Source organism: Nannobrachium achirus (genome assembly GCF_963921795.1).
Source record: "Nannobrachium achirus genome assembly, chromosome: 1".
NCBI lineage: Eukaryota > Metazoa > Chordata > Actinopteri > Myctophiformes > Myctophidae > Nannobrachium > Nannobrachium achirus.
Genome location: NC_137810.1, coordinates 761,742 through 833,771, shown reverse-complemented (window position 1 = coordinate 833,771; position 72,030 = coordinate 761,742). Strand labels below are relative to the sequence as shown.

General features: G+C 41.0%; 1 protein-coding gene and 1 long non-coding RNA gene across 2 annotated transcripts; both read right to left on the bottom strand.

Moving 5' to 3' along the window:
* Positions 1-12,255: 12,255 nt before the first annotated feature.
* On the bottom strand, positions 12,256-14,093 carry LOC308291121. Its single transcript, XR_013962310.1, has 2 exons — positions 13,978-14,093; positions 12,256-13,773 (listed from the first exon to the last, which is right to left on the bottom strand). It is a non-coding gene; the product is annotated as an uncharacterized lncRNA (long non-coding RNA).
* Positions 14,094-14,360: 267 nt separating this feature from the next.
* On the bottom strand, positions 14,361-65,944 carry serpinc1 (serpin peptidase inhibitor, clade C (antithrombin), member 1). Its single transcript, XM_080733046.1, has 9 exons — positions 65,888-65,944; positions 56,070-56,226; positions 48,486-48,695; positions 33,455-33,670; positions 31,889-32,026; positions 29,321-29,539; positions 20,171-20,348; positions 17,790-17,854; positions 14,361-15,328 (listed from the first exon to the last, which is right to left on the bottom strand). Exons 2-9 carry the CDS (start codon positions 56,223-56,225, stop codon positions 15,158-15,160), a joined length of 1,353 nt encoding a protein of 450 aa, XP_080589172.1. The 5' UTR covers position 56,226; positions 65,888-65,944; the 3' UTR covers positions 14,361-15,157.
* Positions 65,945-72,030: the final 6,086 nt, after the last annotated feature.

Below are 72,030 nucleotides of genomic sequence, written 5' to 3'. Positions count from 1 at the left end.
CTATACATCTGATCTGCATACAGGAAGGAAGAGAGGCGGGGGTTGCCAGGTTGGAGGAGCTCTGGGAAACAAGCGGCAGCGGCTGACAAAACAACACGGGACTCTTTTGATTGATTGATTGATTGATTGATTGATTGATTGATTGATTGAAGACTTTATTGTCAGTTTGCATAGGAAAAGGTACAGTTTCATTCATGACGGTACAGTTCACTGGTACAAGGTCTACTAAAAGGAGATCCTAGAAAAGACGTGCTTATTTATTTCCATAGGAAACCAATGCCATTGAAGTATCTCATATAACATTGAATGACAGACGGATAGAACGCAGTACTATGCAGTAGATATAGTCAGGAAAAAAGAAAGAATAAACAAAAAACAGTAAGTCTATAAAGAGGGTCAGACTCAGGGGAGGGGAGGGCTGGGCTGGGTTTGTTTTTACCAGTTGCGAACGGCTGCCGCCTGTTAGGCTACTTAAGAGGTCAGAGTCAGTACAACTTTTGTTCCAGTTGAGTGAGGTAACAGTTATCCTAGGTTACCCTATCCTAGGTTGTCCTAGTTGGCCTTGGCTATTGTTGTATCTGTAGGAGAGGCAAGGGAAAGGAGCGCTTGTTTTCTATTGTTGTATCTGTAGGAGAGGCAAGGGAAAGGAGCGCTTGTTTTCTATTGTTGTATCAGTAGGAGAGGCAAGGGAAAGGAGCGCTTGTTTTCTATTGTTGTATCTGTAGGAGAGGCAAGGGAAAGGAGCGCTTGTTTTCTATTGTTGTATCAGTAGGAGAGGCAAGGGAAAGGAGCGCTTGTTTTCTATTGTTGTGTCTGTAGGAGAGGCAAGGGAAAGGAGCGCTTGTTTTCTATTGTTGTATCAGTAGGAGAGGCAAGGGAAAGGAGCGCTTGTTTTCTATTGTTGTATCTGTAGGAGAGGCAAGGGAAAGGAGCGCTTGTTTTCTATTGTTGTATCAGTAGGAGAGGCAAGGGAAAGGAGCGCTTGTTTTCTATTGTTGTATCAGTAGGAGAGGCAAGGGAAAGGAGCGCTTGTTTTCTATTGTTGTATCAGTAGGAGAGGCAAGGGAAAGGAGCGCTTGTTTTCGGTGGAGACGACGGAGGCGTGCCGCCTCAAGCTGACTTGAGCCACGTGAGACACCTTCGGGCGAGCTAAAGCCAGTGAGTCGCCGTGACGAGCGTTGGGAAGTCCGCTTGAGACGACTCAGCGCCGTCCGAGTTTTACGTCCCGATAAGATAAATTAATAATGATAGGATCATTTAATAACGATAGGATCATTTAATAACGATAGGATCATTTAATAATGATAGGATCATTTAATCTGATAGGATCATTTCATAATGATAGGATCATTTCATAATGATAGGATCATTTCATAATGATAATAATGATAGGATCATTTAATAATGATAGGATCATTTAATAATGATAGGATCATTTAATAATGATAATAATTATAGGATCATTTAATAATGATAGGATCATTTAATAATGATAGGATCATTTAATAATGATAATAATGATAGGATCATTTAATAATGATAGGATCATTTAATAATGATAGGATCATTTAATCTGATAGGATCATTTAATAATGATAGGATCATTTAATAATGATAGGATCATTTAATAATGATAGGATCATTTAATCTGATAGGATCATTTAATAATGATAGGATCATTTAAAATAATGATAGGATCATTTAATAATGATAGGATCATTTAATCTGATAGGATCATTTAATAATGATAGGATCATTTAATAATGATAGGATGATTTAATAATGATAGGATCATTTAATCTGAGGGAGAATTAAATTAATCTGTATTTGTCCGCAGTCTCCCATCTGATCAAAAGTCATAAACCCATGCAAGAAATGATTCAAAACACTTTACCCCTTTTCTCTGATTTATTTATTTTCTTTCTTTCTTTCTTTCTTTCTTTCTTTCTTTCTTTCTTTCTTTCTTTCCTTCTTTCTTTCTTTCTTTCTTTCTTTCTTTCCTTCTTTCTTTCTTTCTTTTTTTTCCTTCTTTCTGACAATCAATAACTTTCAACCAATAAGTCATAATAAGGTCATAATACAGTCATAAAGGAGTGTGGATCACTAGCATCCTTTAAAATTGCCCTGAAAAACCACTTACAGGCAGCAGCCGTTCGCAACTCGTAAAAAAAAAACTAACCTTACCCTCCCCTGCCCCTTCTTTGTATATACTTACTGTTTGTTTAGACTTACTGTTTTCTTTTTTGTTTTTCTTTACATATCTACTGCATAGTACTGTGTTCTATTTGTCTGTCATTCAATGTTATATGAGATACTTCAATGGTTTCCAGTGGAAATAAGCTTAGTCTTTTCATGGATCTCCTTTTAGTAGACCTTGTACCAGTGAACTGTACCGTCATGAATCTGTACATTTTCCTATGCAAACTGACAATAAAGTCTTCAATCAATCAATCAATCAATAACAAGCAGACATGGCAACGCTGAAGGAAGGGCCGGGTCTGTGAGGAAGGAGGCGCGGGGCATTGTGGGACATGCAGTCTTTAGGAGCCCGTGGGAGGACGGGCGTGATGACGCCGGAGAACTACGTTTCCCAGAGCGCCCCGCGCGGCCCTGATGCCGTTTTGGAGCAGTTCCCAGGGAGGGGAGCGTGTTGACATTAAATCCACGTTTTAATGTTTCATATTTAAACTCCTAAACATGTAATATTAAACTATGTTATATTAAACATGTTATATTAAACTATGTTGTATTAAACATGTTACATTACACTATGTTGTATTAAACATGTTATATTAAACTATGTTGTATTAAACATGTTATATTAAACATTAAATACATGTTTTAATGTTTCATATTAAACTGTGTTATATTAAACATTAACTGTTAAACATAGGCTACTTGATTTGGATCACAGACTACAATATTAGACTTAAAAAACTATTAACATGTTATATTGAATATGACTAAATGCATTAAATTAAATAAAGTTTTATGGTTCACAAAACCTTTTAGCTTGAGATCCCCAGGACCCAAAACCCAAACTGGAGAAAACAGAAAGTTAAAAATAAAAAAGAAATACAAATAAAAGTATTTAATTTTAAATATATGTTATACTACATTTAATAAATACTGTTTGTTTAGTGGTTTTCCATTCATTCTTTTTCACCTTGATCCTGGTTGGCTTGAATGTAGGCTTTAAATAGTTGAGGGGAAAATGGCACAAAATCAGTTGTCTTGTATTATTTGGCTCCGTCGAGGGGCGTCAATTGGGTATGGCAGGGGTATGCAGCTGCCATACCCTGGGTCCAGGGGGGAAGATAAGAGTTAGTTCTGAATACAAATCCATGAATATCTCTTTGTCTATCTGTGCTGGTTATAATGTTGGTAAATTACAGTAAAATAACTACAAATGCAACATTTAACAAAATGGTCATAATTATTACAGGTAATTATAGGTACATATAATTATATATTATATGTACTTCTTCTTAAAATAAATATATCATGCCTGTTGCTAAGGTATGGCAACATGACTGGTGTCTTGCGTGCTTACAAGACACCAGTCATGTTGCCATACCTTAGCTTTTTCTGTACTGACGCTACTGGCTCCATCCACAACGTTGATTGATTGATTGATTGATTGATTGATTGATTGAAGACTTTATTGTCAGTTTGCATAGAAAAAGGTACAGTTTCATGACGGTACAGTTCACTGGTACAAGGTCAACTAAAAGTAGATCCTAGAAAAGACTACGCTTATTTCCACAGGAAACCATTGAAGTATCTACTATTACATTTTTCTTAGAGCCGCATCCCACTTCCACGCCCATTTCGCCTCCACTTCAACTCATAGCTAGAGCAGATGTCGGTAGAGTGTAGGGAATAAAACCGCCCATAACTCTATCATTGGCCCCCCGTTGCCATGGTGACCGCCGTCCATTGGCTCGTATTCCTAGCCTGGCGGAGCCAGACGTTATTATCTGTGTTCATTCCTTCCACAGTATAACGTCTGGACTTTAGGCCTATTGGCAGCTTGAAAAGTGGGCGGGTGTACTTGCCTTGACAGACAGACTCCTCTAACCAATCAGCGTAGCAGAACATCTCTCAGCCAGTCGGAAGAACGGCAAACAAACACGTCTTTTCGGCCGATAAACTCCACTAGCGCATCCCCCGTGTTCCTTTTTAATTGTTGTAATTGATTCCAACTCTGAAATAACTGCACTTATTGGTTGTTGTATGTTTAGAGCGTTAACTGTTACACTTTTTGCATCGCGAGGGCAGCCATTGTTGTTTTGAAAATGCTGCAGCAGCAGCATGCATCTACGTCACCGTCTACACATGGACCAATCAGGGAAATCTTTTCACTTGTTGTCAGGAAGACTACGTTTGTTGTGCGGAAGCAGTCACTGATTGGCCCCGATCAGAGAATAATCGGTATACTCGCTGCCAATCAACGGAAGTCCAGACGTTATACTGTGGAAGGAATGAACACAGATAATAACGTCTGGCTCCGCCAGGCTATCGTATTCCCAGCTATGGGACCGGCGGATCCAATTTCAACAGAGGGGGGCGTAGCCAGAACACACACACACACACACACACACACACACACACACACACACAAAAATAGCTAATAGTTAGCTCACAACTTTCCACTTTTCTCTTTCACCTCAATCGCAGTAACATCCGTATACACCACGTCATCGCATCACCAATACGTTTTATTTATTATTATTATTATTATTTTTTTTTTTCCATTTTTTTTTCTCAAAATTTTTTTTTCTCAAACTTTTTTTTTCTCAACATTTTTTTTTCTCTAATTTTTTTTTTGAGAACTTTTATTTTCTCAAAAAAAAAAATTTCTCAAAAAATTTTTTTTTCTCAAAATTTTTTTTTCTCAAATTTTTTTTTTCTCAAAAAACTTTTTTTCTCAATTTTTTTTTTCTCTAAATTTTTTTTTCTCAACATTTTTTTTTCTCAAAATGTTTTTTTTCTCAAAAAACTTTTTCTCAATTTTATTTTTTTTCTCATTTTTTTTTCTCAATTTTTTTTTTTCTCAAATTTTTTTTTCTCTAAAATTCTTTTTTGGAGAAATTTTTTTTTTTCTCAAACTTTTTTTTTCTCAAAATTTTTTTTTTCTCAAAAAAAACATCAGATCGTGGCCACCCTGTACCTCAGGGATTTGTTTTCGACGAATATTTACTACCAATAGGGATGGTCCGATCAGGTTTTTTGGAACCGATCACCGAGCACCAAAAGTTTGATCACCCGATACCGATCAATCACCGATCCGATCAAGTTATTATTTATATATTATTTATATTTTCTAAATGTTAATGTTTTAACTTTAATTAATTAATTCACTCATGAATTCATTTATATATTTGCCTTATAGTTATTTACCAGCATTACTATGTATTTATTATCATAGCAGTAACTAATTATTCCTTCAGCACTGTGGAAATCAATACCCCAATGGCCTTAAGTGGGCATACTGATTTACTGGTTGATCGGATGCACCGATCGGATCAGATCGGTGAATTTACCTTTTGATCTAAACCACCGATTATCGCCGATCACGCTTTGATCGGCCCGATCCGATCCATTGCCGATTGATCGGTAACATCTCTACTATAGACGCAACGCGACGACCTAGAGGGGAGGCCGGCGTAGCCGGCCGACCTTCTAGTCTCATATAACATTGAATGGCAGACCTGTAAGGGTCCATTTGTACACTCTCAGAGTTACAGAGCTGTAAGGGTCCATTTGGTTCCATTTGTACACTCTCAGAGTTACAGAGCTGTAAGGGTCTATTTGGTTCCATTTGTACACTCTCAGAGTTACAGAGCTGTAAGGGTCCATTTGGTTCCATTTGTACACTCTCAGAGTTACAGAGCTGTAAGGGTCTATTTGGTTCCATTTGTACACTCTCAGAGTTACAGAGCTGTAAGGGTCTATTTGGTTCCATTTGTACACTCTCAGAGTTAGTAGTACCCCCATTTGAGAAACACTGGTCTAGTAGACACTCCTTCGCCTATTCTTGTCCAAACTGTCCTGCCCGCAGTGCCCGGAGAACGGGAGGACACTATGCATGCATAGTGTCCTCCCATTCTCCGGGCACTGAGCTCTCAACTTTGTTGTTAAATAAATATATTGTTTCAAGCTCACTCTACCTTGTGGAAATTCAATTTCTATATTATATACTGTAATATGATCTAAGACAGGGGTTCCCAAACCGTTTTGGCTCGGGGCACCCCTATGAATATTCTTTTCACCCCTACATTATTATATTCCTAATTTTCACTCCCAGCACCTTATAACTAGTAAGACACCTCAGGGTGACATGCGACCTCGCCCAAAGGGAGAGGTCGCGCCAATTCTTGGCCATCTGGCCAACCACAGCGTTTCTCTGACGATTCTAGTTGTTGTCATTCTGGGGGGAGTTTGTTCATGTTTTTGTGAGGGTATCAACCCTAGGAGACACGGGGAGAACATGCAAACTCCACACAGAAAGGCCCTATCACCAACCCCACCTAGGGTGTGGGCGCTGATGACGCGGGGGGAGGAACACACCGCCCATATATGTCCTTAATATTGATAACATAATATCCAATAATGTCCTTAATATTCACAATATAGGAATCTCCATATATGGGCATAAAACGTACGTAAGTAATGCCAAGCAGGGCCTTGGTGAGTTAGGGCCTTGGTTTGAGTTAGGGCCTTCTGTCACAACAATTATAGCATATTTTAGCAATTACATTTTAAATGTCCAAATACATTTCAAATATTATCAAATTATGTTGTCAACCAATCATCAAGGACGATAGTACACGAAAGAAGAAGACGAATCTCGCGGCACCCCTGGACTGCCGTCACGGCACCCCAGGGTGCCCCGTCACCCACTTTGAAAACCCCTGTTCCATGCCACAACAGGTGATTGGATCACAGCAGTCATGTGGGTTATATGCTGGGTGGTGATTGGATCACAGCAGTCATGTGGGTCGCATCAGGTTCATTATCATATTGTTTTCAGCTGTCAGAAGACCCTTTTCAACCACCAGGTGACTCCAGAACCTTCTTGGATCTCCATATATGGGCAATCAGCCTCAGAGAGTTCAGTACATGCTATATATATATATATATATACATATATATATGTTACAGTATGTTTGGGTAACTCAGGACGTTCATTGTAAGAGCGCTTGTAAGACGACAGCCACTGCTCTGCCATTCACTAGTGAAGGCGCTGACGTCACTCGTTTGCGACTCTCTTTCTTTATTTACTAGCCTAGCCTAGCCTAGCCTAGCTTAGCCATTAGCTCCATTGTAGTCACTTGGACAGGGCGTTTATCGTGGGCTTGCCCAGGCCTTACGGCCTGGGCATAAATATAACGATTGCATTCACCACGTCTTCGTAACTCGCGCGGCGCTCCGCCGGCCGCGCGGCCCTGGCCCTGGCCCGCTCTTCGCGGCCACTCGCGCCTGCGGCGCTCGGGGGCGAAGAGCAGGACCAAGGTCCGCTGGCCTTCGCGCCGCTTGCAATGTCGTGTACAATCGAGCGGCTCCGCCTGGAGGACGACGTTGTGGCGAGCGCTTGCTCCGCCCCGTGCGGCACCACGAGTGCTCCGTTTCTCGACCGTCCTGTTTCTCTAACAAACCGTGACATATATATATATATATATATATATATATATACATATATATATATATATATATATACATATATATATATATATATATATATATATACATATATATATATATATATATATACATATATATATATATATATATATATACACTGAAGCATTTCATCCAATCGTCTTTGGAGGCGGGCGGAGATATCCATACATGGGCATAAAAGGGACACAGACCAGCATGGCTGCAGGTATTACTGGATAGTAGATATGGGTCAAAGGTCAACCTAGTAGTGAAGATATTCTGTCGGATATCAGTCAGAGCAGACACGTGCACACATAGACATCAAAGGGGGCTTGAGCCCCTGCCCTTTTATCCGTCTGTAAAAAGTGTCCTCTCCAGACCATGAATGCAGTTTTTACTCTGGTGAAAGAAATGCAAATGTCCTCTTTCCATGCCATACCTGAAGGCAGCATTCAAGAGAATTGCCTTGTCCAAACTCTCCTGAACTTGAATGCAGCATCTTATGTTGAAAGAATTGCCCTCTCTGTGTAGAAATCCATGCCGTTACGCCACATCTCCAGTATTAGTTCAGTGTATAAAGCACAGAAAATAGCAGACCTCCAAGCTCACAATGGAATAGATCTTTATTGTCATTGTCACAAAGTACAACAAAATTAAAGGTGCCAAACGTTCAGTGCATCACTAAAAAACACTCAAATATAGCTAAAAACAACACAACAAAACACACACAGAACCACACTTCTCGTCATTGCACTTAACATGCACAGCACAGAAAAACATGTAAATAAAAGCAGCGGTTATTGAACAAACTCATATTGCACTGAACCCAAACAGTAGCACCAAACATGAATGCAGAAGCAGATCATCATTTCTTAGCAGCATTCGGTGTAACGACCACTGCCTGCTTGTTCCTGACTTCCATCTGTACTTCTGCCTGATGGCATCACATCAGACAGGTTTGGTGACAGCAGGATCTGTGTAGGTCCTCCAGTGTGGGGAAAGGGCAGCCAACGATCCTCTGTGCTGTGTTTATGACCCTCTTAGAAATGTAACACCCTGGGATGGAGGGAATGTTAAGACTTTTAAGAAACCACATTTTCACTGTAACTCCTAGTTTCTCCTATCCTGGCTGTAACTCCTAGGTTCTCCTAGCCTGGCAGGGCCTGACGTCATACTGTGTTCACTCACTCATTCCTTCCCCAGTATAACGTCTGGCCTTCTGCCTATTGGCAGCTTGAAAAGTGGGCGGGAGTACTTGCCTTGACAGACAGACTCCTCTAACCAATCAGCGTAGCAAAACATCTCACAGCCAGTTGGAAGAACGGCAAACAAACACGTCTTTTCAGCTGATGAACTCCGCTAGCACTACCACATACTGGTGTACAAGATACCCTAAGATCAAACCCCTGTTCCTTTTTGAAGCGGTGCATGTCTCATCCACAATGAATAATTGAGGATTGGTCAAGCTTCACATGACAATTTGGCTCTCCAGACAATATTATGCTCAAATTCACCGCTTCACTTCGAACCGAGGTTGGATTTTTAATTGTTGTAATTGATTCCAACTCTGAAATAACTTCACTTATTGCTTGTTTTATTGTTTCAGCGTTAACTGTTACACTTGTTGCATCGCGAGGGCAGCCATTGTTGTTTTGAAAATGCTGCAGCAAGCATCTACGTCACCGTCTACACATAGACCAATCAGGGGAAGCTTTTCACTTGATGTCAGGAAGACTACATTTGAAAGCAGTCACTGATTGGCCCCGATCAGAAAAGAAGGCCAGACGTTATACTGGGGAAGGAATGAGTATGACATCAGTATGACATCAGTATGACGTCAGTATGACGTCAGTATGACATCAGTATGACGTCAGTATGACATCAAAGTCAGTATGACGTCAGTATGACATCAGTATGACGCCAGGCCCCTCCAGGCTATGGTTCTCCTGGGTTCACTGTGTCCAGCCTCTCCTCTCTTGTTGACAGCGTGACGATGCCTTGTTGTCCTCATCTATTTTCTCTATGCAACACATGGCTACTGTTAGAGGTAATATTTCTTGCCAACCTTAGAATGCTGTTATCATACGTAGGTATATATAGCCTCTGAAGTGGTTGTCACTATCTTATCATTTATAGTGGTATACTGTAACCTCTGAAGTGGTTGTCACCATCTTATCATTTATAGTGGTATATACTGTAGCCTATGAAATGGTTGTCACCATCTTTGCCCCTCCTTTCACCCTTAAAGTTATCCCAGCCAATGATGAACCCATGGCACAGACGTGTTGCCAAGCAAGCCTCTGCCCTCTTCCTAGCCTAAAGATCCTGATGAACAGCATCTCTAGCTGGTAGCAAGACCATCTCTTCTAGCGTCCCCGAGCCGGGGTCCAGTCCCCACGGCGGGAGGAGCTTAGCATTTCACCAGCGTCGGCAGGCTAGCTTTTACCAGCATTAGTTTTACTCAGGTTAGGTTTAGGTTAGTCTTGCGTGGCCAGACTGCCTCAGACTGCCGATTTGGGCAAATGCTCCCGGCATACAGTCTGGGGCACAGAAATATGAAGTAGCAATAACAAGTCCTACTGGAAGCGTTATGTCTCCTTTCATTATTCTTTGGGGGCGTTATTTAGTCCTTCTCTGGTGTTGTTGGTGTTACCTCCATGATGTTTTCAAATGTTTTCTTCAACTATACACACACAACAGGAATATGCTGCTCAAATGACTGCGAGTGTGTTTCTGTTATGTTTCCAGTGGGACTACAGTTCCGTGCAGCAGTGGCTACTTCCGATACTCGCCGTTCGGGAGCTACCGTTCCAGACTCTATATAGCATTCGGAGATTGTGGAATAGTTGTCTGGCTACGCAAGACTAGGTTTAGGTGGTGCCTTCCTCCTGCGAGTCACATCCCCACCGCGAACCTCCGTCGCCACGAGGGGACGGAGGTTAGCATTTCACCGGGTTAGCTTTAGCCAGCGCCAGGTGCTGCCTGTCGGTGCTCCGTCCCACCGTAAGGACGTGACCCCGGGTCGCTCCGTCCCACCGTAAGGACGTGACCCCGGGTCGCTCACCCCGGGTCGCTCCGTCCCACCGTAAGGACGTGACCCCGGGTCGCTCACCCCGGGTCGCTCCGTCCCATCGTAAGGACGTGACCCCGGGTCGCTCCGTCCCATCGTAAGGACGTGACCCCGGGTCGCTCCGTCCCATCGTAAGGACGTGACCCCGGGTCGGGGACCCAAGAGGAGGTTGCCCTCCCTCCTACCTGGAACCTCTGTCTCTGTAATGTCTGTCATTTCTGTCATCTCTGTCATGTCTGTCATCTCTGTCATCTCTTTCATGTCTGTCACTTCTCTCATCTCTGTCAACTCTGTGATGTCTGTAACCTACGTAATGACTGTCATCTCTGTAATCTCTATGAATTCTGTCATCTCTGTAATCTCTATTGTCTCGGTCATCCCTGTAACCTCGGTCACCTCTGTAATCTCTGCCGTCCCTGTCATTCCTGTAACCTCTGTAACCTCTGTAAACCCTGTCATCTCTGCAGTGTCTGTCGTCTGCGTAGGGTCTGTGGTGTCTGTAGGGTCGGTAGCGTCGGTAGTCTGGTCCCCTGCCGTGGTGCCTCCCTCCTCCGGACAGCCAGCCCTCCAGGATGGGCGGGGCGTCCAGCGGTCTGTTGACGTATCGTTGGTATTCAGAGTCCTCTGCTGAGAACCTGAGAGCAAACGCTGTGCTGGAGTCAGTCGGTATGTCAGTGCTGTCTGTCACTATGTCAGTGCTGTCTGTCATTATGTCAGTGCTGTTTGTCATTATGTCAGTGCTGTCTGTCATTATGTCTGTGCTGTCTGTCATTAAGTCAGTGCTGTCTGTCATTATCACTGTGTTGGAGTCAGTCAGTTTGACAGTGCTGTCAAATGCTGTGTTGGAGTCAGTCAGTATGTCTGTGCTGTCACTCAGTATGTCTGTGGTGCCAGACATGGTGTCTGTGGCATCAGTCTTTATGTCTGTAGCTTCAGTCTTCCTGTCTGAGCTGTCAGTAATGGTATATTTGGTGTCAGTCATTATCTCTGTGTTGGTGTCAGTCAGTATGTCTGTGGTGCCAGACATGGTGTCTGTAGACATGGTGTCTGTAGACATGGTGTCTGTGGCATCAGTCTTTACGTCTGTAGCTTCAGTCTTCTTGTCTGAGCTGTCAGTAATGGTATATTTGGTGTCAGTCATGTTGAAGAATGAATCTGTTTCGAAGTAAGAAATGATTGATGTTGGATCAACGCTGAAGAGCTTCTAGTGCAGACCGATGAGCTCAGCACTGCTTATATGGGGTACAGGGGGTGAAGCTCGGCCAATCACAGCTCTGCGGTCCTTATATGGGGTACAGGGGGTGAAGCTCAGCCAATCACAGCTCTGCGGTCCTTATATGGGGTACAGGGGGTGAAGCTCGGCCAATCACAGCTCTGCGGTCCTTATATGGGGTACAGGGGGTGAAGCTCGGCCAATCAGCAAAGCCAGTGGGTTCTGTTGGCCAATCAGGGAGGCAGACGCCCCGCAAAGTGAAATGGACCGAGGTTGAAATCCATTCATAAAAATAAAACAACAACTATGTTTTCAATCAGACATTTTTATTGAATTAAACACAAACATACTTTGTGTATCTGTGTTACTGGCACTGAAGTAAATAAAATGTAATTTCAATCGTCACTTTGTACTTGTAGCTACTCCACTACTTCTCAGAGAGAAATGTACTTTTACTCCGTTACAATTATTTAACAGTTTTAGTTACTAGTTGTAAATCAAAACATAATATAAATTGTTTTTAAAATGATATTGTAATGAATATTATACCCCATAACAGTATATGATACTGATATGGCCAAGCTGGATAACCAGAGCTATTATGATGCTACACTGCAGAAACCAGTATACTTCCACTGGTTAGCTGTGATGCTATAGGTTAGCGGTTAGCACTACAGGCTAGCTAGCAGGTGTCAGCTGGTAAATGCTTATCACCATAGACATAGAATGGTAGAAACCTCTTCATTAACATAGATATAGAATGGTAGAAACCTCTTCATTAACATAGACATAGAATGGTAGAAACCTCTTCATTAACATAGACATAGAATGGTAGAAACCTCTTCATTAACATAGATATAGAATGGTAGAAACCTCTTCATTAACATAGATATAGAATGGTAGAAACCTCTTCATTAACATAGATATAGAATGGTAGAAACCTCTTCATTAACATAGACATAGAATGGTAGAAACCTCTTCATTAACATAGATATAGAATGGTAGAAACCTCTTCATTAACATAGATATAGAATGGTAGAAACCTCTTCATTAACATAGATATAGAATGGTAGAAACCTCTTCATTAACATAGACATAGAATGGTAGAAACCTCTTCATTAACATAGATATAGAATGGTAGAAACCTCTTCATTAACATAGACATAGAATGGTAGAAACCTCTTCATTAACATAGATATAGAATGGTAGAAACCTCTTCATTAACATAGATATAGAATGGTAGAAACCTCTTCATTAACATAGATATAGAATGGTAGAAACCTCTTCATTAACATAGATATAGAATGGTAGAAACCTCTTCATTAACATAGATATAGAATGGTAGAAACCTCTTCATTAACATAGATATAGAATGGTAGAAACCTCTTCATTAACATAGACATAGAATGGTAGAAACCTCTTCATTAACATAGATATAGAATGGTAGAAACCTCTTCATTAACATAGACATAGAATGGTAGAAACCTCTTCATTAACATAGATATAGAATGGTAGAAACCTCTTCATTAACATAGATATAGAATGGTAGAAACCTCTTCATTAACATAGATATAGAATGGTAGAAACCTCTTCATTAACATAGATATAGAATGGTAGAAACCTCTTCATTAACATAGATATAGAATGGTAGAAACCTCTTCATTAACATAGATATAGAATGGTAGAAACCTCTTCATTAACATAGACATAGAATGGTAGAAACCTCTTCATTAACATAGACATAGAAGGGTAGAAACCTCTTCATTAACATAGATATAGAATGGTAGAAACCTCTTCATTAACATAGACATAGAATGGTAGAAACCTCTTCATTAACATAGATATAGAATGGTAGAAACCTCTTCATTAACATAGATATAGAATGGTAGAAACCTCTTCATTAACATAGATATAGAATGGTAGAAACCTCTTCATTAACATAGATATAGAATGGTAGAAACCTCTTCATTAACATAGATATAGAATGGTAGAAACCTCTTCATTAACATAGATATAGAATGGTAGAAACCTCTTCATTAACATAGACATAGAATGGTAGAAACCTCTTCATTAACATAGATATAGAATGGTAGAAACCTCTTCATTAACATAGACATAGAATGGTAGAAACCTCTTCATTAACATAGATATAGAATGGTAGAAACCTCTTCATTAACATAGATATAGAATGGTAGAAACCTCTTCATTAACATAGATATAGAATGGTAGAAACCTCTTCATTAACATAGATATAGAATGGTAGAAACCTCTTCATTAACATAGACATAGAATGGTAGAAACCTCTTCATTAACATAGATATAGAATGGTAGAAACCTCTTCATTAACATAGATATAGAATGGTAGAAACCTCTTCATTAACATAGATATAGAATGGTAGAAACCTCTTCATTAACATAGACATAGAATGGTAGAAACCTCTTCATTAACATAGATATAGAATGGTAGAAACCTCTTCATTAACATAGATATAGAATGGTAGAAACCTCTTCATTAACATAGACATAGAATGGTAGAAACCTCTTCATTAACATAGACATAGAAGGGTAGAAACCTCTTCATTAACATAGATATAGAATGGTAGAAACCTCTTCATTAACATAGACATAGAATGGTAGAAACCTCTTCATTAACATAGATATAGAATGGTAGAAACCTCTTCATTAACATAGATATATAAAGCTAAACTCCTCTTCCGCCCCTGCATTTCACTGGAGCGACTGGTAAAACAGGATAGGCGGAAGTGCAGAAGTCACGGTGCCACTTAAAGTGACGACTGGCCAATCACAGTGAATCTTTTCCGGGACTTCAATTCAATTCAAAGGAGCTTTATTGGCATGAGGGAAACAACAAAAAACATTGCCAAAGCAAGTGCCTCTGGGAAAGACGGAGTCCCACCTCTGATTGGCCGTCCGTTTCTGTGACGCACGCGGAAGATTTCCGTAAAAAATGCCCGTCCTTTTTCACCAACAGCCCAGAGCCGGAGGAGGATCTACCTTTCTATTTCTATGGTTATCACTCGGTCAGCTGGTTAGCGGTGGTGCTAGGCTACAGGCTAGCAGGGGTTAGCAGGTTAGTGGTGGTGCTACAGGCTAGCAGGGTGCTAGGCTACAGTCTAGCAGGGGTTGGCTGGTCAGTAGGTTAGCGGTGGTGCTAGGCTACAGGCTAGCGGTGGTGCTAGGCTAACAGGCTAGCAGGGGTCGGCCACGCGGCCGGTGAACAGCAGACTGTTGATGGTGGCCTCTCTGATGAGCAGCAGGAAGGGTCTGTTAGCAACGAACAGCTCTCTGTCCAGGTTGATGGAGCGACCGACCGCTATGACCGCTGTGGCTGCTGCCGCTTCGCTGCCTTCCTCATTCACCTGGTGGAGACACAGAGTACTGCATTATATCTGACCCAACACTACCACCTGGTGGAGACACAGAGTACTGCATTATATCTGACCCAACACTACCACCTGGTGGAGACACAGAGTACTGCATTATATCTGACCCAACACTATGACCCAACACTATGACCTATGACCTAGTGGAGACACAGAGTACTGCATTATATCAGGTAAACTAAGACTGGTGCCAACTTGTGTCCTGCTCACTCATGTTTGTATACTTTGTATTACTTTATGTTGGAAATAAACATTCATTCATTCTTAAGCAGTATTATACTCTTGAACCCCATTGCCCCTGCCGGCGGGGGCAAAAGGTGTTGACCTCTGAACAGCTGTCAATAAATGTCAATAAATCAACAGAGACCAAATCAAACTACAATTTCTTTGTTGATTATTGTTACAGTGGTCTTACAGCATAGTAATCAGCTGTCATTGTACTTTTCATCCATACATTACTCATATTACAATATTATTACAACTTATTGTTACTCGTTTTTATAATTGTTCACCCTATTTAACATTACTAACATTACAGCACTACTCTCACTAAAACATCTGTAGAGTTTACATAGTTTGGAATATATTCATACAATTTCGCCTATCAATTGATGACACCTTGGTGAACAATTTCTCTATTCACTATATATGTTTTCAATGAGGTCTTGAGGCTCAATGACTATTCAGAAGGCAGAATTTTCAAAGGCGGAGGTCATCTTTTCCTTGGTAAATGATCACAGCAGGACAATTTGGTAAGAAAAATGTGATGTTTTACACTGCATTGTGAATTTTCAGGGGTCAGCTGACATTTGGTGGGTCAAGAGTAGCCACAATCATGGTAGTTTTGTGTCCACAACTGTTCCAATTTGGGCATACATTTTAGGCGGATTTCTCCACTGGGGCTTAACAGGTTAAAACTATACTAAAAGTATAACAAGCAGTTTGTACGTCCAGGCAAATAAACAGTATGTATTAATACCAGGGTTAAGGCCCATTCCCACTGGGCCAGATAACAGATAAAAAAAATCTCTTTCTCCAGATATTTTTCCATTCAAAGTGGATGGTAGATACAGATAAAAAAAAATCTACCACAGCTATTTGCCACAGATACTTTTATCTGTGGCAAATATAGTTTGTATCTGTATCTACCATCCACTTTGAATGGAAAAATATCTGGAGAAAGAGATTTTTTTATCTGTTATCTGGCCCAGTGGGAATGGGCCTTTAGGGTTATCTCCATATATGGGCATAATAAACATTAATATCTGCAGGGTTAGGGTTATCTCCATATATGGACATACCTCCAGGAAGGCCTTGTGGAAGGATAATAAACATTAATACCTATCTCCATATATGGGCATATTAACCATACCTCCAGGAAGGCCTTGTGGAAGGATAATAAACATTAATACCCCATGGTTAGGGTTATCTCCATATATGGGCATAATAACCATACCTCCAGGAAGGCCTTGTGGAAGGATAATAAACTTTAATACCTATCTCCATATATGGGCATATTAACCATACCTCCAGGAAGGCCTTGTGGAAGGATAATAAACTTTAATACCTATCTCCATATATGGGCATATTAACCATACCTCCAGGAAGGCCTTGTGGAAGGATAATAAACATTAATACCTATCTCCATATATGGGCATAATAACCATACCTCCAGGAAGGCCTTGTGGAAGGATAATAAACATTAATACCTATCTCCATATATGGGCATATTAACCATACCTCCAGGAAGGCCTTGTGGAAGGATAATAAACTTTAATACCTATCTCCATATATGGGCATATTAACCATACCTCCAGGAAGGCCTTGTGGAAGGATAATAAACTTTAATACCTATCTCCATATATGGGCATAATAACCATACCTCCAGGAAGGCCTTGTGGAAGGATAATAAACTTTAATACCTATCTCCATATATGGGCATATTAACCATACCTCCAGGAAGGCCTTGTGGAAGGATAATAAACTTTAATACCTATCTCCATATATGGGCATATTAACCATACCTCCAGGAAGGCCTTGTGGAAGGATAATAAACTTTAATACCTATCTCCATATATGGGCATATTAACCATACCTCCAGGAAGGCCTTGTGGAAGGATAATAAACTTTAATACCTATCTCCATATATGGGCATATTAACCATACCTCCAGGAAGGCCTTGTGGAAGGATAATAAACATTAATACCTATCTCCATATATGGGCATATTAACCATACCTCCAGGAAGGCCTTGTGGAAGGATAATAAACATTAATACCCCATGGTTAGGGTTATCTCCATATATGGGCATAATAACCATACCTCCAGGAAGGCCTTATGGAAGGATAATAAACATTAATACCTATCTCCATATAAGGTCATATTAACCATACCTCCAGCATTAGGGTTATCTCCATATAAGGTCATATTAACCATACCTCCAGGAAGGCCTTATGGAAGGCCTCTGAGATGTGCAGTTCGTTCCCATCATCCTCCAGCATCCCTGGAACACACAGGGTCAAAGGTCAACATCCCTGATAAACAGCTGTAGTTTTAGCCAAGACAGAAACAGCAAGACTCTCCAGTTTATACTTCCTCTATCTGTGACTCCAGTTTATACTTCCTCTATCTGTGACTCCAGTTTATACTTCCTCTATCTGTGACTCCAGTTTATACTTCCTCTATCTGTGACTCCAGTTTATACTTCCTCTATCTGTGACTGCCAAACTGAACACACTCCCTGGATACCAATTCAGAACCTCTGCCCCACATTTTTCACATGGGCCTGTTCTAGCGCCACCAGGAGGCCAATTTGTGCAAAACTACCTTTTGGGCAGTACTCCTACAGATTTTGTCCAAAAATCACGCAAATCAGTAGACAGTATCTCTACAGTCATGTGATCGACATGGATCTGTCTGATTGTCCATATTCCATCCTGATTGGCTGAGATTGGCTTTCAAAATTTGTAAGATTGGTCCGTTTTGAACAAAATGCCTCAAATCACGAACACAGCGTGCAATTTTTGTGAAATTGTGCACGCACATTCCCACTAGGCCGAGGAAGAAATGCCACTTCAAACTTTTCAAATCAGCCTCATGGTGGCGCTATAACAGGCCGCCTGGCCTGGTGGAGACCTGTGCTCGGAAGAGACTGCTTCTAGTTATAATTATTATAATTATTATTTATTCCAGTGGCAGAGTGAGGGTGAACAGAGTGAACCATACTTTAGCTCCACGTTCACTGAACTAAATATTGGACCTGATCGGCACAAGCCACGTAATATTCCCCAAATTCATGCTAAAATGGCTTTTTTCAGAGAGACAAATCAGGAGAAAATCATGGACTTTTCTCTGTCCCACCAACATACTCTGGTGGGATCTGAACCAACCGGACGTGAGGGAGATTTCCCTCAGACTTCGGTGCACACTTAGGAGATCATTTGTAGGCTTTGCCTACCATGCTGCCTCTAGTGGCTCCAGTTGAGATTGTCTATCTTCCTAAATAAATAAAACTTTGGTTTTAGTTACCTGGGTAGTATTAGGGTCAAACAGGTTAGATAGATAGATAGGTACCTGGTAAACTAACAGTCTGAGAGTCAAACAGGTTAGATAGATAGATAGTTACCTGGTAACCTAGCAGCCTTAGGGTCAAACAGGTCGGTTAAAACCATGGCCTGCAGTTTGTCTTTCAGACTGAAGTTGTCTAGTTAGTTAGTTAGTTAGTTAGTTAGGTACCTGGTAACCTAGCAGCCTTAGGGTCAAACAGGTTGGTTAGATAGATAGTTACCTGGTAACCTAGCAGTCTTAGGGTCAAACAGGTTAGATAGATAGATAGTTACCTGGTAAACTAACAGTCTGGGGGTCAAACAGTTTAGATAGATAGATAGTTACCTGGTAACCTAGCAGCCTTAGGGTCAAACAGGTTAGATAGATAGATAGTTACCTGGTAACCTAGCAGCCTTAGGGTCAAACAGGTTAGATAGATAGATAGTTACCTGGTAACCTAGCAGCCTTAGGGTCAAACAGGTTAGATAGATAGATAGTTACCTGGTAACCTAGCAGCCTTAGGGTCAAACAGGTTAGATAGATAGATAGTTACCTGGTAAACTAACAGTCTGAGAGTCAAACAGGTTAGATAGATAGATAGTTACCTGGTAACCTAGCAGCCTTAGGGTCAAACAGGTTAGATAGATAGATAGTTACCTGGTAACCTAGCAGCCTTAGGGTCAAACAGGTTAGATAGATAGATAGTTACCTGGTAACCTAGCAGCCTTAGGGTCAAACAGGTTAGATAGATAGATAGATAGTTACCTGGTAAACTAACAGTCTGAGAGTCAAACAGGTTAGATAGATAGATAGATAGATAGATAGTTAGGTAAACTAACAGTCTGAGGGTCAAACAGGTCGGTTAGATAGATAGTTACCTGGTAACCTAGCAGCCTTAGGGTCAAACAGGTTAGATAGATAGATAGTTACCTGGTAAACTAACAGTCTGAGAGTCAAACAGGTTAGTTAGTTAGATAGATAGATAGATAGTTAGGTAAACTAACAGTCTGAGGGTCAAACAGGTCGGTTAGATAGATAGTTACCTGGTAACCTAGCAGCCTTAGGGTCAAACAGGTCGGTTAAACCCATGGCCTGCAGTTTGTCTTTCAGACTGAAGTTGTCTAGTTAGTTAGTTAGTTAGTTAGTTAGTTAGTTAGTTAGTTAGGTACCTGGTAACCTAGCAGCCTTAGGGTCAAACAGGTTAGATAGATAGATAGTTACCTGGTAACCTAGCAGCCTTAGGGTCAAACAGGTTAGATAGATAGATAGTTACCTGGTAACCTAGCAGCCTTAGGGTCAAACAGGTCGGTTAAACCCATGGCCTGCAGTTTATCCTTCAGACTGAAGTTGTCTTCGATGCGGAAGCGAGGAATCTGGACGGACACTGTGACCTCTGACCTCATCCCATCCAACCATCTGGTCAGCTTGTGGAGGTCCAGACCGGACTCTATCTGGAGATTACATATATCATTAAATATATCTATAAATACTAATATTAAATAATATTAAACCATCTGGTCAGACCGGACTCTATCTGGAGATTAAATATATCATTAAATATATCTATAAATACTAATATTAAATAATATTAAACCATCTGGTCAGACCGGACTCTATCTGGAGATTAAATATATCATTAAATATATCATTAAACATATCATTAAATATATCATTAAACATATCATTAAATATATCATTACATATATCATTAAATATATCATTAAATATATCATTAAATATATCATTACATAATATATCATTAAATATATCATTAAATATATCATTAAATATATCATTACATAATATATCATTAAATATATATCATTACATATATCATTACCCATATCATTAAATATATCATATATCATTAAATATATCATTACATATATCTATAAACACTAATATTAAATAATACTAGAAAAGAACATTTCTAAGAAATTTTAGAAATGCAGGCATTTGTGTGCCTGCAGCTCGCTAAGTCTGTGCAACCTTGTGTAGCGGTTGGTGTTAGCATTAGCGTTACATTTTTTAACATTAGCATTTTTTGCATAAGCTTTAACATTATGGTTCTTCATATGACACCACCCACATGTCTGTACGACAAACAGATCACGAGATAAAGGGTCACTTCCTGTTTGGTGAGGGGCACTTCCTGTTTGGCGAAATAGGCCCCAATTAAGGTTAATGACTCTTAATCAAGTCATTTGATGACACCCACGCGTCTGTACGACAAACAATTCATGAGATATAGGGTGACTTCCTGTTTGGTGAGGGGCACTTCCTGTTTGGCAAAATAGGCCCCAATTAAGGTTAAGGACTCTTAATCAAGTCATTTCACACCACCCGCGCGTCTGCACGACAAACGGTTCACGAGATAAAGGGTCACTTCCTGTTTGGTAAGGGGCACTTCCTGTTTGGCGAAATAGGCCCTAATTAAGGTTAAGGACTCTTAATCTTGTCATTTGACGCAACCCGCGCGTCTGCACGACAAAGATAAAGGGTCACTTCCTGTTTGGTAAGGGGCACTTCCTGTTTGGCGAAATAGGCCCTAATTAAGGTTAAGGACTCTTATTCTTGTCATTTGACGCAACCCGCGCATCTGTACGACAAATGGTTCACGAGATCAAGGGTCACTTCCTGTTTGGTGAGGGGCACTTCCTGTTTGGCGAAATAGGCCCCAATTAAGGTTAAGGACTCTTAATCAAGTCATTTGATGCCATCTACGCGTCTGTACGACAAACGGTTCACGAGGTAAAGGGTCACTTCCTGTTTGGTGAGGGGCACTTCCTGTTTGGCGAAATAGGCCCCAATTAAGGTCATGGACGATTAATGAATTAAAGCTGCAAGCAGCGATGACCGGGCCCTCGCAGCTCTATCCACGTCACAAGGCCAGCAGCCAATCAGAAACCAAACAGGAAGTCAGCCATTTCGACTAATTAGTGGCGTTTTGGCACATTTTTGGCCGTTATCACGGGTCGCACTTTAACGACAGTTTTTTTGAGAAAAAATTGTTTTGTGAGAAAAAAAAATTTTTTTGAGAAAAAAAAAGTTTTTTGAGAAAAAAATTTTTTTTTGAGAAAAAAAACATTTTTGAGAAAAAAAAAATTTGAGAAAAAAATGTTTGAGAAAAAAAAAATTTAGAAAAAAAAGTTTTTTGAGAAAAAAAGTTTTTTGAGAAAAAAAGTTTTTTGAGAAAAAAAAAATTGAGAGAAAAAAAAAATTTGAGAAAAAAAACATTTTTGAGAAAAAAAAATGTTTGAGAAAAAAAAAGATTTTGAGAAAAAAAAATGTATGACACCAGCCGCGAGTCTGTACGACAAACGGTTCATGAGTTATAGAGGCACTTCCTGTTTGGTGAAGGGCACTTCCTGTTTGGCAAAGGGCACTTCCTGTTATAGAGGGGGCGGGGCTTAATCAATTACAGCTCATCCCTATTGGCTGGAAAAAGACCAAAGTTGTGTGTGCATTTTAAAGTTTAAATCACGTTGCTAGGCAAAAGTATGGCAGAGTTATGTGGCCACAAAGTTTAGTTTTTTTTTTCGGAGTCCCCCATTCAAAGTCAATGGGGGTTTTTGAGCGTAGTTTTTTACGAATTACGTTGCCATGGTAATGCGGATCGGAAAGAAAAGTAATAGCACACCATTCCCGGCCGAGCCGCACATTTTGATGTATATATTGCGGGGGTGGCGTAAATCTTGCGGCAGCTATTACGTGCCGAAATTTCCCCCATTCTAAGTCAATGGGGTTTTTGGGCGTCGTTTTTTGCGAATTCCGTCGCCATGGTAACGCGGATCGGAAAAAAAAGTAATAGCAACCTATTCCCGGCCAAGCCGCACGTTTTGATGTATATGTCACGGTTTTTTTGCGTCTCAGGAAAACAGAGAACAGGAGCGCTCGCTTTGCGGCGCGGGGCGGAGCAGGGCTTTGATGTCGCCCATCCTCCCGCCTCCCCCCGCACCTGATAACAACAACACCATTAGTAGCTAGCAGGGGGTGCATGGAACGCTGCGGCTGCTATAGAACGCACAGCTTGTCTGCTTCAATTCAAAATGGATTTTAACGTAAAAAGAGACCTTTTCTACCAGAGGCTGGACACAGACGAGGTTGGCCAAACTGTTAATAGCAACGCTGTATTTTTGACTAGCGAAACGCACAAGGAAATAGTGTCAGCGCTCGAGAGACAAAATGACGGGGGGAAGATGACATGTCGGAAGGACTATCGTCTGAAAACCAAGTACTATTTAAGAGACGTTGGAGGTGTAAAGAAGATTGCCAGGAAAGGAATGGACACTGTGCTCGTGGCAAAAGAGGAATTGTTTGAAATTATACACGAAGCCCATGTCAGAATTGGTCACGCTGGTCGTGATATCTTGCACAAGGAGCTGCGTCGGTCGTTTTATAATGTCACAGTGAGGAGCATTGGCATCTATCTGCGCCTGTGTGAGACATGTCAACTCAAACACAAAAAGGTGAAAAAGGGTCTTGTCGTCAAACCTATTATTTCCGACAACATGAACTCGCGCTGTCAAGTTGATTTAATTGATATGCAGAGCAAAGCCGACAGGGAGTACAGGTTTATCTTGGTTTATCAAGATCACTTAACAAAGTTTGTCTGTCTCCGACCTCTAAAAACCAAGACGGCAGTAGAGGTGGCTGACCACCTACTCCACATCTTCTGTGACAAAGGAGCACCGGCTATTTTACAAAGTGACAATGGCCGTGAGTTTGCAAACAGTGTCATTAAACGGCTTATTGCTATGTGGCCCGACTGCAAGTTGGTTCATGGAAAGCCACGGCACTCACAGAGCCAGGGCTCTGTCGAACGGGCCAACCGTGACATCGAAGACATCTTATTCATGTGGCAACGAGACAACAACACACCGAAGTGGGTCGACGGGCTGTGCTTCGTTCAGTATGCGAAGAACCGAAGGTTCCATTCAGGTATAGCTTTAATGTTTTATGTTTTTACTTTTCTTTTCTGCTTTGTTAATCGTGTACTTTTTTCTGTTAAGCACTTGTGCTTCATTTCTGCTCTGGAAAAAGCAGTTTGAGCTGCATTTCATAAGTGCTACATCCCATTATAGTCTTAAATATCATTAGTCCTAATTTGGTTAGGTTTAGGCATAGTTTTACTGAGGTTGGTTTAGGTTTAGGCATAGTTTTACTGATGTTAGGGTTAGGCATAGTTTTACTGAGGTTAAGGTTTGGGTTAGGTTTAGGCACAGTTTTACTGAGGTTTGGGTTAGGTTTAGGGTTAGTTTTACTGAGGTTGGGGTTTGGGTCAGGTTTAGGCATAGTTTTACTGAGGTTAGGGTTTGGGTCAGGTTTAGGCATAGTTTTACTGAGGTTAGGTTTAGGCATGGTATTTTCACCAGGTTAACATTCACCAGATTTGGACTAATGGGATGTAGGAACAATAAATTGTTGGACTAATGCCATGGCACCACAAATAAATTGTATTATTATTATTATATTCCACTCAGGTATTGGAAGGAGTCCATATGAGGCCATGTATGGGAGGCCCAATACATTGGGACTGGAGGGCCTACCGAAAGAGGTGACGTCTAGGCTAACCACAGAGGAGGAGCTCATGGAGGTTTTTGCCAAAGCTGAGGATGAAGAAAATCAAGACCCTAGCTTGGCATGTGTGAGCTGTCAGCAGGCAACCTCTGGAGGACTTGTGTGTGCCACCTGTGGCCAGGTCAGTGTAATCGGTCTTATAAGTCCGAAGGTTCATTTTAAACTTGAAGTACAAAGTTGTTTTCAGTCAGTTCTAACCAAATGGCTATTATCTCAACGTTTTCCTCGCAACATAATCACTAAAATATCGTCACTGTCGGGCAAGTTTCAAATGTGTACGTCTTTTGGTAAAGCAAAGCCCTGCTTCATCATACAAGACTGTCTCAAAAAAACTAGTGAAAACAGACGATCTACAAGCACACAATTCCTCGCCATGCGAGGTGTTGTGTGCTTGTAGATCGGCTGTTTTCACTAGTTAAGTACATTTTATAGATGATAAATACAAAACGGTTCTGGACATACAAGGTTTCCACCTGACAACGACGATATGCTATAAATATAAGGTGCTGGTTGTGAAAATTATAATGTAGGGGTGCCTCGGATTAAAAATATTTATGGGGTGCCCTGAGACAAAAAAAAGTTTGGGAAATCCTGCTTTATTGTACCTATTTTAGTGCATTACTTTTTCACAGACATACATAACAGCACATCGAAATAACACAAAGGTGTGTTTTATTTTTCCTTGTCATTTTATTATAGGTATGTCATGCTTTTCAGCCCTGCAGTGTTCCCAGGGATGATGAGGAGGGCTGTGGAGCTGTTGTGTGCTCTCTCTGCTATGTGAGCTGTCAGCAGGGGACCTCTGGGGGACTCGTGTGTGTCACCTGTGGCCAGGTCAGTGTAATCTGTCTTTATTGGGGGACTGCGCATAAGTCTGAAGGTTCATTAGTAGGAAGGTTCATTAGTCCGAATTTAGTTAGGGTTACTGAGGTTAAGGTTAGGGTTAGAGTTAGGCATAGTATTCTTAACAAATTCGGACTAATGAACCTTCGGACCAATGCCATGGCACCCTTTATTGCAGGGGTTTTCAAAGTGGGTGACGGGGCACCCTGGGGTGCCGTGACGGCAGTCCAGGGGTGCCGCAAAACCATTTGATAATATTTGGAATTTATTTGGACGCTTGAAAAAATATTTAGTATCATTTTAAACTTGAAGTACAAAGTTGTTTTCAGTCAGTTCTAACCAAAATGGCTATTATCTCAACGTTTTCCATGCAACATAATCACTAAAATACTGTCACTGTCGGGCAAGTTTCAAATGTGTACGTCTTTTGGTAAAGCAAAGCCCTGCTTCATCATACAAGACTGTCTCAAAAAACTAGTGAAAACAGCCGATCTACAAGCACACAATGCCTCGCGATGCGTTATGTGTTTGTAGATCGGCTGTTTTCACTAGTTTAGTACATTTTATAGATGATAAATACAAAACGGTTCTGGACATACAAGGTTTCCACCCGACAACAACGATATGCTATAAATATAAGGTGCTGGGAGTGAAAATTATAATGTAGGGGTGCCTCGGATTAAAAAAATATTTATGGGGTGACCTGAGACAAACGTTTGGGAAATCCTGCTTTATTGTACCTATTTTAGTGCATTACTTTTTCACAGACATACATAACAGCACATTGAAATAACACAAAGGTGTGTTTTATTTTTCCTTGTCATTTTATTATTTTCAGCCCTGCAGTGTTCCCAGGGATGATGAGGAGGGCTGTGGAGCTGTTGTGTGCTCTCTCTGTTGTGTGGCTCAAAAACAAAAAGAGCACCGGGCTGCAGCCAAACGGAGCCAGGAGCAGCAAGCCGAGAGGATGATGAACATGTCGGTGAAACGCTTCAAACCAGCTGACCATGGTCAGTCTGTTCGGGTCCCAGTTCCCGATGTGGACCGTGCCAAGAATGATGCACGCAATCTGTTAGCTGTTGTTCTCAACGTCTCTGAAGATGGTTTCTATAGATTGGGCACAAAAAATGGGGTCCTGAAACAGCTATATAGCCGCAACCAATTTGAGCCGTGTACAGAGTCTTTTATAAACATTGAAGATGTGCCCACAGACAAAGTTGTGTCTTTACGTCAAGCAGCCACTGCCCTGTCGAGTAGCAATGGACAAGGTTTTCAGAGATGCAATTGTAGGCAGACAAATTGTTGCACCACAAATAGGTGCAACTGCAAGTCAAAGGGGCTTCTGTGCAACAGTAAATGCCATGACTCAGCCTCCTGCGCTAATAAGTAGGTTATAGCAGCATTGTCAATGAATTTATGAATATTTATTTTTTTATGTTTACTATATGGATTATTATTTATTGTTATAGCAGCTTTGTCAATGTATTTATGAATATTTATTTTTTTATTTTGTTTACAATATGGATTATTTATTGTGGATTATTATTTATGGAGTAGGTCATATCCTCCAAGAATTTATGAATTTGATTAAATAAATGAATTATTTGAATGTTAGTTGATGACCTGTATGAATTACTTGACAGAAAAAACGTGCTGCTTTGACATGAACTTGATATAAGTTCTTTATAGTACTATGCTGATTTGTCTGTCATAATTAAGATATGGGGTTCCCTTTGTTTTCTTTCACCTGTCTCCTCCCAGTGGTGTTATGGGCTCAAGACATTTTCAGTTTATCTATAAAAAAGGAGAATTGTGTTCATTGTTTATGTGAAAAAATGGTCAAGCACCATAACAAAGCTATTCGCAGAAATAAATATTTTCAAATTTCATGAAACTGTTCAATTATTATATTATAGGTTACAATAAATTCATATGTGGGGAAAATCTCTACTGCTAACAAAATATATGTAGCTACGCTAACTAGAAGTAACTGCCTATTCTCAGTTCAAAGTGGTTGAAATGGATTTCAAACGTAATTTGAAATATAATGTTATGTTGTGATCTTTCCATTCGTGTGTGTGGGGTGGGGGGGAATCATAGGGGGGAATACATTGACGTGATATGTCAGCGGCTACCCGGCCGAGTATCCGGCCTTCAATAAGCCTCGGTGTTTATTAGTCATGGCGCGGTGTCTCAGGCGACCATGAGTCGTTGTGACGGTCGCATGAGCCAACTCAGCGCCGTCAAGTTACATAAACTGGGGTACAGAATAGTAAATATGTTCTTCACCGAGATTCTACACGTTAAAGCTAATGGCTAAACACAGCCGAGCTAGGCTAGTAGGTAAACAAGGGAAAATCCCAGTTGTCCAACGTCCGACTGTAATTATTATTGTCCACGACATTGCAAGCGGCGCGAAGGCCAGCGGACCTTGGTCCTGCTCTTCGCCCCCGCGCGCCGCAGGCGCGAGTGGCCGCGAAGAGCGGGCCAGGGCCGCGCGGCCGGCGGAGCGCCGCGCGAGTTACGAAGCCGTGGTGAATGCAATCGTTATAATTATGCCCAGGCCGTAAGGCCTGGGCAAGCCCACGATAAACGCCCTGTCCAAGTGACTACAATGGAGCTAATGGCTAAGCTAGGCTAGGCTAGGCTAGGCTAGGCTAGTAAATAAAGAAAGAGTCGCAAACGAATGACGTCACCGTCTACACTGTTGCGGGTCGCAGACGAGTGACGTCACCGACTCCACAGTGAATGGCTGTGTTGTCGCCATCCAGTGGTGATTATGCAGAACTACACAGGTGTGTTGATTATTAGTCACTATCAAAGTGAATTGATCATGTGGTAGGGGGGTGTGGTGAACTACAAAACGAGCGCTCTTACCACAGTCTTACTGAGTTACCCAAACGTACTGTAACATATATATTGCGTGGGTGGCGTAAATTGTGCGGCAGTTATTACGTGCAGAAATTTGCAAGAACATGACTGACTGACTTACTGACTTACTTACTTAAGTATGGCGGATTACAATAAGTGTTTTGCCATTGCATTGCATGCCAGGCACACTTAATTAAACCATCTGGACAGGCTGGACTCTATCTGGAGATTAAATAAAAACTGAAAAGGCTTACGGAGTCCCCCCGAATCTACTTGGGGCCATAGAGGCCATGTACAAGGGCACAAGAGCCAAGGTGGTAACCCCAGATGGCATCAGCGAGGAGTTCGAAATCCTAGCAGGGGTGCAGCAGGGAGACACTCTTGCCCCCTTCCTCTTTATCATAGCTCTGGACTACGCGCTCAGGAAAGCCATCAACGGGCGGGAGCAGGAGCTTGGCTTCACAATTACACCAAGGAAGTCTAGTAGAAACCCTGCTGTAGCCCTGGCAGACCTAGACTACGCAGATGACATCTGCCTGGTGTCTGACAAGCACAGGAACTCCTGAACAGAGTGGAGGTGGAATGTGCTAAGGTTGGCCTCAGACTGAATGCAAAGAAGACTGAGGTAATCACCTATATAACATCCACATGGACCATCCGCTGATTACAACATCAGATGGCAACGCTCTGCGAGAGGTCAATGACTTCAAATACTTGGGTTCCTGGATGAGCTCCACAGAACAGGACCTTAAGCTCAGGAAGGCACTAGCGTGGAGGGCCCTGAACGGCATGTCAAGAGTGTGGTGCTCGAATCTCCCCTGACACATAAAGCTGAGCCTATTCCACGCCACTGTGGAGTCTGTCCTCCTGTATGCCTGCGAAAGCTACCTGTGAGAGGGGCGTGTCTACAGACAGGTTGTCATGGTTACCTGTGAGGGGGCGTGTCTACAGACAGGTTGTCATGGTTACCTGTGAGGGGGCGTGTCCACAGACAGGTTGTCATGGTTACCTGTGAGGGGGCGTGTCTACAGACAGGTTGTCATGGTTACCTGTGAGGGGGCGTGTCTACAGACAGGTTGCCATGGTTACCTGTGAGGGGGCGTGTCTACAGACAGGTTGTCATGGTTACCTGTGAGAGGGGCGTCCCCTCGGAGGGCAGGATGATCACCATGGTGATGTCCTCCCCGCGGTAGGGCAGCTCCAGCAGCTGCACCCTGTCGTCATGGTAACGGGCGTAGCGGAACTTGGCTTCCTGGTACATCATGTGGACGGGACAGGCTCCGCCCCCTCCCAGGTAGAACTCCGACTTGAACACGTTGTCCTTATCGAACTTACTCTTCCACTGACCCTGGAGAGAGAGAGACATAGAGACAGAGAGAGAGAGAGAGAGAGACATAGAGAGTAGAGCTTAAATCGGGCCTAAAAAACTGAGCCCGGCCCAACCCAGCCCGACAGAATTTCAGCCCGGACCGAGCCCAAGCCCGATACATAATTGACAATTGGAGACCGGCCCAGCCCGAAGACCGACATTCTAAACAACAAGCTTATATGATGCAGACAGCAGCATCCTTTTTTCCCTCATACACTATTGGTGATTCGTTAAGAACAGTGTCATTCTACCATTTTCCAACTGTCTTTATAGAGCCTATATATAAAAGACATTGTAGCAAGCACCGTCCTAATTATGGAAGAAAAAAAAACATCGGAGCCTCGCTGGAAAACACAGCTGACGGCCGTCGCTAAATCAGGAAGCAGGCGTACAGGCTATTATAGCTACAACATTCACACTACGTCTATAATATTATTAGGAAATCCAAAAGTGTCTGTGAATGGTTTCAACGATCTCCTCTGCTCCGCTCTGCCACAGCGAGAACGAGAAGCACCCACTGGCCATATAGCAGCCACCGCCACACACACACACACACACACACACACACACACACACACACACACACACACACACACACACACACACACACACACACACACACACACACACACACACGGGAGCACACTCTCAACTGAACGTTGCTCAACTGTCTGAACATTGCGCAGCAGCGCACATACAGTCACACACGCTCAACTGTGTCAAGTTGCGCCGCAGCGGTGCAGCGCAGCTTACACAGTCACAGAGACATCACGTTACCGTGCTGCGCTTGCCTACCGGATTATAAAAGACCGACCCGACCCAAAGCCCGACATATACGTGACAAATTGAGCCCGGCCCAGCCCGCGCGCCGACCCGTCGGGTCCCGTCGGGCTCGGGCTGAACTTGAGAGAGAGACAGACAGACAGAGAGACAGAGAGAAAGAGTTAACAGTGTCTACTATCTTAAAGAGGTGGTACCATGATTTTTCCATTGCTCCCGGTGAGCTGGTTGGTGCCTTGCATGGTTTCCTCCGCCACCGGTGTATGAATGTGTGCGTGAATGGGTGAATGTAATGCACAATCTCTGTAAAGCGCTTTGGATCAAAAGCGCTATATAAATGCACCATTTACCATTTACCATTTTCCCCTCTCTAAAACATGATTATCAGGTATTATGATTATACTAGGAGGAAGATTTATTTCCAAAAAAGTGTACAGAAAGAGTTAAAATTATGTTTTTATGTGGCCACACCCACCAGTTCATTGGTATGCGTGGTTTTCATGGTGGGTGGTGACCCAGCTGAAGTTAGCCACACCCACAGTGTTGGGTGAATGGTAATTAGGGGAGGGGTTGATTCTGTGATGTAATATGTATGTGTGTTTTTGGACCGGCACGTTTGACCCCACAAGGTGGCAGCCTACAGCTAAAATCCAAATAGAATGGCAATACATAATTGCTCATAACAACCACACCAGGGGGTCTAATGAAGCACTGTCAACCTCCTAGACACATGAAAACCACACCAGGGGGTCTAATGAAGTACTGTCAACCTCCTAGACACATGAAAACCACACCAGGGGGTCTAATGAAGCACTGTCAACCTCCTAGACACATGAAAACCCAGAAAAAGTACAAAACTATGGCACCGCCTCTTTAAAGGAGTCGTTCAGACCAAAACACATATAGGGTTAAATCTGCCTTTTATCATACCCTAGTGTGCTAGTGTGGTTATTTCTTTAGCTTCAAAGTTAGTATTTCTTTATTGGATTGTGTTTATACAATGTCCTGAGACCAACCAAACCACTGTTTTGACCTCACAGGCACCCTTACTTGTCAAACAGACAAGAAGTTCCTCTGCCGTTTGACAAGTAAGGGTGCCTGTGAGGTCAAAACAGTGGTTTGGTTGGTCTCAGGACGTTGTGTAAACACAATCCAATAAATAAATACTAACTTTGAAGCTAAAGAAATAACCACACTAGCCTAAGGAGAATCTACTCTGTTAGTTATGAGAGGGCCCGCGAAATCTAGCAACAGGCGCAGCTGAAATCTAGCAACAGGGGCAGCCAAAATCTAGCAACAGGGGCAGCTATCAAAAAAATGTACTAAAGCAGGTATGAAGGGGTTTGATAGAAGGCAGATTTAACCCTATATGTGTTTTGGTCTGAACGACTCCTTTAACTTACTCTTCCACTGACCCTGGAGAGAGAAGAAAAAAAAAGAAAAAAAGAAAAGAAAAGAGAGGTCTCTCCTCCTATGGATACAATAATAGCGAGCAGCAGGATCATTGGCTCATTATTTAACCACATGCCACAGCGCCACCTACTGTACCTTAAAGTAGATGGTGTTGACCAGGACCAGCACGGTGTTGGGGTCTAGCGCCCCCTCTGGCAGGGTGTTCTGGATGCGGCTCTCTGTCTTGTTGGAGATCCACTCGTTGATGGTGAGCCGGGCCTGCTCTGGGTCCCCCTGGTGGAAAAACCGTGTCATTACACTGTGTTAACTTCCATCTCTGTTTCCACCAAAAGAACCTCGGTTCAAGAACCAGTGCCGTTCAACTTTCCTGGAACCTTGGATCGTTCTTGAGAACCGACTGCAAACCGGCATGCGTTTCCACCAGAGGAACCAAGGATTTTGTGGTTCTGGTTCCGAACCAACTTTTACAGTTCGGAACCAACTCGGTTCTCAGTGGAAAAGCTCACCAGAACAGGTTCTTTGCCGGTGGAAAAGCACCCTTTGGGGTAAACATATCTTGAAGTCCAGCTTGTCTCCATGGATGGTACGGTATTAGATGTCTGGTTATTAGATGGTCAGTAAACCAATCTGGTTATTAGTTATTACAGTAAGGTGTTAGGTGTCTGGTTATTAGTTCTTACAGTAAGGATAGGGGTAGGGTAAAGAGGTTATTAGTTCTTACAGTAAGGTAAACGTACCTTAAAGTCCAGCGGCAGCAGCTTGGCTCCATACACCGTCTGGCTGATGTTCTGGTTATTAGTTATTACAGTAAGGTGTTAGGTGTCTGGTTATTAGTTATTATTACAGTAAGGTGTTAGGTACCTTAAAGTCCAGCGGCAGCAGCTTGGCTCCATACACGGTCTGGCTGATGTTCTGGTTATTAGTTATTACAGTAAGGATAGGGGTAGGGTAAACAGGTTATTAGATCTTACAGTTAGGTAAACATACCTTAAAGTCCAGCGGCAGCAGCTTGGCTCCATACACGGTCTGGCTGATGTTCTGGTTATTAGTTATTACAGTAAGGTGTCTGGTTATTAGTTATTACAGTAAGGTGTTAGGTACCTTAAAGTCCAGTGGCAGCAGCTTGGCTCCATAGACTGTCTGGCTGATATTCTGGTTATTAGTTATTACGGTAAGGATAAGGTTAGGGTAAAAGTACCTTAAAGTCCAGAGGCAGCAGCTTGGCTCCATACACCGTCTGGCTGATGTTCTGGTCATTAGTTATTACAGTAAGGTGTTAGGTACCTTAAAGTCCAGCGGCAGCAGCTTGGCTCCATAGACGGTCTGGCTGATGTTCTGGTTATTAGTTATTACAGTAAGGTGTTAGGTACCTTAAAGTCCAGCGGCAGCAGCTTGGCTCCATACACCGTCTGGCTGATGTTCTGGTTACAGTAAGGTGTTAGGTGTCTGGTTTAACTGGTTATTAGTTATTAGAGTAAGGATAGGGCTAGTGTAAACATACCTTGAAGTCCAGTGGCAGCAGCTTGGCTCCATACACGGTCTGGCTGATGTTCTGGTTATTAGTTCTTACAGTAAGGTGTTAGGTACCTTAAAGTCCAGTGGCAGCAGCTTGGCTCCATAGACCGTCTGGCTGATGTTCTGGTTATTAGTTATTACAGTAAGGTGTCTGGTTATTAGTTCTTACAGTAAGGTGTTAGGTACCTTAAAGTCCAGAGGCAGCAGCTTGGCTCCATACACCGTCTGGCTGATGTTCTGGTACGTCTGGTTGAAGGTCAGACTCTTGTCTCCAAACAGGCGGTTGGCGGAGACCAGCTCCGTCGTCTCGTCCTTCTTGCGATAAAGACGACAGTTGAGCTTGGCGAAGAAGAAATGCACCTGGTCTGAAGTCTTCTCTTTGATGGTGTCGAACTCAAACACCTGTCAATGTCAACACAACGTCAACACACAACTATTAATACACAACTAGAAAGGTGAAAGTCTGAGAAATTGCAAGTGCTGACGTGAGTTGCGAGAGATCCACTGGGAAAACAAGAAATGACACAGTCCTTTTATACCAGCGTGCACCTTGAGGAGCAGTTGGTATGATCGTATTTCTATCTACTATCTATAAATTGTAAAACATAGGTAGCATCGCTCACTATTTTTTGAGTCTTAGTGTGGTCTGCTCATAAATGGACTGCAGAGAGGGGAGTTGTCTTAGCCCTAAGATCTTCCCTGCAGTCTGCACCAATCTGCACAATTTGGACCTCAGTTGCACTGAGAGATTACCAAACCAAACTGTGATGCCAAATCTGACCAGGCTCTCCAAAACCACTCGATAGAACACTAACATAAACTTTTGGTCGACACTGTGAACCCTCAGATAGAACACTAACATAAACACTGTGAACCCTCAGATAGAACACTAACATAAACACTGTGAACCCTCAGATAGAACACTAACATAAACACTGTGAACACTCAGATAGAACACTAACATAAACACTGTGAACACTCAGATAGAACACTAACATAAACACTGTGAACACTCAGATAGAACACTAACATAAACACTGTGAACACTCAGATAGAACACTAACATAAACACTGTGAACCCTCAGATAGAACACTAACATAAACACTGTGAACCCTCAGATAGAACACTAACATAAACACTGTGAACCCTCAGATAGAACACTAACATAAACACTGTGAACCCTCAGATAGAACACTAACATAAACACTGTGAACCCTCAGATAGAACACTAACATAAACACTGTGAACCCTCAGATAGAACACTAACATAAACACTGTGAACCCTCAGATAGAACACTAACATAAACACTGTGAACCCTCAGATAGAACGCTAACATAAACACTGTGAACCCTCAGATAGAACACTAACATAAACACTGTGAACCCTCAGATAGAACACTAACATAAACACTGTGAACCCTCAGATAGAACACTAACATAAACACTGTGAACCCTCAGATAGAACACTAACATAAACACTGTGAACCCTCAGATAGAACACTAACATAAACACTGTGAACCCTCAGATAGAACACTAACATAAACACTGTGAACCCTCAGATAGAACGCTAACATAAACACTGTGAACCCTCAGATAGAACACTAACATAAACACTGTGAACCCTCAGATAGAACACTAACATAAACACTGTGAACCCTCAGATAGAACACTAACATAAACACTGTGAACCTCAGATAGAACACTAACATAAACACTGTGAACCTCAGATAGAACACTAACATAAACACTGTGAACCCTCAGATAGAACACTAACATAAACACTGTGAACCCTCAGTTAGAACACTAACATAAACACTGTGAACCTCAGATAGAACACTAACATAAACACTGTGAACCTCAGATAGAACACTAACATAAACACTGTGAACCCTCAGATAGAACACTAACATAAACACTGTGAACCCTCAGATAGAACACTAACATAAACACTGTGAACCTCAGATAGAACACTAACATAAACACTGTGAACCCTCAGATAGAACACTAACATAAACACTGTGAACCCTCAGATAGAACACTAACATAAACACTGTGAACCCTCAGATAGAACACTAACATAAACACTGTGAACCCTCAGATAGAACACTAACATAAACACTGTGAACCCTCAGATAGAACACTAACATAAACACTGTGAACCCTCAGATAGAACACTAACATAAACACTGTGAACCTCAGATAGAACACTAACATAAACACTGTGAACCCTCAGATAGAACACTAACATAAACACTGTGAACCCTCAGATAGAACACTAACATAAACACTGTGAACCCTCAGATAGAACACTAACATAAACACTGTGAACCCTCAGATAGAACACTAACATAAACACTGTGAACCTCAGATAGAACACTAACATAAACACTGTGAACCTCAGATAGAACACTAACATAAACACTGTGAACCCTCAGATAGAACACTAACATAAACACTGTGAACCCTCAGATAGAACACTAACATAAACACTGTGAACCCTCAGATAGAACACTAACATAAACACTGTGAACCTCAGATAGAACACTAACATAAACACTGTGAACCCTCAGATAGAACACTAACATAAACACTGTGAACCCTCAGATAGAACACTAACATAAACACTGTGAACCCTCAGATAGAACACTAACATAAACACTGTGAACCCTCAGATAGAACACTAACATAAACACTCAGATAGAACACTAACATAAACACTCAGATAGAACACTAACATAAACACTCAGATAGAACACTAACATAAACACTCAGATAGAACACTAACATAAACACTGTGAACCCTCAGATAGAACACTAACATAAACACTGTGAACCCTCAGATAGAACACTAACATAAACACTGTGAACCTCAGACGGCGGAGGAAGTGCAGTCTTTGTAGATTTGTAGCTTGTAGATCTGCTATTTAAAAAATTACTTTAGGTACTTGAAGTACATTCTGATGCCAACACAATACTTTTACTCAAGTACATTTCTAATTCCAGGCTTTTACTTGTAACAAAGTATTTCTATGTTGCAGTATTGATACTTTTACTTAAGCAATGAATTTGAGTATTTTTTCCACCACAAAAAGCTTCTATTTTATTATGAATAGCACATTTAATCAATTGCATCTGTGTAGGCATCACTATGTCACTATGTATGACATGACAAGACAAGACAAGACAAGACAAGACAAGACAAGACAAGACAAGACAAGACAAGACAAGACAAGACAAGACATATTTTTTATATTCATTGTTATTGTCGAATGTTTAAGCATGTTCTAATCACAAACTTTACTTTAATTTACTTAAAATAATTTTCATTCTGAAATGGAGGTTTCATGTCACTGCAGACAGGCTCTGCTGCTGTAGGGTTCAGACTACAAGTGACTACAAGTGAACACAGCTGTGTGTGATGACATCACAGCCTTTCTGTCCTATTGGTTGGCAGTTGAACCCTGCCCTCCTGTCTCATCAAGGCTCCCCGTTGCAGCTTTGTGCTCTCACTGCTCTGCCTACAACGTTCTCTGTGCTTGCAGTATGCAAGTCCTTTGGTGCTCTAACCATGCTCTGTGCAACCAAGAAGCAAGCTTGTGACTTCCATCGGGAATGAATTGTCCTCTGCTCTGCTCTGCTCTGCCCCCCGCCCCCCCCCCCCCCCCCCCCCCCCCCCCGCCTCCCCCCAGAACTCTGAAAGAACAAATGTTCTTAATGTCTGTAGCTCTCTGTGCTATGGAAACAAAACCACAACCAAAACATAGGTTTCTGGTTCTGGAGAGTTCTGGTTCTGGTTCTGGAGAGTTCTGGTTCCACCTGGGAGTGGAAAAGGGGCTTATGTGGCCAATCAGAGAGAGGAAAAGAGTGACGTTGTAAAATCGACGGCCGCGAGAGGTGTCGTCTCTGCCTGTGGCAAATCACACAGGCATAATTGGGCACTTATGTCCGATAAGCTTGAGGATTGGTGGATCAAGCTCCATGATTGGTCAATTATCGCGTGACATCATAATAATATTTTACTATAAAATGGGAAACCCTTGAAAAAACATTAAGCAATGTAATCATTCTGTTCTGGGTAAACTCAGAGCCAATCAGGAAGCAGCTAGCTTGACGATTGGTAAATGCCAACCACACTTGCAATTTTCCATAATACTGTCATAAAAAACTCCAGCAAATTGCAGGAGATTTTTATCATTGGCTGTCACAAGCTTTGCATGCTGGTAAAAATGTCTACCGTTCTGAATTAATTCCAACTTACCATTTACATCACATAACATGAAGCTTCACCAATCCTGTCTGATCAGAAAAGGTTACAGAAGCCTTCCATTGAACTCAATGAACTCAGCTCAACAGTATGTAATGACATCATTACTCAATGACATCACAATGCTGTCCTCACACCTGTGTCCTTTAAAATTAGTCATCAGAAAAACAAACCATCCTTTCTCAACTCTTATTGGCGATTCATTTCTCCTGAACATTAATGAATCTTAACACGACCTGCAGCCTCTCAGTTTGCTCTATCTGGGAGATCAACGGCTGCCGACGCGATCCTTTGGATTTAAAGCCTGCGTGACCTTTGTGCTGCTGAACCACCGACTGTACAAATACAAACTTGATCTACGGTGTGAGAAATGCTCAGCTGGACTGTGCATCGGACTGGAGCTCCACATGGATACAGTGTATCCGTTTCAGTGGAAAACAAGGTGTACTCGTTTGAAGGATCGCATGGCGACTCGGCTACCATTGATCAGAAAGACAGGGATCAGATTGGTGTGCACATCTTCAACACAGTGTCTTTGTGCTGGACAACGTTGCCCCCGGTGACGCCTGGAAGAAGACAACGTCACCTTGAGGTTCCCTCCGGGAGGTGGGGCCACACAGCTGTGCTGATTGAAGATACTGTCTACCTCTGGGGAGGGTCACCTTACTGTAATGTGCTTTATGGATTTGATGTTGACGCCCACAGATGGTTCAAACCACAGGTTTCAGGGACTGTTCCAGAGGAGAGGAGGAACCACTCAGCCTGTGTCTTGGGGAAGGTCATGTTTACTCATGGAGGATGGACCCAGACTGGATACAATAATGACATCTACAAGTTGGACACCATCACTATGGTCTGGTCTTTAATGAACACCAGAGGAACTCCTCCTCCTGCTTCATCACGTCACTCTGCCACCATCATCGGGACAAAGATTTTTGTATTTGGGGGTGTGAGGTATGGTCAGTTCTACAACACCATCAGAGTGTTTGACACAGAGACCAACTGCTGGATGAACACACCTTCTACACAGCTTCAACCAGAAGAACGTGAGGATCATTCAGCCTTTACCTACAATGGAGAGCTGTACATATTTGGTGGCTGGAACAATAACCGGGACTTCAATGATCTGTGGAAATTCAGTCCAGAGACCTTCTGCTGGAAGAAGATTGAGCCCAAGGGGAAAGGACCGTCTCCGACATCTAAGATGTGCTGCTGTTGCATTGTGGGAGATCGTATCATCCTCTTTGGAGGAGACAACACACCTGATGACCTGTATGTCTTAGACTTGAGTCCTAGCCTGAAGACGTTTTGTAAGCTAGCAGTTATTCAGTACGGTCTGAAGCAGTCTGGACTCCCACACAACATCAGGTGGGAACTGGCGGCCGTGTAGGTAAAGTTTAGGTAGTTGTTGCTGTTGTTTGACATTAAATAATATGAAAAAAGAGTAAAGCTGCACACTCGTAGCTGCCGATGCACATTTATTAGGACGACACAGAATGAGATAGCAACGTTTCTGACAGACAAGCTGCCTTCTTCAGGGTTATGACATTAAATAATAACACAGTTAAGAACCAGACACTGGCGCCTATTCAATAGAGCCAAGGGGAGCAATGGCTCCCCCTATTTGCCAGTCGGGGGGGCCCGGCTCCCCCTCCCTCCTTTTATTTATTTACGATCATATAATCACAAAATGTGATTAAGAAGAAGAACGTCAGAAATTTGTCTTGTTTGACCCTTTGAAGCACCCATAGCATGGCTTCTAAACCAATCACAGCGAATGGGGGGCGGGAGGTATAGGTCTACTGTGTTATATGCCAAGCCTGTGCCTTTAAGGGGGCGGGCTTAGGAGCAGTACGGGATGACGTTGACGCTGTGTTTTGGGACCGGCGCGGAAGTGAATGTGCGGGTGTGATGCTGGGGAGAATATATTAGCGAGAAGTTAAGTTAATACAAGTGGATTAATAGTGAAAACGTGACGTTTATGCTGTATGTTCCTGCCTGGCCCTGGAAGTAATAAATCATTGTTATCTACACAGAAGTTGTATGGACTATTTGAATAAGTTACCACATGACACGAGCCAAGTTATTGCTACAAACAGTGGAAAAGGTAACAACTGGTTTCTCAACCAATCACAGTGACTGTCTGAACCTCTGGCTGACAGAGCGCTGCACAACAACAAACAACATGGCATGCATGGCTTTATCTAAATAACAGAATGAAACGGTTGTTTCACAGTGGATGTAAGTGCCCGTGACACTTGAGACTTTTAAACTTGAATATTTCTGTAATAAAGTTATGTCTTTTTGTTGCTTGATTTCGGTTACTTTAATTTGACATTTCCTGTAACTTTATTTTGATACTTCCTGTTGCTGATACTTCCTGTTACTGACCAGAGCTCCTATATGTGATGCATGCACGCTTCACAGTTCACTCATTCAGACACACAGTGTTACACTGCAGCAGCAGCATTAGCTGCCACAGGTGCACAGGCCAGCACATCTCCACAGCTTTTGTTTGGAAAGCAATTTGGCCAGGTATGAGTTGTTTGTAAGCCTTTGCAACATGTATCTGAATCTTTAAGGAATGTCTTACCAGTTTGAGTGAGCTCTGTTCATGTTGTTTATACTACAGCACCATGCTATCACCAACTGTTTGGGGCACCAGAAGCTGGTAAAGGTGGCTCTTCTTTGTGCAGGAGTTGCAACCCCCGGTTAGCGGCAACAAGGTAGCAACACATGAGTGTTTCCTTTGTTTGTTGTTTTTGTTTCATGTTGATTATTTGGGAGCTCATTAATTGTATTTGGTATTTTTGAGTTTTGTATATTTTTGCTTTGTTCTTTTGTTTGCTTTGGTACTTGTTGGCAATTTAAATTGCTTGGGTTATTGATTGATTGATTGCTTTTAATTGAATTGAATCACTGCATTAATGAATTATCTTACTGTTGAATTGTTGAAAAGCCATTGATTGAAATACACATTTTATTGGTTGACGTGAAACTATGAAGTGATGAATGTATTTGTAATATTATTTTATTGTGTTTTCATAGTTTTCACGGTGTTTGATGGTGCTTCATTGTGAAGAGGCAAAAATAAAAGACACCCGTTTGGAAACATCCGCTTCATCTTCATTCATAACCGAGGGCAGCTACAGTGAAAACTTGAGTGTAGAAGCCATTCAACATCGACACCAACAGTTCATCTACAGCCATCTTCCTCACCATCTTCCTCATCAGCCCATGCCCCAAGTTTGTCACACAACACCCAACACACGGTAACACATGCTTTGAAAGGACAAATGACAGGTATTCTCTACTCTTCACCAGACTGAAGGTCGGTTAAAGGACAATAAAATAAAATTACAAGAACAAAGACAAAGGGTGAAACACAAAATGTGTTTTTTGATGTGAAGGGATTTCAGGTTCTGCCAAGCAAGGCATTTAAGCTGCATTGATACATGACAGTTAAATGGGACATTTGGGTCAGTACTGAATTTGGTGGTTTGTTCTTTGACATTACTTTGAAGTTCAAAATGGTAATTGTGAAGCTTTGCATTGATGGTTGTTTAAACAAGGTATTTAAGCTGTGTTGATGGATACATGGCAATTAAAGGGGACATTTGAGTCGGTACTATATTTGCTGGTTTGTTTTTTATATTACTTTGAGGGTCAAAGTGGTACATATTGTGAAGTCTTGCGTTTCAATGGTTGTTTAAACTGAATTGTCAATATTCAAACAAAATGGCAGAACATGATGAGACTACAGTCAATATGCAGCAACCAGCATTGATACCTGAAGAAACAATTATCAACACAGCGGACATTATTGAAAATGAAGGGGGAACAGTCAACGCACCCAATGCTATTGAGCATGAAGAGCCGGTGACCAATGCACAGCAGGTCAGACAAAGTACCCGTGAAAGAACCCTAACAGAGAAGGGCCAGAAGATGCACGCAGATAAATTGAAAAAACAGGAAAAGGCATTTAACAAAGCTTACACCACCTGGATGCACGCTGCAAGAGAGTCTCGAAAGGCATTACAATCATTTTGTTCAGCAGAGGACCTTGTCGACATCAAAACCAACATTCAGAACAACCACACTGCAATAAGTGAAGGCTATGAGTCCATTCAGCAAAATTCCACTCCTACACCAGATATCGTAAAGAAAATGGACACCTGCATAATAATCACCTCAGATATTTGCGAAATAGTAAATAAACACTTGGAAACTCTGGGCAAACCTTTCAATGAGCAGCTTGTTAAAGCCTATGTCAGAATTGCTTTAAATAAAAAGGAGTTTGGCTCAATTTTTGGACATACTGACACAGAAACAGTTCTCTCTGGAACATCACGTGGTGCAGATAACCGTGCACAGTCCCGTGGAACCCACCCATTGCCGCCACAAACCCCTTCCATATCCAGCAATCACTCCAATACTAGCTCCAGCAAGAGAGCTGACGCCGAAGCAGATTTTGCTGCTAAAAGGGAGAAGGAAAAATATCAGCAGGAAATCCACACCCAGCAAGCAAAACTGCAAGAGGCAAAAGCTAAATTAAAACAGCTTAAAGCTCAACGGGATGTTAAAGTAGCAGCAGCACGAGTTCAGGCATATGACAACTTTCAAGGTGAAGTTGAACCCTGCAACAACCCAATTAACAATTTACTCTCTGCTACTCCAAATGTTACATCAATTCCTCAACCAAATCCAAAGGCAACACCATCCCAGTCTATTCAAGCATCCAGTATTTCACCTGCTACTCTGGATACAGAAGGTCTCACCAAGTCACTCATAAGTTCACTAAGTATCAACCGTCTCCCTGCTCCTGAGCCAACAACCTTTTCTGGGGAGCCATTAGAATTTGTGGACTGGAAAATGTCTTTCATGGCACTGATTGACAGACAGCCACTTTCTGCGAGTGAGAAAATGTTCTATTTGAAGCACTATCTAGCTGGAGAAGCCCTCAGGGCTGTGGAAGGTTTCTTTTACCGAAACTCCGACGATGCATACCAGGGAGCCTGGAAGGTCTTACAAGACAGATACGGAAACCCCTTTATCGTACAAAAGGCTTTTCGTGACAAGCTAATGAAATGGCCCAACATTAGTTCAGATGATCCTTTTGCCCTCAGAGACTTTGCTGATTTCCTACAGAGTTGTGTGGAGGCTATGCCCCATGTTAAAGGATTATCCATCCTGAATGATTGTGAGGAGAACCACAAAATCCTCAAAAAGCTACCAGAATGGATTGTGCGCAGATGGAGCAGAGTGGTAGTCAAGGAACTGGATGAATCTGGAGACTATCCGACCTTCTCACATTTTGCAAAGTATCTTCAAACAGAAGCTAGTATAGCTTGTAATCCCATTGCCTCTCCCTTCATGGTAAATCGCCGGCCGGCAGATGAGAGAACATCTAAAAGAACCAGTGCCTTCCACACTAGTGCCCAGAGTAATGACTTGAACTCCAAACCTTTGTTCACCTGCCCCGTTTGTACTCAGGAAGGACATGGTATCGCAACATGCCCCACCTTCGCAAAGAAATCTCTTGAAGATAAGAAATCGTACATTCTTGAAAATCAACTCTGTTTCGGATGCCTGAGAAGGGGACATAGTAGCAAGGAATGCAGAAGGCGACATACCTGTGGCGCATGTGGCCGACCTCATCCCACCTGCCTGCATGACAGAGATGAAAGGCCGGTGAGAGAAGCGGCGATGGGGGGAGAGGTGGCGAGGGAGTTCAATTCCATGGAGAGACATGGTGGTAAAGAAATCCATACTGCCACCACTCACACAGTGTTCCGAGAAGCTGCTTCTGCCACCACAACCATTGTTCCGGTATTTATATCGTCTGAGGAGGAGCCACAGAGAGAGGTTCTAACCTATGCAGCACTTGATACGCAAAGTAACTCTACATATGTCTTGGAAAATATCCTGGAAGATCTGGCAGTAGACACCCAGCCCGTCCAGCTTAAACTCAGTACCATGACGGCCGTTGATACGGTTACTGCAAGTATGAATGTACGAGGACTGCAAGTCAGAGGTCTGCATTCTGACAAGAAGATCCGACTAAACCATGCCTACACCTGCAATTGTATTCCTGTGAATAAGTCTTACATCCCCACCAAGAACACTGCTCTGCAATGGCCCCATTTTAAACAGATAGCAAATATACTGCCTCCATTACAAGACTGCGAAGTGGGACTGCTAATTGGAACCGACTGCCCAGCAGCGCTAGCACCTCTCGAGGTAATCACTGGAGACGACAATGATCCATTCGCTCAAAGAACTGTCTTGGGGTGGAGCATAATAGGATCTTCAATTCCACATTTTGATCGGCAGGAGAACCAAAGGTACATCAATCGCATCACCGTCAGAGACATGCCAACTCCATCCACTGACGTGCTGACAGTCTTGGAATCAGACTCCAAACGGAGACTCGAAAATAAGGATAATGTATCCCAGGATGTACACTCCTCGCAGCTGCTCAGTGACATCAGGCAGAATGATCTCGATACAAAAGATTATGTAAATGTAACCGGGGCTCACAGCAGTCTATAGAGCGGGAGAGTGACTCTGACACCCTTGAGGAATTAGACATGCACAGCAGTTTTGTTTGTAGAGCCAAACATAAATTGGAGCAGAAGAAGAAACCAGGAAAAGAAGCTAGAAGTTCTCATCGTCCTTTCCAGCTTCAAGAAGAAGCAACATTGTCCATGAGCAACAAACCTCTGGGTCCAGTCCAGAACAAGCCAAATGTCCCCCGGATTCGGCCCAATCATAATACAGTCGTAAACGAAGATAATTCCAACCAGAGGGAGTGTCACCTCTGGAGGAATATTGGTTGTCATAGTAACTACAAGATGGACTTTGTCATGAAGAAAAATTTAAGCAAGATTTATCCTCCCAAACCTCACTGACTTTTAAATGGATGTTGTGAATCATGTTCTTTCTTATACTGGTAACATGATTGGGGGGAGTGTAAGTGCCCGTGACACTTGAGACTTTTAAACTTGAATATTTCTGTAATAAAGTTATGTCTTTTTGTTGCTTGATTTTGGTTACTTTAATTTGACATTTCCTGTAACTTTATTTTGATACTTCCTGTTGCTGATACTTCCTGTTACTGACCAGAGCTCCTATATGTGATGCATGCACGCTTCACAGTTCACTCATTCAGACACACAGTGTTACACTGCAGCAGCAGCATTAGCTGCCACAGGTGCACAGGCCAGCACATCTCCACAGCTTTTGTTTGGAAAGCAATTTGGCCAGGTATGAGTTGTTTGTAAGCCTTTGCAACATGTATCTGAATCTTTAAGGAATGTCTTACCAGTTTGAGTGAGCTCTGTTCATGTTGTTTATACTACAGCACCATGCTATCACCAACTGTTTGGGGCACCAGAAGCTGGTAAAGGTGGCTCTTCTTTGTGCAGGAGTTGCAACCCCCGGTTAGCGGCAACAAGGTAGCAACACATGAGTGTTTCCTTTGTTTGTTGTTTTTGTTTCATTGTTGATTATTTGGGAGCTCATTAATTGTATTTGGTATTTTTGAGTTTTGTATATTTTTGCTTTGTTCTTTTGTTTGCTTTGGTACTTGTTGGCAATTTAAATTGCTTGGGTTATTGATTGATTGATTGCTTTTAATTGAATTGAATCACTGCATTAATGAATTATCTTACTGTTGAATTGTTGAAAAGCCATTGATTGAAATACACATTTTATTGGTTGACGTGAAACTATGAAGTGATGAATGTATTTGTAATATTATTTTATTGTGTTTTCATAGTTTTCACGGTGTTTGATGGTGCTTCATTGTGAAGAGGCAAAAATAAAAGACACCCGTTTGGAAACATCCGCTTCATCTTCATTCATAACCGAGGGCAGCTACAGTGGAATATGCTACCTGGGGTTAACTACAGACATCCATAGGACATGTGGATAGCTTTTACATTTACCATACGTGAACTAAACTTTTTGACGCTGTTCAAAGAAGCTGGATGACATGACACGTTGTGTTGTGTGCCTCCAAGGAACTTTCTTCTGGGCACCTCAATATAAAATTGGATATTTTCTTGTCATTTTCTCAAGGTAAGACATGGCTTTATTTAACTAACTGTTCACTGTGGAGTTAGCCAGCCTCTCCTCTCCTCCTCCGTGTGTGTGTGTGTGTGTGTGTGTGTGTGTGTGTGTGTGTGTGTGTGTGTGTGTGTGTGTGTGTGTGTGTGTGTGTGTGTGTGTGTGTGTGTGTGTGTGTGTGTGTGTGTGTGTGTGTGTGTGTGTGAGTGCGTGCCTGCGTGTGATGAGATGCTTGCTTGCTTGTAAATATTGGTAGCTGCTGGTTGCAGATCTTTGGTCATGGTTGTGGACTTGTGGTCAGTGTGGTTGTGTTGTGCGCACATTGTGTGTTGGCTTGTTGGGTGCCCCGCGGACCATTTTAGCCGACTTTATAACCGCAAATATCCGGTTTTTTGCGGCGCCAAAAAAAAAAAAAAAAAAATCCTGGATTTGTGCTTGGAGTTAGGCGCCGGTGGAACCAGAAGGATCCAGGGGAAAAGGAAACCATAGCCCCGCCCATCCGTCCCTTTTCTTGCACAAACTGCACCTACTGTGAAGTCGAATATACTAACCTGTTGCACATAGACTATACAGTGAAGTTGAATATACTAACCTGTTGTACATAGACTATACAGTGAAGTTGAATATACTAACCTGTTGCACATAGACTATACAGTGAAGTTGAATATACTAACCTGTTGTACATAGACTATACAGTGAAGTTGAATATACTAACCTGTTGCACATAGACTATACAGTGAAGTTGAATATACTAACCTGTTGTACATAGAATATACTGTGAAGTTGAATATACTAACCTGTTGCACATAGAATATACTGTGAAGTTGAATATACTAACCTGTTGCACATAGAATATACTGTGAAGTTGAATATACTAACCTGTTGCACATAGAATATACTGTGAAGTTGAATATACTAACCTGTTGTACATAGAATATACTGTGAAGTTGAATACTAACCTGTTGCACATAGAATATACTGTGAAGTTGAATATACTAACCTGTTGTACATAGAATATACTGTGAAGTTGAATATACTAACCTGTTGCACATAGAATATACTGTGAAGTTGAATATACTAACCTGTTGTACATAGAATATACTGTGAAGTTGAATATACTAACCTGTTGCACATAGAATATACTGTGAAGTTGAATATACTAACCTGTTGCACATAGAATATACTGTGAAGTTGAATATATTAACCTGTTGCACATAGAATATACTGTGAAGTTGAATATACTAACCTGTTGCACATAGAATATACTGTGAAGTTGAATATACTAACCTGTTGCACATAGAATATACTGTGAAGTTGAATATACTAACCTGTTGCACATAGAATATACTGTGAAGTTGAATATACTAACCTGTTGCACATAGAATATACTGTGAAGTCGAATATACTAACCTGTTGCACATATAATATACTGTGAAGTTGAATATACTAACCTGTTGCACATAGAATATACTGTGAAGTTGAATATATTAACCTGTTGCACATAGAATATACTGTGAAGTTGAATATACTAACCTGTTGCACATGGAATATACTGTGAAGTTGAATATACTAACCTGTTGCACATAGAATATACTGTGAAGTTGAATATATTAACCTGTTGCTCATAGAATATACTGTGAAGTTGTTTACATAAAGTTAGTAGCAGCTACTGGAGGAAACCACTACAATGGTGATGATGTCACCTAGAACGCTGCTCCTCATTGGCTAAGGGCCCTGCCTTTGTACTGTTGGTATTTTTTTTGAGGAGAATAACCTTGACCAATAAAGTTTTGGTAAAACATACTGGTCTGGCCTTTCAGACCAGCCCACAATAATAATAATAACTAGAAATGCTATTCCTACGACCACTCCCAGACTGTGCTAACACCACTCCCAGACTGTGCTAACACCACTCCCAGATTTTCCACTCCTCAATTGCACCTCATTGGCTAAGGGCACTGCCTTTGTACTGCCTGCGACGGAACTCACTATATATAAATAATGAAGATAACAGTGTGTTCTCGCCTTTCAGGCGAGCCCACAGTAAATAAAGTTCTCCAGGACTAATAGTCCAACATGCCAACATGACTATATTCTGCAACATGCTAACCGTCATGTGAAGCTCAACCAATACTCCAGCTAACACCACTCCCACTCCCTGCCTTTTACTGTCTGTGGTGGAACTCATTATATAAATGTTTATATTATGTTTACATTATATATATACTGTGGAACTCATTATATAAATGTTTATATTATGTTTACATTATATATATGCTGTGGAACTCATTATATAAATGTTTATATTATGTTTACATTATATATATGCTGTGGAACTCATTATATAAATGTTTATATTATGTTTACATTATATATATGCTGTGGAACTCATTATATAAATGTTTATATTATGTTTACATTATATATATGCTGTGGAATCATTATATAAATGACATGTGAAGCTCAACCTCAATACTCCAGCTAACACCACTCCTCATTGGCTAAGGAACCTGCCTTTGTACTGTCTGTGGCACAAATATGCGGCGGAACTCACTCTATGGGGCTGTTAAGTATGACATCATTTTGTAGGCAGAGGAGAATTTCTGCCCCCAGTTTCCGTGAATCTTTTTACTATTTTTACTATTTACACATTTTTCTTCTCTTTGTTGTTGAAAGGAAAGTGTTAGAATTATACTTTAGTCGTTATTTTTGTCTCGGATCAGTTGAAATAGCGAGGGACAGAAAATGCTCTGGGGGCAGAATTCTCCTCTGCCTACAAAATGATGTCACAGCTTAAAAGCCCTATAAATAATGAGGATAACATGGTGTTCTCGCCTTTCAGGCGAGCCCACAATAATCATAATAATAATAATAATGATACCTTCATAATCTGCTCCAGAGTGTTGTCGCAGGCTCCCAGCTTGGTCATGGCGAAGGCGGTGGAGACGCTGAGAGGAGACATGAAGATGTTGCTCTGGCTCCCCCTGGTGGAGGCCAGCTGTCGGTACAGGTTGAGAGCGAAGCGGCTGTTGGCTTTAGAGAGCTCCCACACTCTGGGGTTGGTGGAGGCTGGGATCTGCTCTGCTTCCACCTAGTGGACATGTGAATATAACATTTATTCTACTGCCACCTAGTGGAAATATAGATCTGTTCTCTCTTCAGGACCTCTCCAGATGCATTGTGAACCCTATATAAATGCACCATTTACCATTTTACCTCAGTAGGGTCCTGGGTAGGGTTAAAGGGCCTACACCATGCTTTTAAAACTATATTTTTTGTATAAATATATGCTCAAAATTGAGTCTTAGACAGGTTTTAACCCTCAACAAACACTCTGACCATTCTTTTTTGTTTGTCCCCTCCCCTCCTCTTCACTCCTCCCCGGACCCCACGTTGACAACAAATAATGTTAATATTGGGCCAATACAAAAATAGGATAATGTTGCAGCTCTGATTATAGCCTACTGTAGGCTTATGTTGTATGTTATAGGCCTACTGTCAAATGACACAGGGCGACCGTTGCTAGACCAGACATTACAGAAAGTTAATCTACATTAGACAATCAACCCCACCTGCATTGTATTTATGTATTAAAAAAAAGTAAAAAAAAAAAAAAAAATGTTTTGAAAAAAAATGTTTGAGAAAAAAAGAAGTTTTTGAAAAAAAAGTTTTTTGAAAAGAAAAAGTTTTTTGAAAAAAAATCTTTTTGAAAAAAAAAACGTTTTTTGAAAAAAAAAGTTAAATTTTTTTGAAAAAATCTTTTTTGAAAAAAAAATGTTTTGAAAAAAAAAATTGAAAAAAATTTTTTTGAAAAAAAAAAGCTCTACTATAATGAGGCTCTCCAGCTGCAATACCAAAACGACCTCTGTTTGCTCAGGGGCGCATCTAGTGGGGTTTTTCCACCCCTCCCCCCTCCCCTCCTCTTCACTCCTCCCCGGACCCCACGTTGACAACAAATAATGTTAATATTGGGCCAATACAAAAATAGGATAATGTTGCAGCTCTGATTATAGCCTACTGTAGGCTTATGTTGTATGTTATAGGCCTACTGTCAAATGACACAGGGCGACCGTTGCTAGACCAGACATTACAGAAAGTTAATCTACATTAGACAATCAACCCCACCTGCATTGTATTTATGTATTAAAAAAAAGTAAAAAAAAAAAAAAAAATGTTTTGAAAAAAAATGTTTGAGAAAAAAATAAGTTTTTGAAAAAAAAAATTTTTTTGAAAATAAATTTTTTTTGAAAAAAAATCTTTTTGAAAAAAAAAAACGTTTTTTGAAAAAAAAAGTTTTTGAAAAAAAATTTTTTTGAAAAAAAAAATGTTTTTTTTGAAAAAAAAAATGTTTTGGGGTTAGGGTAGGGTAGGTTAAGGTAGGTTATGGTAGGTTAAGGTAGGTTACCTCAGTAGGGTCCTGGGAAGGGTAAGGTAGGTTAAGGTAGGGTAAGGTAGGTTAAGGTAGGTTAAGGTAGGTTACCTCAGTAGGGTTAGGGTTAGGGTTAGGGTTAGGGTTATTGGGCCAATACAAAAATAGGATAATGTTGCAGCTCTGATTATAGCCTACTGTAGGCTTATGTTGTATGTTATAGGCCTACTGTCAAATGACACAGGGCGACCGTTGCTAGACCAGACATTACAGAAAGTTAATCTACATTAGACAATCAACCCCACCTGCATTGTATTTATGTATTAAAAAAAAGTAAAAAAAAAAAAAAAATGTTTTGAAAAAAAATGTTTGAGAAAAAAAGAAGTTTTTGAAAAAAAAGTTTTTTGAAAAGAAAAAGTTTTTTGAAAAAAAATCTTTTTGAAAAAAAAAACGTTTTTTGAAAAAAAAAGTTAAATTTTTTTGAAAAATTTTTTTTTGAAAAAAAAATGTTTTGAAAAAAAAAATTGAAAAAAAAATTTTTGAAAAAAAAAAGCTCTACTATAATGAGGCTCTCCAGCTGCAATACCAAAACGACCTCTGTTTGCTCAGGGGCGCATCTAGTGGGGTTTTTCCACCCCTCCCCCCTCCCCTCCTCTTCACTCCTCCCCGGACCCCACGTTGACAACAAATAATGTTAATATTGGGCCAATACAAAAATAGGATAATGTTGCAGCTCTGATTATAGCCTACTGTAGGCTTATGTTGTATGTTATAGGCCTACTGTCAAATGACACAGGGCGACCGTTGCTAGACCAGACATTACAGAAAGTTAATCTACATTAGACAATCAACCCCACCTGCATTGTATTTATGTATAAAAAAAAAGTAAAAAAAAAAAAAAAAATGTTTTGAAAAAAAATGTTTGAGAAAAAAATAAGTTTTTGAAAAAAAAAATTTTTTTGAAAAGAAATTTTTTTTTGAAAAAAAATCTTTTTGAAAAAAAAAACGTTTTTTGAAAAAAAAAGTTTTTGAAAAAAAAATTTTTTGAAAAAAAAAAATGTTTTTTTTGAAAAAAAAAATGTTTTGGGGTTAGGGTAGGGTAGGTTAAGGTAGGTTATGGTAGGTTAAGGTAGGTTACCTCAGTAGGGTCCTGGGAAGGGTAAGGTAGGTTAAGGTAGGGTAAGGTAGGTTAAGGTAGGTTAAGGTAGGTTACCTCAGTAGGGTTAGGGTTAGGGTTAGGGTTAGGGTTATTGGGCCAATACAAAAATAGGATAATGTTGCAGCTCTGATTATAGCCTACTGTAGGCTTATGTTGTATGTTATAGGCCTACTGTCAAATGACACAGGGCGACCGTTGCTAGACCAGACATTACAGAAAGTTAATCTACATTAGACAATCAACCCCACCTGCATTGTATTTATGTATTAAAAAAAAGTAAAAAAAAAAAAAAAAATGTTTTGAAAAAAAATGTTTGAGAAAAAAAGAAGTTTTTGAAAAAAAAGTTTTTTGAAAAGAAAAAGTTTTTTGAAAAAAAATCTTTTTGAAAAAAAAAACGTTTTTTGAAAAAAAAAGTTAAATTTTTTTGAAAATTTTTTTTTTGAAAAAAAAATGTTTTGAAAAAAAAAATTGAAAAAATTTTTTTTGAAAAAAAAAAGCTCTACTATAATGAGGCTCTCCAGCTGCAATACCAAAACGACCTCTGTTTGCTCAGGGGCGCATCTAGTGGGGTTTTTCCACCCCTCCCCCCTCCCCTCCTCTTCACTCCTCCCCGGACCCCACGTTGACAACAAATAATGTTAATATTGGGCCAATACAAAAATAGGATAATGTTGCAGCTCTGATTATAGCCTACTGTAGGCTTATGTTGTATGTTATAGGCCTACTGTCAAATGACACAGGGCGACCGTTGCTAGACCAGACATTACAGAAAGTTAATCTACATTAGACAATCAACCCCACCTGCATTGTATTTATGTATTAAAAAAAAGTAAAAAAAAAAAAAAAAATGTTTTGAAAAAAAAATGTTTGAGAAAAAAATAAGTTTTTGAAAAAAAAAAATTTTTTTGAAAAAAAAATTTTTTTTGAAAAAAAATCTTTTTGAAAAAAAAAACGTTTTTTGAAAAAAAAAAGTTTTTGAAAAAAAAATTTTTTGAAAAAAAAAATGTTTTTTTTGAAAAAAAAAATGTTTTGGGGTTAGGGTAGGGTAGGTTAAGGTAGGTTATGGTAGGTTACCTCAGTAGGGTCCTGGGAAGGGTAAGGTAGGTTAAGGTAGGGTAAGGTAGGTTAAGGTAGGTTAAGGTAGGTTACCTCAGTAGGGTTAGGGTTAGGGTTAGGGTTAGGGTTATTGGGCCAATACAAAAATAGGATAATGTTGCAGCTCTGATTATAGCCTACTGTAGGCTTATGTTGTATGTTATAGGCCTACTGTCAAATGACACAGGGCGACCGTTGCTAGACCAGACATTACAGAAAGTTAATCTACATTAGACAATCAACCCCACCTGCATTGTATTTATGTATTAAAAAAAAGTAAAAATGTTTGAGAAAAAAAGAAGTTTTTGAAAAAAAAAGTTTTTTGAAAAGAAAAAGTTTTTTGAAAAAAAATCTTTTTGAAAAAAAAAACGTTTTTTGAAAAAAAAAGTTAAATTTTTTTGAAAATTTTTTTTTTGAAAAAAAAATGTTTTGAAAAAAAAAATTGAAAAAAATGTTTTTGAAAAAAAAAAGCTCTACTATAATGAGGCTCTCCAGCTGCAATACCAAAACGACCTCTGTTTGCTCAGGGGCGCATCTAGTGGGGTTTTTCCACCCCTCCCCCCTCCCCTCCTCTTCACTCCTCCCCGGACCCCACGTTGACAACAAATAATGTTAATATTGGGCCAATACAAAAATAGGATAATGTTGCAGCTCTGATTATAGCCTACTGTAGGCTTATGTTGTATGTTATAGGCCTACTGTCAAATGACACAGGGCGACCGTTGCTAGACCAGACATTACAGAAAGTTAATCTACATTAGACAATCAACCCCACCTGCATTGTATTTATGTATTAAAAAAAAGTAAAAAAAAAAAAAAAAATGTTTTGAAAAAAAATGTTTGAGAAAAAAATAAGTTTTTGAAAAAAAAATTTTTTTTGAAAAGAAATTTTTTTTTGAAAAAAAATCTTTTTGAAAAAAAAAACGTTTTTTGAAAAAAAAAGTTTTTAAAAAAAAAAATTTTTTTGAAAAAAAAAATGTTTTTTTTGAAAAAAAAATGTTTTGGGGTTAGGGTAGGGTAGGTTAAGGTAGGTTATGGTAGGTTAAGGTAGGTTACCTCAGTAGGGTCCTGGGAAGGGTAAGGTAGGTTAAGGTAGGGTAAGGTAGGTTAAGGTAGGTTAAGGTAGGTTACCTCAGTAGGGTTAGGGTTAGGGTTAGGGTTAGGGTTATTGGGCCAATACAAAAATAGGATAATGTTGCAGCTCTGATTATAGCCTACTGTAGGCTTATGTTGTATGTTATAGGCCTACTGTCAAATGACACAGGGCGACCGTTGCTAGACCAGACATTACAGAAAGTTAATCTACATTAGACAATCAACCCCACCTGCATTGTATTTATGTATTAAAAAAAAGTAAAAAAAAAAAAAAAAATGTTTTGAAAAAAAATGTTTGAGAAAAAAAGAAGTTTTTGAAAAAAAAAAAAGATTTTTGAAAAGAAATTTTTTTTTGAAAAAAAATCTTTTTGAAAAAAAAAAACGTTTTTTGAAAAAAAAAGTTTTTGAAAAAAAATGTTTTTGAAAAAAAAAAAGTTTTTTTTGAAAAAAAAAAATGTTTTTTTTGAAAAAAAAATGTTTTGGGGTTAGGGTAGGGTAGGTTAAGGTAGGTTATGGTAGGTTAAGGTAGGTTACCTCAGTAGGGTCCTGGGAAGGGTAAGGTAGGTTAAGGTAGGGTAAGGTAGGTTAAGGTAGGTTAAGGTAGGTTACCTCAGTAGGGTTAGGGTTAGGGTTAGGGTTAGGGTTATTGGGCCAATACAAAAATAGGATAATGTTTTTTTGAAAAAAAAAAATTGAAAAAAAAATGTTTTGAAAAAAAAAAATTGAAAAAAAATTTTTTGAAAAAAAAAAATTTGAAAAAAAAAAATTGAATTTTTTTTTTTGAAAAAAAAAATTGAAAAAAAAAAACAAAAAACGTGAATCCGTGTGACGTCACACGGATCAACTCTCAGAACAGCACTGTTCTGAGAACCCGTGGAAAGCTTTTCATCTCTGTCTTCCCAAAACCAGAGAAAGACACAATGGTCAGAAATAGGACTTTGTGAGGATAGAAGGTGCCAGTGGGACCCCAAAAAAAGGTTTTAAAATAGAAAAAGTGAAAATTCATGGTGTAGGTTATGGTAGGGTAGGTTACTTCAGTAGGGTCCTCTCTGACCTTCAAAGCAGCCAAAGGTACGGCTCCTCCATACCTCCAAAACCTGATCAACCCCTACACCCCCACCCGTTCACTTAGATCAGCCAACACAGGGATGCTGACAGAACCCTCGCTGAAGGCCCCAGGACAAAAATCCACTCGTCCGAGACAGTTTTCCCTTCCTGGCCCCCAAGCTGTGGAATAAACTCCCTGTCGCACTTAGAACAACGGACTCACTCGCTAGCTTTCACCATGGACTGAAGACTCACCTTGACCCATAGCACCACTCAATGACCATAGATGAAGCTAGTTCTCTTTATTAATTATATTGTTTTAGATTGATATTCATTTGCATTTGTTATATTGTTGTTGATGTTCTGACATATTATCTTGTTATTATAGTACTGTATTATCTGCTTATTGTAAGTCGCTTTGGATTAAAAGTGTAAACTAAACTGTAAACTGTAAACTCTCCAGATACATTGTGGTTCCAGCTCCAGGTCGTTGGGTTTAGGGGTAGGGTTAGGGTAGGTTAAGGTAGGTTACCTCAGTAGGGTCCTGGGTAGGGTTAGGGTAGGTTAAGGTAGGTTACCTCAGTAGGGTCCTGGGTAGGGTCTTCAGGTCCTCTCCAGATACATTGTGGTTCCAGCTCCAGGTCTTTGGGTTTAGGTTTAGGGGTTAGGGTAGGGTAGGTTAAGGTAGGTTATGGTAGGTTAAGGTAGGTTACCTCAGTAGGGTCCTGGGAAGGGTAAGGTAGGTTAAGGTAGGGTAAGGTAGGTTAAGGTAGGTTACCTCAGTAGGTTCCTGGCTAGGGTCTTCAGGTCCTCTCCAGATGCCAGGTCTTTAGGTTTAGGGTTAGGGGTTAAGGTAGGTTAAGGTAGGTTAAGGTAGGTTAGGGTATGTTAGGGTTAGGGTAGGTTAAGGTAGGTTAAGGTAGGTTACCTCAGTAGGGTTAGGGTAGGTTAACTCATTCTGTGCCAGATGCCAAAATGGCTCCAAGGTAGCTGTGCCAGGATTTTGTATGTTTTTCTTTACTATGCAATGAAAAAAAAAATTATTTTTTTTTTTATATTTTTTTTCCCCACAGAAACAGACACAGTTGTTGTGATTCAGTGGCAAAAATAATTTTGTCAATCGGACAAATGGTTCCAGAGATAGAGCTGTTTGAATGAAAAAAAGTGTCCATCCACTAGAATGGACACACATGAACACACATTTTCTCAATCAGCTAAACGAGGGAGCGAACACACAAACAGAGAAAAGCATCTCTCTGATCTCAGGTCATTTTGACATCTTAAAAAAAAAATATATATATTTTTTTCTATGTAAAAAACACAAAAACCGTCATAAACCGTCATTGGCACACAGGGCTATTGGAAAAAAAACGTCAAAACCGTCATCTGGCACAGAATGAGTTAAGGTAGGTTAAGGTAGGTTACCTCAGTAGGGTCCTGGGTAGGGTTAGGGTAGGTTAAGGTAGGTTAAGGTAGGTTACCTCAGTAGGGTTAAGGTAGGTTAAGGTAGGTTAAGGTAGGTTACCTCAGTAGGGTTAAGGTAGGTTAAGGTAGGTTAAGGTAGGTTACCTCAGTAGGGTTAAGGTAGGTTAAGGTAGGTTAAGGTAGGTTACCTCAGTAGGGTCCTGGGTAGGGTTAGGGTAGGTTAAGGTAGGTTACCTCAGTAGGGTCCTGGGTAGGGTTAGGGTAGGGTATGTTACCTCAGTAGGGTCCTGGGTAGGGTCTTCAGGTCCTCTCCAGATGCATCGTGGTTCTAGTGCCAGGTCTTTGGGTTTAGCAGCACAGATGTCCTCCACACTCTGGACGGACGGACAGACGGACAGCACAGCCAGCAGCAGCAACACACACTGGACCATCCTGATGGACAGACAGACAGTAGACCATCAGTAGTATTATGTTACAGTCAGTTCGGGTAACTCAGTTAGATTGGGGTAAGAGTGCTCATTTTGTCGTTCACCACACACCCCTACCACCACCTGGATCAATTCACTTTGATAGTCACTTATCAGCGCAACTGTGTAATTCTGCGTATTCACCATGAGATGGCGACAACAGCCATTAACTTGTGTAGTCGCTGACGTCACTCGTTTGCGACCCCTCTTTCTTTGTTTATCTACTAGCCTAGCTCAGCTGTGTTTAGCCATTAGCTTACTATGCCTAACCCTAACCCTAACCTAACCCTAACCTCAGTAAAACTATGCCTAACTCTAACCCTAACCTAACCATAACCTCAGTAAAACTATGCCTAACCCTAACACTAACCTAACCCTAACCTCAGTAAAACTATGCCTAACTCTAACCCTAACCTAACCATAACCTCCGTGGGGTGAGGCGCTATCATTCCTGCCGACGCTACGTTGTCGTGGATCAAAGCGACCGCTTGTTCCGCCCCGCGCCCAGGGCCGGTGCGTGTATATAGGCGAACTAGTCAACTGCCTAGAGCGACGCTTCTGAGAGGCGCCGAAAATGTGTTGGGGAAAAGAGAGAGAGAGAGAGAGAGCGAGCTAGGGAGGGAGGGAGGGAGGGAGGAAAAAAAAGAAAAGAAAAACGGACGGCGGCAGTGTTGGCCAACCCGGTGCGTGCAGCTCCGAGAGAGTTTGACTAGAGCGTTGTTTCTGCCTGCTCCGGCGCTGCCCGCGCCGCACGACGAGCGCTCCTGTTCTCAATCTTACTGATTCTCAAAAACACTGTGACATACAGTATATATATATATACAGTATATATATACAGTATATATATATACTGTATATATATATACAGTATATATATACAGTATATATATACAGTATGACATACAGTATATACAGTAAACACTGTGACATACAGTATATATATACAGTATGACATACAGTATATACAGTAAACACTGTGACATACAGTATATATATACAGTATGACATACAGTATATACAGTAAACACTGTGACATACAGTATATATATATACAGTATGACATACAGTATATACAGTAAACACTGTGACATACAGTATATATATACAGTATGACATACAGTATATACCGTCATTTGCACTCTTTGACAGTTTTAACTGGGCTGCCTGTGAACCCTCCTGGGTTCTGACTACGTTTCAACCACATCTCCTGTGTTGACGTTTCTCCTGGATTTGGTGTCAAACTCTCATCTACTCTCTGTTAAAATGCTTTCTGGGAGACCATTCTGGTTTCTTTTTTCCCTCTGCACCAAACGTCTTGGCAGAACATAGCTGATCTACATAGATCTACATAGATATACATAGATTAGCTATTAGCTGATCTACATAGATTGGCTATTAGCTGATCTACATAGATTGGCTATTAGCTGATCTACATAGATCTACATAGATTGGCTATTAGCTGATCTACATAGATCTACATAGATTGGCTATTAGCTGATCTAATAGATCTACATAGATTGGCTATTAGCTGATCTACATAGATCTACATAGATTGGCTATTAGCTGATCTACATAGATCTACATAGATTGGCTATTAGCTGATCTAATAGATCTACATAGATTGGCTATTAGCTGATCTAATAGATCTACATAGATTGGCTATTAGCTGATCTACATAGATCTACATAGATTGGCTATTAGCTGATCTAATAGATCTACATAGATTGGCTATTAGCTGATCTAATATATCTACATAGATTGGCTATTAGCTGATCTACATAGATCTACATAGATTGGCTATTAGCTGATCTAATAGATCTACATAGATTGGCTATTAGCTGATCTAATAGATCTACATAGATTGGCTATTAGCTGATCTACATAGATCTACATAGATTGGCTATTAGCTGATCTAATAGATCTACATAGATTGGCTATTAGCTGATCTAATAGATCTACATAGATTGGCTATTAGCTGATCTAATAGATCTACATAGATCGGCTATTAGCTGATCTAATAGATCTACATAGATTGGCTATTAGCTGATCTAATAGATCTACATAGATCGGCTATTAGCTGATCTAATAGATCTACATAGATTGGCTATTAGCTGATCTAATAGATCTACATAGATCGGCTATTAGCTGATCTAATAGATCTACATAGATTGGCTATTAGCTGATCTAATAGATCTACATAGATCGGCTATTAGCTGATCTAATAGATCTACATAGATCGGCTATTAGCTGATCTAATAGATCTACATAGATTGGCTATTAGCTGATCTAATAGATCTACATAGATTGGCTATTAGCTGATCTAATAGATCAGATATTTTTGTCTAAAGTTCTCCTCAGAATGATTTATGGATGCTAGGGTTCAATGTAAAAATAAAAATAAAAGTCTGTAGGCTTACATCTAAAGGCCCATTCCCACTGGACGCGATAACGATAAAGATAAAGATAAAGATAAAAAGTGAATGGCAGCATCCCCGCCACAACCATAAAGACAACCATACCGTTTGGATCACTTTCTGCGCTCTCACGTCATGACGTCAGATAATTATTAATAAATGATTAACACGCCCAGTGGGAGGGGCCTTTACTCCCCAAACCCACAGGTCCTGCTGAGGACCAGAAAGACTCCCTAATGGGGAGATAAGCTACCGTCAGGTCGCAGCGTGATTTGAGAGCAAAATTTGTAGGAGCAGTGTCCAAAAAAGGGTTTGAAAAAAATCTGCCTGAAGGTGGCGCTATATGGGACAGATCCATGTTGATGACATGAGTGTAGACATACTGTGTACAGATTTTCGTCATTTTAGGTCAGTCCAAAAATGTGTTTTGCAAGAATGGGCCTCATGGTGGCGCTAGAAGAGGGCCATGTGAGAATTGAATTGAATGGAGGTTGTGGTTTGGCAGGCAAGGAGTGTGTGTGCAAAATTTGGCATGGATCGGATCAACTGTTGCGGAGATATGAGCAGGGGAAAAGTGTGACGTGTGACAGACAGCTGGTCGAGTTTTGATAGTAACTGCAACCTGGCAGTCGCAACCAGGACAACTGGGCCCAAAGTCTGTACTGGTGGGGACATTTGGCCCTCTCTCTCTCTCTCTCTCTCTCTCACGTGCACACACACACACACACACACACACACACACACACACACACACACACACACACACACACACACACACACACACACACACACACACACACACACACACACACACACACACACACACACACACACACACACACACACTACTAAACAAACATTGACACACGATGACAAACAAGCTGGTTGTTTCATGAATAAAACTAAAGGCTGCAGACGTTTCAAACCAGTCATGTTTAGGTTCACTTGAAAGATTTATTCAAACTGTATCAAACAGTATCAAACTGTATCAAACTGTATCAAACAGTATCAAACTGTGTATCAAACTGTATCAAACTGTATCAAACAGTATCAAACTGTATCAAACTGTATCAAACTGTATCAAACAGTATCAAACTGTATCAAACTGTATCAAACTGTAAAGCTGGTTTACAGAAAGATGTCTGCTGTCCTAAAACAAGCTGATTGGTTTATCATTTAGAACAGGGGTCTTCAACAGGGGGTCCGGGACCCCTAGGGGGTCCTCAGAGTTACTACAGGGGGTCCTCCAAATCTTTGTGTGATAGAAACCTTTTTTTCTCCTTTTTTATATTAACCACTTGAACCCTAACATCCACATTCTGAGAACTTTAGCCAAAATATCAGATCTACAAGCTCACAAGCCTCGCGCTGGAGGCGTTGTGAGCTTGTAGATCTGATGTTTGCCAAAGGGCTTTGGTGTAGAGGGGAAAAAGAGCAGACTAAGTACAGAGTGAAAGGTCAAGTTTATTAAGTATTGACGGTTCAAGTGGTTAAATATCTGAAAACACAAATTGACATGAATCCAAAATACACTGATGATTGTGCTGTCAAACTATGAAACTATATGGAATCTATGAACAGGTTGTGGGGGTCCCTGCTTCATCTCTCTCTCTCAACTAAGGGGTCCCTGCTTCATCTCTCTCTCTCTCTCTCAACTAAGGGGTCCCTGCTTCATCCCTCTCTCAGCTAAGGGGTCCCTGCTTCATCTCTCTCTCAGCTAAGGGGTCCCTGCTTCATCTCTCTCTCAGCTAAGTGGTCCTTGCTTCATCTCTCTCTCAGCTAAGGGGTCCCTGCTTCATCTCTCTCTCAACTAAGGGGTCCCTGCTTCATCTCTCTCTCAACTAAGGGGTCCCTGCTACATCTCTCTCTCAACTAAGGGGTCCCTGCTTCATCTCTCTCTCTCAACTAAGGGGTCCCTGCTTCATCTCTCTCTCAACTAAGGGGTCCCTGCTTCATCTCTCTCTCTCAACTAAGGGGTCCCTGCTTCATCTCTCTCTCAGCTAAGGGGTCCCTGCTTCATCTCTCTCTCAGCTAAGGGGTCCCTGCTTCATCTCTCTCAGCTAAGGGGTCCCTGCTTCATCTCTCTCTCAACTAAGGGGTCCCTGCTTCATCTCTCTCTCAACTAAGGGGTCCCTGCTTCATCTCTCTCTCAGCTAAGGGGTCCCTGCTTCATCTCTCTCTCAACTAAGGGGTCCCTGCTTCATCTCTCTCTCAACTAAGGGGTCCCTGCTTCATCTCTCTCTCAGCTAAGGGGTCCCTGCTTCATCTCTCTCTCAGCTAAGGGGTCCCTGCTTCATCTCTCTCTCAACTAAGGGGTCCCTGCTTCATTTCTCAACTAAGGGGTTCCTGCTTCATCTCTCTCTCAGCTAAGGGGTCCCTGCTTCATCTCTCTCTCAACTAAGGGGTCCCTGCTTCATCTCTCTCTCAGCTAAGGGGTCCTTGGCCTGAAAACGTTGAACACCCCTGATCTATACAGACAGAGAAGGACCGGCGACCGTTTAAAAAAAATATATAATTAAGTGTGCCTGCCATGCAATGGCAAAACACTTATTGTAATCCGCCATACTCAAAGGGATATTCCACTTTCAAAAAACTTTTTGTCATTGTATGGTCTAATCAGGCTTGTATGAACACCCTGAACAGTTTTTAATTTTCTTCATTCAATATTTAGATATTTGATGTAAATGTTACCAGGCCCTCCAGGCTCAGGGCCTCTCCCCACACACACTCATTGTAACTTCAAACTCCATTTTAACCATGATAGATTCATTAAAAACACCCATTATTTTTTCTGGTGACTCATACTACCCTCCTAATACGTGAGCAGGCTGTTTTTTCCATATCGTTTTTCATTTATTTTTTAAATATTTTTATTGCATTTATTTTTTGCCATTTTCCCAGATAATTATTAAAAATACATGAAAAACGTTATGGAAAAAACACTGCTCACGTATTAGGAGGGTAATATGAGTCACCAGAAAAAATAATGGGTGTTTTTAATGAATCTATCATGGTTAAAATGGAGTTTGAAGTTACAATGAGTGTGTGTGGGGAGAGGCCCTGAGCCTGGAGGGCCTGGTAACATTTACATCAAATATCTAAATACTGAATGAAGAAAATTAAAAACTGTTCAGGGTGTTCATACAAGCCTGATTAGACCATACAATGACAAAAAGTTTTTTGAAAGTGGAATATCCCTTTAAAGGGACTACACCATGAATTTTCATTTTTCCAATTTTTATGTATTTTCTTGGTGTCCCACCAGCAACTTCTATCCTCACAAAGTCCTATTTCTGACCATTGTGTCTTTCTCAGTTTATGGGCAGATCTATGTTAGCATGTCTCAGAACGGTCCTGATTGTGAAATGTCAGATTTGTGATGTCACAAGGCCTGAGAAGGAGGCAGGAGGAGCTGGGAGAGGGTTGGGGAGGGGTGGGCAGGCCTGAGAAGGAGGCAGGAGGAGCTGGGAGAGGGTTGGGGAGGGGTGGGCAGGCCTGCTGAGCAGGAGGTGGGGAGGAGTGTGGGGCCAAAACTGGCTCAATAGCGCAGTCCTCCCACTCAGGACAAGGTGGTACTGCAGCTGAAAATGCTCTGAAAGCCAGGCAGAAATGACAGGGGCTCTGTATTCAGGAGTGGTAATTCAGCCTCAAAACTTTTCAAAAACGTTTTTGGGACACAAACAGTGTTATATAAATTATTTTTAAATGCATGGTGTAGGACCTTTAAGTCAGTAAGTCAGTAAGTCGGTAATGTTCTTGCAAATTTCGGCACGTAATAACTGCCGAACGATTTACGCCACCGCCGCAATATATACATCAAAACGTGCGGCTCGGCCGGGAATGGTGTGCTATTACTTTTCTTTCCGATCCGCGTTACCATTGCGACGTAATTCACCAAAAAAGACGCCCAAAAAACCCATTGACTTAGAATGGGGGAAATTTCGCCACGTAATAACTGCCGCACGATTTACGCCACCCCCGCAATATATACATCAAAATGTGCGGCTCGGCCGGGAATGGTGTGCTATTACTTTTCTTTCCGATCCGCGTTACCATGGCAACGTAATTCGCAAAAAACTACGCGCAAAAACCCCCATTGACTTTGAATGGGGGACTCCGAAAAAAAAAACAGAAACTTTGGCGCCACATAACTCTGCCATACTTTTGCCTAGCAACGTGATTTAAACTTTAAAATGCACACACAACTTTGGTCTTTTTCCAGCCAATAGGGATGAGCTGTAATTGATTAAGCCCCGCCCCCTCTAAAACAGGAAGTGCCCTTTGCCAAACAGGAAGTGCCTCTACATCTCATGAACCGTTTATCGTACAGAGTTGTGGCTGGTGTCATACATTTTTTTTTTCTCAAAAAAAAATTTTTCTCAAAATTTTTTTTTTCTCAAAAAAATTTTTTTTCTCAAAAATTTTTTTTTCTCAAAAATTTTTGAGAAAAATTTTTTTTTTTTTTTTTTTTTTTTTCAAAATTTTTTTTTATAAAAAAATTTCTAAAAATGCCTCAAATGTATTAGGCATGATCGCAATTGCGAAATTGCATGTTTAGCCCCATAACAAACACATCTTTCAAAATGTCAAAAATGGCTGTTTTGTCTGACTTTGAAGGCTTGTATCTCATGAATGCCTGAACGGATTTCCAAGCGGATTTTTTTGTTTGAAAGCTGTTAAAAAGTACTACACATATGATGCATATATGGTGCATGGGCGTGCACGATCCGTGCACTAAAAATTGATCCGTGCACTAGAAATCTAGGATAGTGGCAGTCTGGTACTTGGGGGCCATCTTGAAATGGCATTCAATGAGTTAATGATAACTAGAAAAGAAAATTTCTAAGAAATTTTAAGTGTGCCTGCAGCTCGCTAAGTCTGTGCAACCTTGTGTAGCGGTTGGTGTTAGCATTAGCGTTACATTTACGCGTCTGTACGACAAACGGTTCACGAGGAAAAGGGTCACTTCCTGTTTGGTGAGGGGCACTTCCTGTTTGGCGAAATAGAGATTTTTGAGATAAAAAAAAAATGTTTTGAGAAAAAAATTTTTTTTTAGAAGGATTCAAAAGACATTTAAAGAATCGGGTCAAAATTCTAATTTTCACGATTTAAAAAAAATAGCAGATCTACAAGCTCGCAGCGCGGCACCGAGTGCCACGCTGTGAGCTTGTATATCTGCTATTTTTCAATAGTTAAGACATAAAATAATGATACACAATAATGTACCCGTTCTAAATGGGTAAACCATTGATATTATAATTTCATTATTATATGGTAGTGATAATGGTGATAATAATCTAGGTCATATATAATTTATATAATATAACAAAACTAAAATTTTACACATACTGTATGGATGGATTATTGCCACTATTATCATTATTGTTGTAATTGCTATTGTTGTTGGTAATGATATAACAGTGATATAAAATGTCACACCTTGGAGTGCTCTTTGTCAACTTGGCCTGTCAATCAACTAATGCATTCTTATGTGTGAGAGAAAGGATACCGTTTTGAAGATAAAGCGCCTTCTGGCGTCTATTTTTATTTTATTGTGACAGAAAAAAAAAAGAAGTGTAATAAAAAACGTCAGAACATTACCAGGGGGCCCGACAAGCCTGGTTGCTTCTCTCTACCCCCTTTTCAGGGACTTGGGCAAGTACAGTGAAATGTATACAGAAATCTTTTGTATGCATATTTATACTGTTACTTCTATTTTTTCAATGTATTGTAATGTACAATGCCCAAAGAACTGAAAATAGGTGTGAGCGGCCACTCTTTTGTCTTTTTAGACATCATAATGTCTTGAGATTTTACTGCCGTGAGGCGGGGCCACCATAAGGACTCGGTGTTGCATTCCTGTGCACAGGATTTTATATTCACTATTAAAAGACAATAGCAGATCTCTCTCGCAGCTCGCAGGACAGCGCAGCAACCAGTGCTGCACTGCGACAATCATGTGTACACATCTTTGAATATGTTGACCCAATTCTATAAATATCTTCTAAATCAGTGGTTCTCAAACATTTTCATGTCAAGGACCCCCAGATTAAAGGTATTTGGCTGTGGACCCTCATCTCAAAATATGTTGTTCCAGGGACCCCCAGTAGCAAAGAGGATATACTGTATACAGTATATCACAAAGATTTGCTCACATTTTCACGATTATTAAAAATAGAAGATATACAAGCTCACAATCTGCTATTTTTCAATAGTTAAAGCATGAATGAATGCCAGTTACAAATGGGTATAAAGTTTAACAATGGCCAATATGTTTTTTTTTCTCTTTTCCTTATTACTGTGGGAGAGGTCAATTATTCAACGCACCAAGCAACTCCAAACAAGGGCGAACAAGAACAGAACAGAACAACATTACAGGGCATTTTGGCATAGAAAAAAACAGGTCGCTGCCCACACGTTTGGCTGTGCTGCTCATTCCACAAACGCCCGATGCTTACAAGCTGTACCTCGTTGTAAAGACCACTAATCAACGATAAAAGTGATATAAAACACAACACCAACAGGTATTATTAACAGGGAGATAAAACCGACCGAGGTTACGTTTCCAGACTTTTTAACAACGTATAAAGTAGAAACCTGCCAGTAGAGCAGCAGCAGTTGAACGTGGTCACATTAATAAATGTATAATAATTAATAAAGTGATGAAGCATTAAAACATTCAGAACGGGTACACATTATTGTGTATCATTATTTTATGCTTTAACTATTGAAAAATAGCAGATATACAAGCTCGAGCTTGTAGTTCTGCTATTTTTGAAAAATCGTGAAAAATTAGAATTTTGACCCGATTCTATAAATGTCTTTTGAATCCTTCTAAGTTTCTATGTCAGCAATCTGGCCAGCCATCGCCAAAGAAAAGGTCCTTTTCACTCAACTGGAGCTCAGTAAGTCTGTTCTTGAGAGACTACTATGTCAGTGGTTCTCAAACCTTTTTCATGTGAAGGACCCCCAAAATGATATGTATTTGGCCACGGACCCCCATCTCAAATTATTTAGTTCCAGGGACCCCAGAAGAAAAATTTGAGTTACAAACGTTTGCTTTAAAAATACATATATTCAAAGATTTGCACACATTCTCATGGCCGCGCTGCGAGCTTGCTATTTTTCACTGGTTAAATCATTCAATAATTATAGGCCTAAATGGGTTAATAAATGTGTAATAATGAAGTAATGAAGCATTAATGTACAGACCTGACAGTAGGTTATGGTAGGCTGGACTGGACAGACTGACAGACAGTAGAGGATCGGTAGGCTGGACTGGACGCAGGGACGTGCTGGGCCCCTGATTCAGCCCGGGAAAAAGAGTTGGAGAGGCCCTCATTGTGCACTATAGAGAGAGATCTCTCTCTATAGCGCTGCTGCTACTCACAGATTTGCCATTTCAGATCATGACAACTACAAGTGACAAGACAGTGGGCCAATTACAGTTTACAGTTTAGGCATTTAGCAGACGCTTTTAATCCAAAGCGACTTACAATTACTGTACATGAGTTATATTTTTGTCGTTGTCAGGTGAAAACCGTTTGTTTTGTATTTATCATTTTAAAAATGATTTAAACTAGTGAAAACAGCAGATCTACAAGCACACAACGCCTCGCACCGCGAAGTGTTGTGTGCTTGTAGATCTGCTGTTTTCACTACTTTTGTGCAACGGCATTGTATGATGAAGCAGGGCTTTGCTTTGCGAAAGAGATACGAGGTTTCTGCCTGACAGTGACCATTTACTTTGTTGGCCGCCCAGCCCCCAAAATGGAACGAGGGCCAACATTTTTATTTTGAATTTTTTCCTAATGGCCGGCCTGGACCGGCCGGGAATGAACCGGCCGTTGGGGAGTTGGCCTGCTTTTCCCAATGGCCAGCACGTCCCTGACTGGACGGGTCACATGACCAGCAGCCGACGGACGGCAGAACAAACATCAGATCAGCGAGGTCAGTGTTCTGTAAACCTCACAACCACCTTTGATACTATTGATCACACTAAATAAACACTGTCCTCTCTGTGTGTGTGTGTGTGTGTGTGTGTGTGTGTCTGTCTACAGCAGGGGTTTTCAAAGTGGGTGACGGGGCACCCTGGGGTGCCGTGACGGCAGTCCAGGGGTGCCGCGAGATCATTTGATAATATTTGGAATTTATTTTTGACACTTGAAAAAAACATTTAGTATCATTTTAAACTTGAAGTACAAAGTTATTTTCAGTCAGTTCTAACCAAAATGGCTGTTATCTCAACGTTTTCCTCGCAAGATAATCACTAAAATATCGTCACTGTCGGGCAGAAACCTCGTATCTCCAAGTTTCAAATGTGTACGTCTTTTGGTAAAGCAAATCCCTGCTTCATCATACAAGACTGTCGCACAAAACTAGTGAAAACTGTTTTCACTAGTTTAGTACATTTTATAGATGATAAATACAAAACGAACGGTTTTGGACATACAAGGGTTCCACCCGACAACGACGATATGCTATAAATATAAGGTGCTGGGAGTGAAAATTATAATGTAGGGGTGCCTCGGAATAAAAAAAATATTTATGGGGAGCCCTGAGACAAAAAAGTTTTACCAAACAGGTGATATGGTAAAAGAACAGAGATATATCCATGTTTCTGCAGTCAGGATGAATACAATGCAATGGGAGCTGGATGTCTGCGGATGTAGGATTCCGCAGGAATCATGGGAAATGTAGTTTTTTCGCTCACTCCCGGCCACCGCAGAGTGCGGGCTATCGGTTACCATGGTAACCAGTTAACGCGGGCGCTCCACAGGGCGGGGGGAGGTCGTTATCTGGTTCCTGGACGTGTTGGGACGTCCCATGTGTTAACAGGAAGAGAACAAAACAACACACTTTATAAATCTTTGTATTTATTTGAAAAAAGAAATCATAAATAAAAACCAAACTTTGCAAAACAATCACCTCACATAAACATAAATTAATACAACATTAATTTAATACTAAACGGCTCTGATGAGACTGCTTGGTAAATGATGATAAGGTATGTTAATAATTATATGCAAATGTATGAAAACAATCAAATAAATAAACTGCTAGAATGAATTTACATAAACATGAATATTAAACACAACCTGTTTATGATTGACAAGCAGACTGGACAACAGCAGTGTGTGTGTGTGTGTGTGTGTGTGTGTGTGTGTGTGTGTGTGTGCGTGCGTGCGTGCGTGTGTGTGTGCGTGCGTGCGTGCGTGCGTGCGTGCGTGCGTGTGTGCGTGCCAAATCAAACAACAACAGGGTTTATGGACCAGGAGTTCACATCAATGAAGAATAACAGCTTCGTCTCAAAAACATTAGAATAATGTGTAGATCAGGGGTCTTCAACATTTACAGGCAAGGGACCCCTTAGCTGAGAGAGATGAAGCAGGGACCCCTTAGCTGAGAGAGATGAAGCAGGGACCCCTTAGCTGAGAGAGATGAAGCAGGGACCCCCACAACATATTGTATAACATTGTGTTATGTTCATAGATTTCTTAGACAACACTGTCATCATGTTGTGTATTTTCAGACATTTAAACCACTTGAACCGTCACATACTTAGTCTGCTCTTCTTTTCCAAGCTTACAACGCCTCGCAGCGCGAGGCGTTGTAAGCTTGTAGATCTGCTATTTTTGGCTCATGTTCCACTCAGAATAGGGATGCTAGGGTTCAAACGGTTAGTGTAAAACACATGATCCTATCACAGAAAGATTTGGCGGCCCCCCTGTAGTAACTCTGAGGACCCCCTAGGGGTCCCGGACCCCCTGTTGAAGACCCCTGGTGTAGAATAAAACAGAATGATGTGTAGAATAAACTGCGTTGAAGCAGCAGATATTTAACATCCCAAATCCTCACTGCCTGTGGAAACTTCACTCTGTTTACAGAAGGCTTGTTTTTGAACCGCTTGCCCAAAAGGACCGATGCTCCACAGGACAGTAAAAACAGCAGATCTACAAGCAGCACAGTGTGGGCTTGTAGATCCCTTAGGATCCCATTCAGCCGTCTGCCAATTAGCATGAAATACCTTTCAAATTCAACTTAAAATGGTTTCAATTCAACTTCATGCAAAGTAAATATAATAAATAATGTTGAAGAAATGAGATTTAAATAAACATCATTCAGACTGGATGTTCAGCTATAAAAGGAGATCACATTAAAAGTAGTCCTGAAGGCATGAAGTAAACAAAGCAGAACCAGAAACCAGTCTTTACACATTAGATTATCATCATAATAACAACAACAACAATGATATTCACATTACGGTGCATTCAACCCTGGAGAGAGAGATGTGATTCTAGTCGCTTCACGCGGTCAGGTCAGAATCAAGGTGAAACGCGCCACGCGTCAGACGTGGTCTGGTCTTTGTGTTCACTTTGTCTGTAACGGCGCCGCTGGAACATCCAGACTAGAATGCACCGTTAGAACATCACAGGTTCAAATCTGTCCTCCAGCTAAAATCACACTCACATAAAAACTCAAACTGCTCCCAAAACAACCCAAACATCTGGTTTAAAAACAACCCAAACATCTGGTTTAAAAACAACCCAAACATCTGATTTAGGCCTGGATGATGACAGCTCTGCCTCCTCAGCTTGTAGATCAGATATTTGTTATGGATAAATTATGAACCATTCCGAATATTTGTAGGTCTAGTATTCAGAACAGTTTGGGTAGTTGTCTCAGTGTGTAGATCAGATATTAGATCTATAAATCAGAACAGTTTGGGTATCATATATTAGATCTAGTATTCATAGTGCAGGCGTTTCGGGCAGTATTTTGATGAAAAGAACTTTATGCACTTTATGAAAGAAGCATGAAATTTGGCACACAGTTAGAACATGCCATATGGAACATTTTTGGCTATAGGGGCATCGCAGATTTGTCTTGGGAAACTTGTGGGAGCCAATCAAAGTTGGGCTCTCATAGACTTTACTATAGAGTAAAATAATACAAAAAATAAATATGCTTTAAGTAGCATGTGAGGGGTCAAACTAGGTGTTTTTCAGGATTCTGAATCCAATGCAAACATTTATTTTGCAGGAAAACCATTCCTTGGGCTAAAAACGGACCCCATATAAGTGATAAAAGTATGGTTTAGTGATGAGTCATCACTTTTCAACAGTTTTGTGGTGGCCGTTTCTCGGAAAGGAATGTTTTTCGTGCAAAACAAATGCTTGCATTGGATTCAGAATCCCGAAAAACACCTAGTTTGACCCCTCACATGCTACTTAAAGCATATTTATTTTTTGTATTATTTTACTCTATAGTAAAGGCTATGAGAGCCCAACTTTGATTGGCTCCCACAAGTTTCCCAAGACAAATCTGCGATGCCCCTATAGCCAAACATTTTCCATATGGCATGTTCTAACTGTGTGCCAAATTTCATGCTTCTTTCATAAAGTGCACGATTTTTGCCTGAAACACTCCCACTATCAGAACAGTGTGTAGATCAGATATTAGATCTATATATCAGAACAGTTTAGGTAGTTGTCTCAGTGTGTAGATCAGATATTAGATCTATATATCAGAACAGTTTGGGTAGTTGTCTCAGTGTGTAGATCAGATATTAGATCTATATATCAGAACAGTTTGGGTAGTTGTCTCAGTCGGCTGATATCTAGAAAGTTTCCCATGGACGCGTCAGTCTGAGGACTCCGCCCCCTAGTGGGTGTGGCCAGGAAGGGCCGCCTGGCCGGCGGGTTGACCTCTGACCTTGTGAAGGGGTTGGCTCCTCCTTCTTCCTCCTCTGACTCCTCCTCTTCCTCCTGAAGCCCCGCCTCCAACACGCCATACCTCCTCATGTACTTCCTGGTAGCCAAGGACATGTTGCTAGGAGACGCCATGTCTGGAGAGAGAGGGGCGATCAACCAATCAGTCTTTATTTCACTCTCTAATAACCAGTAAGACTCCCTAATCAGGAGATAAGCGACCGTCAGGTCGCAACGTGATTTTAGGGCAAAATCTGTAGGAGCAGTGTCCAAAAATGTTTTTTGCAAGAATCGGCCTCATGGTGGCGCTAGAAGAGGGTCATGTGAGAAGGAGGTGGAGGTTGTGGTTTGGCAGGCAAGGAGTGTGTGTGCAAATTTTGGCATGGATCAGGGCAACGGTGGCGGAGATATGAGCAGGGCAAAAGTGTGACGTGTGACAGACTGACAGACAGACAGACTGACAGCTGGTGGAGGTTTTGATAGTAACTGTGACCTGATGGTCACAATTAGAGTCAACACATATCTGAGCCTGACAGAACATCGTCCTTCAACCTCATCATAAAGTGAGAACACCGGGGTGTCAGCTGGCCCAGCGGTCCAGGCGCATACCACATAAAGGCTCTGATGCCTGACAGCGTCTCACAGGTTCGAATCCCAATCCAGAGACCCTTGCTGCGGGTCTAGAGCTCCTCACTGGCAGGGACAACAGCAGAGTGTCGTCATTAGCATAACGACTAAATTGAGGAGAAAAATAAGGCCAAAAGATAAAAAAAAGGAAAAAAACGTGCGTGCGCTGCCGTTCACAGCTGCCCCCACCTGTCTTTCACGTGGAGAAGAAACAATACAAGCACAGCGATCCATGAGTCAGATATACTGTATTTCACAGAACATGGCGTTGTTTTGACCAAACGAGTGATGTGGAAAAACAAAGAACTAGAAAATAAAATTTCTAAGACATTTTAAGTGTGCCTGCAGCTCGCTAAGTGTGTGCAACCTTGTGTAGTGGTTGGTGTTAGCATTAGAATTTTTAACATTAACATTTTTTGCATTAGCTTTAACATTAGCATTTCAGCATTAGCATTAGCATTTTGTAGCATTATCATTAGCATTTTTTGCAATAGCGTTAACATTTTTAGCATTAGCTAGCATTAGCATTTCTAAGATTAGCATTTTTAGTGTTAGCATTTTTAGCGTTAGCATTTTTAGCATTAGCTTTTTTAACATTATCATCTTTAGCATTACCATGTGTTAGCATGTGTTAGCATTAGCATTTTTAGATTAGCATTAACTTTTTTAACATTAGCATTTTTAGGATTAGCATTAGCATTTGTTAGCATTAGCATGTGTTAGCATTAACATTTTTAGCTTAGCATTAACGGAAGTAGCGGTTAGCATTAGCAGTTTGCCGTTGGGACTGTGGGATCACCCACCGAGTTTGAGACCAGTAATGTGTTGGGAAGTGGAGTTATGGATGTTTAAAGCTCAGCCAATAGGAAGACAGAGGGGGCAGGGCTTATCATTACAGCTTCCTGGTAGCCAAGGACATGTTGTTAATAATGAATTACCTGGCGTGGAGGAGGAGGGGTTGGATGGGAGGGCGGGGCCAGGGGCTCCGTGACTCCGCCCCCTCAGGGGGAGGAGCTT

Coding starts and splice junctions, on each gene's coding strand:
- serpinc1 (XM_080733046.1), bottom strand. CDS start 56,225: ATGGTCCAGTGTGTGTTGCTGCTGCTGGCTGTGCTGTCCGTCTGTCCG. Junction 33,671..48,485: donor CTCTGGAGCAGATTATGAAG/GTATCATTATTA, acceptor TGACATTGACAG/GTGTTTGAGTTCGACACCAT. Junction 15,329..17,789: donor TCCATAAGGCCTTCCTGGAG/GTATGGTTAATA, acceptor TGTCTCCACCAG/GTGAATGAGGAAGGCAGCGA.